This window comes from Acomys russatus, unplaced genomic scaffold (genome assembly GCF_903995435.1).
Source record: "Acomys russatus unplaced genomic scaffold, mAcoRus1.1, whole genome shotgun sequence".
NCBI classification, from domain to species: Eukaryota; Metazoa; Chordata; class Mammalia; order Rodentia; family Muridae; genus Acomys; species Acomys russatus.
The window spans coordinates 69,475-141,563 of NW_026131470.1; the positions used below are offsets into that span (position 1 = coordinate 69,475).

At 39.2% G+C, this 72,089-nt stretch overlaps 1 protein-coding gene, 1 pseudogene and 3 gene segments (V, D, J or C); all 5 read right to left on the reverse strand.

Moving 5' to 3' along the window:
- Window positions 1-1,383: 1,383 nt before the first annotated feature.
- Window positions 1,384-2,063, reverse strand: LOC127186218 (Ig heavy chain V region VH558 A1/A4-like; annotated as a pseudogene).
- A 14,941-nt stretch (window positions 2,064-17,004) lies between these two features.
- LOC127186220 (uncharacterized) lies at window positions 17,005-43,451 on the reverse strand. Its single transcript, XM_051142672.1, has 4 exons — window positions 43,406-43,451; window positions 43,020-43,319; window positions 35,086-35,454; window positions 17,005-17,333 (listed from the first exon to the last, which is right to left on the reverse strand). Exons 1-4 carry the CDS (start codon window positions 43,449-43,451, stop codon window positions 17,005-17,007), a joined length of 1,044 nt encoding a protein of 347 aa, XP_050998629.1.
- Window positions 43,452-56,364: 12,913 nt separating this feature from the next.
- Window positions 56,365-56,848, reverse strand: LOC127186221 (immunoglobulin heavy variable 3-73-like). The segment is given in 2 exon segments: window positions 56,365-56,699; window positions 56,803-56,848. Coding segments are annotated over 2 exon segments (381 nt in total).
- Window positions 56,849-66,266: 9,418 nt separating this feature from the next.
- LOC127186222 (immunoglobulin heavy variable 1-69D-like) lies at window positions 66,267-66,775 on the reverse strand. The segment is given in 2 exon segments: window positions 66,267-66,649; window positions 66,730-66,775. Coding segments are annotated over 2 exon segments (429 nt in total).
- Window positions 66,776-71,373: 4,598 nt separating this feature from the next.
- On the reverse strand, window positions 71,374-71,941 carry LOC127186223 (Ig heavy chain V region 3-like). The segment is given in 2 exon segments: window positions 71,374-71,702; window positions 71,787-71,941. Coding segments are annotated over 2 exon segments (462 nt in total).
- Between the last annotated feature and the right edge of the window lie 148 nt (window positions 71,942-72,089).

Sequence of the window (72,089 nt, forward strand, 5' to 3'; positions counted from 1 at the left end):
CAATCTGAGAACCTACCTCACTTGACTTGTACATACAGTGAGGTGACAGAAGAGTCCTATGAAAAGTTTGAATACTACTTTAAACCAACTTATAGGAATTATACTTATGTGGCAATACAGTCTAAGATGAGTATATCTTACATTCTAAAGACAGAACTTCTGCTGGAACATACAGCCAGAGTTAAAGACACTTTGAGGTTACATCAGTATTGAGACGATTAAATGAATGTTTTGTTTGACCAAGTTTGGTGATTTGGACTTTCCAGATCATATTCATATTATTATTCTCATCTATTTCAGCAAAAGTTCTTCTTTCTCATAACCCAGAGATATTTTTATGGTGCATTGCTGGGAGCAATCACATGCTGGATTGGAAAAAGCAAACATCCAAGTGAATTACAGCAAGATGGGAAACAAGATTGAAATAAATTAATAATCAAGGAAATACATTTCTTTTAGGCTTAGTCTAAGATTATGGCCTCCATGTATACCATGATATGAAAGATAATATGAACATAGAAACAAAGAATAAATAGCTATATATATACAATATATATACATATATATCTTAGAAAAATCTTGATATATAAAAACCTCTTTCATTGAGTACATAATAATTATTTAAAATTAGAAAAGATAAAACTTCAGCTTTCAACTCATAATGAGCATACAGTAAAACTACTGCTTTAAGCTTGTAATAAACAATGTATCTAGTTAGATATTAGGATCAATATCCTACTGTATCTATTTTGAATGATGTAATTTTTTCCAAACATAGATAACCTTTGTATTAGATCATATAAAACCCAAGAACATATTAAACAGTAGTTGAAGCCATTTGCCTCATCCAAAAATGTGCGTCTGTATGTTTGATCAAATACATGTGGATTAATGGTGCCTTTAGGAGCTCCTTGTTTTGTCCATTGATTATATGTGTGTATGTGTCTGCGAGGTTTGTAAAAACTGCTTGTTTTTTTCTGCCAAGGTGTAAATAGCAAGGCTACCAGCCTAGAACTTTAAAAGTTAACATGTAAATAGAGAGGCTACCAGCCTGAAATGTGAAGATTAAAGTACATAGCGAAACACCAGGCACCAGCCTGGCCATTCATCATTGCTGTGACCTGGAGCTGATCTCTAGCATCCTGGCTAGAAAGACCTTAAAAAGATAAGTCTCCTCACAGGTAGGACCTCACCTGGGCAGCTGCAGAGCCCTTAGCAGAAAGCTGAGCCACACTGTGACCTGCTTAGGATTACCCTGTGTGTGAGACAGTCTCTATAAATCCATCATCATGGTTTTGCATTTTCATTGTTTTATTATAGAAAAAACATGTCAGTGGAGGTTGTCACTGATGAAGATGTTGAAAGGTCTGGTGTTCTACAGGGTCATCCTAAATCATACATCACTTTATTCATAAATGTTTCTTTACAAAGTTGAGAAAGGACAATGTAGGATGTGGGAGAAGCATAAAAATGAATGCTCAAAGTGATTGCTTCTGAGAAAGTCTCCAGGCTAATCTTCTCTGTCTTCTCAGTCCCAGGACAGCTTCCTGCTCCTCCAGGGTTTCTGACAGACTCAGGACGTGGTTGCAGCACTGTGTCTCTCACACAGTAATAGACCGCAGTGTCCTGAGATGTCAGGCTGCTGAGCTCCATGTAGGCTATGCTGGAGGATTGTCTGCAGTTACTTTGGCCTTGCCCTTGAACTTCGGATTGTAGCTAGTATCACCATCTCCAGGATAAATCCACCCAATCCAGTCTAGCCCTGTCCAGGCCCCTGCTTCACCCAGTGCATATAGTAGCTGGTGAAGCTGTAGCCAGAAGCCTTGCAGGACAACTTCACTGAGGACCCAGGTCTCATCAGCTCTGCCCCAGACTGCTGCAGCTGGACCTGAGACAGAACACCTCAAGAGGGAAAGGCAAAATGGATGTCATTGTCACCTCAGTACCTGTTTCCTCTTCAGATTTGGGCTGGTGAGCCTTTTACCTGTAGTCACAGACAGTATGAAGAGGATGCTCCAGCTCCATTCCATCCTTAGGGATGGTGTGTTCACTGACTCCGGAGAGGACACAGATCAGAGGTTGTTTTTATGGTGTGGAAATTTCTGAATTAAGCCCCATAGATTCAAGTGATTTACATATTCATGAGCATGGTATTTCTTAGATAAGGCCCTAGTCCAGCTGGGGAAGAAGGAGATAGAAAAAACCTGGGTCAGGCAGCAGGATGCTAAGCTTCAAATCCTAATCCACTGAGTATATGCATCCCATATCCCCTCCTTTCTTTCAGATGTATGCAATTAATGTTTGGGTGAGAGGGTGACATTGTTGGCTCATATGTGACTGAGTACTCTGCCAATCATTTTCAGCACTTGACCATCATGAATGTCTGCATCAGTTTATTCATACCGCATACTGAGAGCTAAGAACAGAAATAATATAGTTGGTATGACCATAAATATTTATAAGAACATTTGACAACATGACTATGAGCACTCTGGTCTACCAGGGATTACATCATCTCTAACCATGGACTTTTGCCATGTTTACTACAACAAACTCTTTCCTATGGTTCAGGCCAAAAATTCAATTAGAAAGGAGTTGGTTTTGTATAGCAACCAGGCACTAATGGCTACACCTTACCTGAAGGGAGATGCTGTAGACTGCAAGGCCTGGTACTGCATGAGATCACTGATGTCTTTGTTCTTCCTTCAAGCTACACAGCACCTGGCTGCACTAGTAAACCTACCCAACAGGGAGAATTTACAGAACAGGTAGGTTTTATGTGTCCTACAACCAGATTCCTTAGCCAGTTGAAAGGCAGATATAAAGGAATCCTAATGTTCTAATTTGACCTCAGTCAGATGATGAAAAGCAAGAAAACAAATGATGACATGGAGGTTATAAAAGGCTAATCCTCTTTCACCCTTGAAGGGAGTATATTAACACTGGTTATCAGTTTGGCGAATTCGCCAAAATAAATAAATAAATCTATTATATGTCTCATTTACAGGCCTCAAAACATATACCCAAATGGCTCTACACATCATAGAGACACTTGAAATTCCATATTTACTCACAGCATGTTGTTCGTGCTCTATTCTCAGCAGCTAGAGAATGGAGTCATCCTATATTTCCAACAAAGGTCAAATAGGTAAAGAGAGTGTAGTCTGTTTTTAACATTGTGTGAACCCAGTGTGTATCTGTCCTGAAATTTCTCTACATAGTTTGTTCTGCCAGTGCTTGGGAGTATTCCTCCAACCAGTTCAATCCCTTGCCCAGGCTTCTGCCTCACTGAGTGTCCCGATATAAAAAACTGGGAAGCTAACTGACTCAAAATCCTTGCAGGTAAACTTTCCTGAAGCTCCAGGGTTCCTCAGGCTAGCCCCAGACTCCAGTACCTGAAGCTAGGAGTAACACCTATAGAATGAATGCCATGGACACTTTAGTCTCTGTTTCCCCCTTAGCCCTTCTCCTAGTAATTCACTTACCTGTAGCTGCTGCCACCAGGTAGAAATGAAGCAGCTTCATGCCAAGGTGAGAACCTTTGTGCTCAGAGACTGTGGAAAAGTGGGTACTAATGTGGTTGTGTGGACATCACTGTATTTACAACCACAAACTAATTTACAAAATCAAGAGGAAGGGTGTTTCTTAGATGAAGACATGAATTTTTCTAGATAGATCTGGTAGAGTTTTTTGTTAGTCAGATGCATGGTGAGGTTCTGGCATCTGAGGAAATGAATTCAAGCTCCATCATGGCACACATGCACACTGAGCTCTTGCATTGCACTGACAATCCATTCAGCACATCCATGTTCCTTTATGTGAACCACACATCAAGTTTTCAAGAGACACCTGAAGCTCCTCAGTGTTAACCATTTTACTGATACTGAATAGGTACACTGACCATCCTACCACAATCAGACACATACACAGAGCTCTTCCATCCCACTGAGAACGCAGTCGCCATATCCATGTTTCTTAGTGCAAACCACAGTTCAAGAGTTCAAGGACAACAGGAATCGCCTCAGTGTCAACCATATTCCTCATGCTGAGAAGGTGCATTGACCATCCCGTTTCTCTCAGACACTTACACAGAGCTTTGGAGGTTGCTGTCCATCGGACCCGGTGACAACGAGACTATGAACACCTCTTCTACAGCTGCAAACTCTGGGACACTTAACAAACAAACTCTCCAGGGTTGTATGCATAGAAATGGTTATATGTCTACAATGCCATCATCTCTGAAATAAATGATGTTGGCAATGAAATCCATAGAGGCTGCTGGAATACAATCAGTGAGCAGCTTCCTTATCAGCTTCAGCTGCTGCTTTACTTCTGAGAGATTGGTGGAAATACAGCGCCCCTGCTGGTCCTGAGAACTCACTTGTGTAATTTCTCATACAATTATGTTCTCTTTTAACAAGTGTACTATTGATTCTGAGAAGATATTTCAACAATGGAAGGTGAGCTGTGGCCTCATACATTGTCTCCATGAACACTGTCCTTTTGCTAGGGTCTGTTAGATCTAGCAATAAGAAGGGACCATGATGAAGTCATGAAGTACCAGAGAAGAAACTTGAGATAAGCCAAATTACAAGCTCTCTACAAAGTAACTTACCGATTCCTGAAACTGCAAATGGACAGAAAACTCAGAACAACCAGCAAGAGGAACAAATGTGGCACTTAAAGATCAGTTCCCAGCTACAGAAAATATTTCACAACTGACAAGCAGCCAAAATTTAGAAAACTTGTACTGTGATTCAGTCTGTTTGCTAATTCAGCACTCATGTCACAGGTGTGCTGTATAGTTGTGTGTAAAGACTTAGCAGGGGTGGTGTTTCTCTTTGCCATGTATCCTTAAGAATGAAAAATGCTGACTGTGTCCTCAGGCAAACTAGTGTCTATCTGGATATAGCTTCCCAAGATCAGCATCCTCTTATTCATGGAAGCTCATGAGTCATGTTTTTTAGAGTCTTGGGTATATTTGCTCAGGCTTAGAGAATGACAGCTGTGGAGCTGAATCACCCACTGCCAGTACCAATGTGTTAGTGTAGCCATCACCAATATATATGACAAAACATGTACCTGAAAGTGAATACCTGCAGAAAAGAATCATCTGACAGAACCCAACATTGTTTCATGTTAAAAGTCTTATATAGATCAGGGATACAAGGTACATACCTAACTACAATATTGGTAATATACAGCAAGCCAGAAATATACACCAAATGAAATGGAGAGACACTTAAAGAAATTCCACTAAAATCAGGAACAAGACAAGTGCTCACTCTCTCCATAATTCTCCAATATAGTTCTTGAAACTGTAGCTACAGCAGTAAGGCAACTAAATAAATCAAGGAAAAATAATAATTTCAATTATCATCACTTTATTCACTGCGTAATCTTGAAAAGTTTACAAAGGCCATAGAGTACTGTAAGGAGGAGGAAGACAATTGGAAACACAAAGAAATTATTTCTGAGCAAACCTCCAGGCTAATCTTCACTGTCATCTCAGTCCCAGGGCAGCTTCCTGTTCCTCCAGGGTTTCTGACATATTCAGGATGTGGTTTCAGCGCTGTATCTCTCGCACAGTAATAGACTGCAGAGTCCTCAGATGTCAGGCTGCTGAGCTCCATGTAGGCTGTGCTGAAGGATTTGTCTGCAGTCAGTGTGGCCTTTCCCTGGAACTTCTGATTGTAGATAGTAGCACCAGTTCCAGGATAAATATATCCAGTCCACTCCAGGCCCTGTCCAGGCCTCTGCTTCATCCAGTTTATAACATAATCAGTAAAGATGTAGCCAGAAGCCTTGCCGGACAACTTCACGGAGGACCCAGGTCTCACCAGCTCAGCTCAGACTGCTGCAGCTGTACCTGGGAGTGAACTCCTGTGGAAAGAAAGAAAGAGTGGATGTCAGTGTCACCTCAGTCTCACTTAAATGTTTCAATTTGGGAACCCCTTCCCAGTAGATGCTGCAAACAGGAAAAGAATCAAGTTCTATCCCATGGTGAGGACCACAGTGTTTAGTGACTGTGGAGAAAACACTGATCACATGGTTTTTTTTTTTTAATAGGAAATATTTTTATTGTTTTTTAAATGTGTTTGAGCGAATGAAATCCTTCAGAAATCCTTATGCATGGGAAATTATCATGTGTTGAAATTAGTAGATCTCAATAAGTTTGTCTTTTATTTTAAGGAAAACAGAGTTGAAAATTAGTAAAAGGAATCCAGTTGCAGGCAGCTCATGGAAAAACTACTAGAACACAGGAAATCAGTAAATAGTCACATACAAACATATATAGACACTTCATTTATTTTTTTACCTAATTTTTGCTCTCTCTCTCTCAAGCTGTAACTTAGATTTATACATTAAAAATCAAGTGGACTAAAACTAGAAAAAGACATTATAGGAAAAGGAAAATTTAGGCTATAAATGCTCAGAAATAAAACAATCCTCAACAAAAACATTTAATGATGTAAATACAACATCATACAAAAAATTTATGATATCATGTGGTAGTTATTCCAGGTATTATAAGCTGATCCCAACTTTCGAAAGTATGTAAATTAATTCATAATAGTCACATGATAAATGCTTTATGCAATCATATCAGTAAATGCAGTAATATCATCCTATAAAATCTGCTAATAACTTTTTTCTTTTTTAAAATATTTTTATTGAAAAATAAAATCATTCATATTACCTCACAATTGCTATCCCATTCCATGCATCCTCCCATTTCTCCCTCCCTCCCTCTTTCACTCCATTCCCCTTCCCTATGTCTACAACTTATGGGGACCTCCTCCCCTTGAATATGATGCTAGGGTATCAAGTCTCTTCTTAGTAGTCTGCTATCCTTCCTCTGAGTGCTATCGGGCCTCCAATCAAGAGGATATGGCCAAATAAGGGGCACCAGGGTTCATGTGGAAGTCAGTCCCCAGTCTCCACTTAACTGTGGAGAATATTTTGTCCCTTGGCTAGGTCTGGGTAGGGGTTTGATGATGACTGCACATATTGTCCTTGGTTAGTGCCATAGATCTAGCAGAAAGCCTGGGCCCAGATCTGCCCATCATAGTGTTCTTCTTGTAGGTTTCTAGGATCCTCTGGATCCATCTATTTCCCTATCTCTTATATTTCTCTCACCTTAGGATGTTCTCCCCACAATCCCATTTTCCTGGTAAGTGAAGACTTTCATGAGACATGCCCCATAGCCTAGTGTCCAGATATAAGTGAGTCTCTCTGCATCTGGGTTAGCTCACTCATTATGATCATTTCTAGTTCAATCCATTTGTCCACAAATTTTGGGAATTCCTTGTTTTTAATAGCTGAGTAGTATTCCATAGTGTATATGTACCACAGTTTCTTTATCCATTCTTCTACTGAGGGACACTTAGGCTGTTTCCATATTCTGGCTATTATGAAGAAGGCTGCTATGAACATGGTTGAGCATATGTCCCTATTGTATGCTGGGGCATCTTCTGGGTATATTCCAAGGAGTGGAATAGCTGGGTCTTGAGGAAGACCTATTCCTAGTTTTCTGAGTTAGCACCAGACAGATTTCCAAAGTGGCTGTACTAGACTGCATTTCCACCAGCAACGAAGGAGTGTTCCTCTTTCTCCATATCCTCACCAGCATGTGGTGTCACTTGAATTTTTGATCTTAGCCATTCTGATGGGTGTAAGATAGAATCTCAGAGTTGTTTTGATTTGCATTTCTCTGATGACTAAAGACGTTGAGCATTTCTTTAGGTGTTTCTCAGCCATTTGATATTCCTCTGTTGAGAATTCTCTGTTTAGTTCCAAGCCCCATTTCTCAATTGGATTATTTGTTTTGGTGATGTTTAATTTCTTGAGTTCTTTCCATATTTTGGATATTAGAACTTTGTCAGATGTAGGGTTAGTGAAGATCTTTTCCCATTCTGTAGGCTGTCGCTTTGTTCTCTTGACAATGTCTCCTGCCTTACAGAAGCTTCTCAGCCTCATGAGGTCCCATTAATTAATTGTTGAGCTTAAGGCCTGGGCTGTTGGTGTTCTGTTCAAGAAGTTGTCTCCTGTGCCAATGTGTTCCAGGTTCTTCCCCACCTTTTCTTCTAACCGATTTAGTGTCTCTGGTTTTATGTTGAGGTCTTTAATCCAGTTGGACTTGAGCTTTGTACATGGTGACAAATATGGGTCCAGTTGCATTTTATTACATGTAGACATCTAATTAGACCAGCACCATTTGTTGAAGATGCTATTTTTTTCCATTGAATAGATTTGGCTTCTTTGTCAAAAATCAAGTAACCATATGTGTGTGTGGATTCATTTCTAGGTCTTCGATTCGATTCCACTGCCTCACCATCCCATTGGCATGCCAGTACCAGGCCATTTTAATTACTGTTGCTCTATAGTACAGCTTGATATCAGGAATGGAGATTCTTTCAGAAGATCTTTTACTGTATAGGGTTGTTTTTGCTATTGTGGGTGTTTTGTTCTTCTATATGATGTTGAGAATTGATCTTTCAATGTCTTTAAAATATTATGTAGGTATTTTAATAGGGATTTCATTGAATCTGTAAATTGCTTTTGGTAAGATGGCCATATTTACTATGTTAATTCTCCCGATCCATGAACAAGGGACATCCTTCCATCTTCTGATGTCATTTTCAATCTCTTTCTTCAGAGATTTAAAGTTTTATTCAAACAAGTTCTTCACTTGCTTGGTTAGAGTTACTCCTAGATATTTTATATTGCTTCTGGCTATCGTGAAGGGTGTAACTTTCTTAATTTCTTCCTCTGCTTGTTTGTCATTTGTATATAGGAAGGCTACTGACTTTTTTGAGTTAATTTTGTATCCAGCCAATTTGCTGAAGGTGTTTATCAGCTGTAGAGTTCTCTGATGGAATTTTGGGGGTCACTTATGTACACTATCATATCATCAACAAACAATGATAGTTTGACTTTCTCCTTTCCTATTTGGATCCCCTTGATCTCCTTTTGTTGTCTTATTGCTCTGGCTAGAACTTCAAGAACTATATTAAAGAGATATGGAAAAAGTGGGCAGCCTTGTCTGGTGCCCGATTTTAGAGGGATTTCCTTGAGTATCTTTCCATTTAATTTGATGTTGGCTATTGGCTTGCTGTGTACAGCTTTTATTATGTTAAGATATGTGCCTTGTATTCCCAATCTCTTCAAAACTTTAAAAAATGAAAGGGTGTTGGATTTCGTCAAGTGCTTTTTCTGCATCTAAGGAGATGATCCTGTGGTGTTTTTTTTTTTCAGTTGGTTTATATGGTTGATTACTTTGATAGATTTCCGAACATTAAACCAACCCTGCATGCCAGGAATGAAGTCTACCTGGTCATGGTGAATGATATCTTTGATATGGTGCTGTATTCGTTTTGTGAGTACTTTATTGAGTATTTTTGCATCAATGTTCAAAAAGGAAATTGGTCTGAAGTTCTCTTTTTTTGTCTGGTCTTTGTTGGGTTTAGGTATCAACTTGACTGTGGCCTCATAGAATGAATTTGGTAGAGTTCCATCCATTTCTATCTTTTGGAGTAGATTGAAAAGTATCAGTATTAGCTCCTCTTTGAAGGTCTGGTAGAATTCTGTGCTGAAACCTTCTGGCCCTGTTTGTTTGTTTGTTTGTTTGTTTGTTTTTGGGGGGAGACTATCAATAATTGCTTCTATTTCTATAGGAGAGATAGGACTGTTTAATTGGTTTATCTGTTCTTGATTCAATTTTGGCAAGTGGAAGTGATCAAGAAAATTGTCCATTTCCCTTAGATTTTCAAATTTTGTGGCCTAAATGCCTTTAAAGTAGGTTCTTATGATTCTTTGTATTTCTTCAGTGTCTGTTGCTATGTCTCCCTTTTCATTTCTGATTTTGTTGATTTGGATAGTGTCTCTCTGCCTTTTAGTTAGTTTGGCTACTGGTTTGTCTATCTTGGTGATTTTTCTCAAAAAAATAGATCCTGGTTTTGTTGATCCTTTGAATTGTTCTCTTTGTTTCTAATTTATTGGTTTCATCCCTGAGTTTGATTATTTCCAGACGTCTACTCCTCTTGAGTGTTTCTGCTTCTTTTTTTCCTAGGGCATCTAGCTGCATTGTTAAGTTGCTTATGTGGGATATTTCCATTTTCTTCTTAAAGGCACTTAGTGCTATGAATTTTCCTCTTAGCACTGCCTTCAATGTGTCCCACAAATTTGGGTCTGTTGTTCCTTCATTTTCATTGAATTGCAGGAAGTTTTCTATTTCTTTCTTTATTTCCTCCATGACCCAGGTGTCATCAAGTAGAGAGTTGTTTAGTTTCCATATGTGTGTAGGCTTTTTATTGTTTCTATTGTTGTTGAAGTCCAGTCTCAGACCATGGTGATCTGATAGGATACAAGATATTATTTCAATCTTCTTGAATCTGTTGAGGTTTGCTTTGTGACCTATTATGTGGTCAGTTTTGGAGAAGGTTCCATGGGGTGCTGAGAAGAAGGTATAATCCTTTGTGGTTGGGTGAAAAGTTCTGTAGATGTCTGTTAGATCCATTTGATTCATGACGTTGGTTAATGTTGTTACTTCTTGGTTTAGTTTTTGTTTCAATCAATTATCCTTCAGTGAGAGTGGGGTGTTGAAGTCTCCCACTATTAGTGTGTGGGAATGGATGTGTGCTTTGAGCTTTGTTAATAGGTCTTTTACATATGTGGGTGCCCTTGTATTGGGAACATAGATGTTCAGAATTGTGATGTCATCTTCTTTGATTTTACCTTTGATGAGTATAAAGTGTCCTTCCTCATCTCTTTTGATTAATTTTGGTGTAAAGTCTAATTTACTAGATATTAAAATGGCTACACCAGCTTGCTTCTCGTGTCCATTTGCTTGCAATACTTTTTCCCAGCCTTTTACCCTGAGGTAATGTCTATCCTTGTGGCTGAGATGTGTTTCTTGGATGCAGAGGAATGTTGGGTCTTGCTTACGCATCCATCGATTAGTCTGTGTCTTTTTATTGGAGAATTGAGACCACTAAGGTTGAGAGATATTAGGGACCAGTGACTGTCAAGTCCCATGATTTTGATGTTGGTTGGAGTAGAGTACTTATGGGGTTGTTTTTGAGACAGTATATTTATCTAAATCTCATATAGTTTTGGTTGTAGTTTGTCACTTTGGTTTGGTGTTTTCCTTCTATTAACTTCGGTAAGGCTGGATTGGTGGTTAAGAACTGTTTGAATTTGTTTTTATCATGGAAAAATCTTGTTTTCTCCATCAATATATATTGAGAGTTTGGCTGGGTACAATAGTCTTGCCTGGAACCTATGGTCTCTTAGGGTTTGCAGGACCTCTGTTCAGGCCCTTCTGGCTTTTATGGTCTCTGTTGAGAAGTCTGGTGTAATTCTGATAGGTTTGCCATTAAATGTTAATTGGCCCTTTTCCCTTGTCGCTTTTAATATTTTTGTTTATTCTGTATATTTTGTGTCTTGATTATTTTGTGACAGGAGGATGTTCTTTTCTCGTCTATTCTATTTGGTGTTCTATACACCTCTTGTACGTTTATTTGCACCTCCTTACTTAGATTGGGGAAATTTTCTTCTATGATTTTGTTGAAGATATTTTCAGGTCCTTGGAGCCAGGCATCTTCTCTTTTATCAACTACCATTATCCTCAGATTTTGTCTGTTCATGGTGTCCTTTATTTCTTGGATGTTTTGTGTCAGGAACTTTTCAGATTTAGAATTTTCTTTAATGTTTGTTTTAAGTTCTACCACAGAATCTTCTACTGCCAAGATTCGTTCTTCCACCTCTTGAATTCTGTTAGAGAAGCTTAGTTCTGCATTACTTGCTGGCTTCTCTGAGTTGCTTTGTTCCCGTCTTTCTTCTGTCTGTGTTTTTATCATTGTTTCCATGTTCATCTTCAGATCTTGAACCGTTTTATTTATTTCCTCCATCTGGCTATTTGTGTTTTCTTGAGTTTCTTCCAGTGACTTTCTGTGGGCGTCCACATCTTGAATTGTTTTATCTAATCCATCATCTGGCTGTTTGTCTTTTCCTGGATTTTCTCCAGTTCCTCTCTATAGGCCTTTTTAATGTCTTCAATTTGTTTGGCTGCATCTTCCTGCATTTGTTTTCTGATATTATTTGTTTGCTCCATTATCATCTTCATTACTATGGATTGGAGGTCATTTTCTTGTATTTCAGTTGTGTTTGAGTTCTTAGGGTTGATTTCAGTGGGATAGTTGGGATCTGGAGATGCCATATCTTTTTGCCATTTGTTGTTTAAGGTTTTGCGTTGACCTGTAGTCATCTTGCTGTCTCTGAGGTTGGGGCCCCACAGGCACACCTGCTCAGCAGTGCGAAGTCTTAAAGCTGTGTCTGGAGGTGTGATTGCAGCTGCCTGGGCCTTTATGTGGGCCCTGGGTCTCTGAGAGGGCTGGTGTGCTTAATCTATACTCTCCATTCCTCCGGGGCCAGCATGTCCGCAGGTGGTCAGGGAAGAAGACAGGGTGCCCAATTGATGCAAACACCCTTGGCTCAGAGTTCTGGTTTTGTGCTCACATTGCAGTGGTTTCCAGAACCTGAGGCTTTCTCAGAACTTGCAGGTTTTTCTGAGATCAGAACCACCTGTTTCCCTGTGTTTTTTCCTGGGCTAGTAGCCCCAGTCTGGAGTTACACTGCCCAGTCTCAGATAACAAGTTACTGGTTATCATAGGCAGGAACCTGTCCAGCTGTTGGGCAGTGTGTACCCTTCCTCTAGGTTCTTATTAGACCATCCGGGTGTACTACTTTAGCACTGTGTCTGGGGGGGGGGCGATATCTGAAGCTGCTTGGTCCCCTGTGATGGCCCTGGGTGTACTTGTAGACTGGTAGGCTCAGATCCATTTTCTCTGTTCCCCCTGGGGCAATGGACCCACGAATGGTCTGAGAGGAAGACAGCGGGCACAGGTGAGGCAAACACCCTCAGCTCTGGTTTTAGGTTTGCACTCCTACTCACCTGGACACTAGCCCCTGGGGCTTTCTCGGGCCTAGCAGGTTTGTCTGACCTCAGAGCCATCCATTGTCTTGTGTTTTTTTTTCTGGGACAGTAGTTCCAGCCTGGTGATACACCACCCACAGTTCTGTCTCAGATACGGAGCTCCTGATTAACAATGACTGGCACCTGTCCCACTGATGAGACGAGTGCACCGTTCCTCTAAATTCTGAGAACACACCAGAAAAGCTGTAAGTGCAGCTTTAGCACTGCAGCTGGCTGGTTTATCCCCACCTGCCTGGTCTTCTGTCGAGTTCTGAGACTCTTTGCAGACTGATGAGCCTAGAAACATGCTCTCTGATACCCCTGGACTTAGTTAGGTATAGATCTTCCAGACACCGTGTCAATCACACCTGCAGGTGGGTCACCACACTAATCACCTCAGTAGGCGGGACCTTGTCTCTGTTTCTGTTTACCCGCTTTGGTGGCTGGAAGCCTGGTGGCTGCTCTTCAGGGCGGTCTGTGCTCTCTGTACGGGTTCTGAAACTTTCTGTGGATTCCCAGAAATACGCCCTGTTCCCACTTGGCCTAGTATTGTCCAGATTTTCCAGGCACCACGCCAATCACCTCAGCTGGTGGGATCTTGCCTGCTCCAGGCTACCTGCTTTGAGAGTCTGCAGCCGCAGCACTGCTCGCTGGTTCTGGGTCTCACTGTGAATCCCCAGAAGCATGCTCTCTGTTACCCCTGGACCTGTTACTGTCGAGATCTTCAGGACTCCGTGGTAAACACCTCAGTAGGCGCGGCCTTGACAGCAACCTCTTCTGCCCGTTTAAGAGTCTGCAGCCACGGCAGTTGCTCTCTAGGGGATTGGTGCTCTGTGCAGGTTCAGGATATCACGGTGGACCCCAGAAGCACACTCTCTGTTCCCCTTAGACCTATTTCTGTCCAGCTTTTCCGAACTCCCTGGCAATTGCCCCAGTAGGTGGGGCCTTGCCAACTCTTTCTGCTATCCATTTGAGTGTTTGCAGGCTCGGCAGCTGCTCTCTACGGGGTCCATGCTCTGTGCAGGTTCAGGGTCCCACAGTGGACCCCCAGAAGCATGCTCTCTGATCTCCCTGGGCCTGTTACTGTCCAGGTCTTCCAGACACTGCACCAAACCCCTCTCTTGCCTGTATCCCTGGCTACCTGTTTAAGCAGCTGCCGCCAGTGCAGCGGCTCCTTGACAGTTGGTCCGTGCTCTCCGTGCATTCAGGGATGTGCAGGATTTCTGTGGATAATTCTGTTGAACAGTGGAATTCTCCTGCTGTTGTGGAATTGGAAGCTTGGTGTTCCTGGTTAAGAAAATAGTCCTAATCTCTGACTCGATAACTACAGTTTCTAAACAAGGTCTACCCAGCTCGCCGCCATCTTGGGTCCTCGATCACATGTTTTTATGGTGTGAGGACATCCTTGTTTGTAACAACCACAGAGTCACAAAATTTTCATACTCGTGACCAATGTACATATTAAATAAGGAATAGATCCAGCTGCAGAAGGAGGCAGTACAGAACACCTGGGTCATGCAGCAGATGCTGAAGTTCAAGTGCTAAACCTCTCTGAGGAAATGCATCCCATATCCCCTCCCTGAGCCCTGCGCAGGGGCTGTGGATATAACATCAACGCCTAACCACTCAGTTTACAGTTGCTTCACTCTGGGATAAGATTATCTAATTTATTTCTAGAAAGAGGTTGTGATATTGACAGTAACTCCAAATCTCCAAACCTGCTAAGCTATGAGAATTCACAGCATCTTTCATATTCATACAATGTACACAGGCCTTTAGAGTAGGTTGCATACAAAAAACTGATCAAAATAAACTAAACAGAACATACATGAGAAATATTAGAACATTAAACTTTATTGCAACAGGATCTGCAACAACTACATTATGGAAATAAAATACATGTCTGTCATGAGATGAATGCATAAGGATTATACAATTATATATACACCACTACATAAAAATGTATACAATGGACTGTGAAAGCTGATGCTGCATCAGTCTTCTATAACTGCTTGTGCATATAGGGAATGTTACTGAGAGTGGGAGGGAAGGAAAGAAATGTGGGCCAAAGGTATGTACATACAGTGAAGTGAGAAATGAGTTCTATGAAATTATTTAATAATACTTTTGAGCAAATTACAGGAATTATCCTTCTGTGGCAATGCTTTCTGATATAAGTATATCTTATAATTGAAGAGACTGGAACTTCTGCTGGGACACACAGCCAGAGTTAACAACACAGCTCCAGGTTAAGTCAGAACTGAAATGATTAAATGAGGTTTTGCTTGACCAAAGTTTGGTGATTTGGATTTTCCAGAACACATTCATATTATTTTTCCCAGTTATTCTAGAAAAATGTCTTTGCTCTTGTAATGTAGGGATATTTTATCATGCATTGCTTGCTGGGAACAATCACATGATGGATTGGCAAAAGCAAGCACATGAGCTTCCTGAAGGCAGCCCACTGCTTCTTGCATGACACATGAATGAGGGTGTCCCTGCTTGAGAAGGATTACTTATTATTGCTATCCTGCCTTTCCGCTTGTTAAAAATATCAGCATGGTATAGACACTTACCGCCTAAAGGATAATCATATCCCCCATAGTTGATACTCTCTGTGTTGGGTAGATTACCTACAGATATTTTATAATTCCTGGTAATGGCTTCTAATTGATTCAAATGAGATTAAATCCTCCTACAATATAGAGAAAACTCTAAGGAGCTCTATGAACCTCCATGTGAATTACATGAAGAAGGAAAACATGATTGAAATAAATGAATAATAAAGAAAATGCATTCATTTAAGGTTTAGTCAAAGGATATGGCCCAGGTTTTTACAATGATAAAAAATGGTAATATGAAAATAGAAACAAAGAATAAGTGGTTATCTACACAGGACAAGAGAGACACCTGTATCCTACAAAAACTTTGACATAAAAACATTTCTTTGAACATATTAGGCACATGTAAAAAGATAAAACTTCTACTTTGAACTCATAATGAGCATACAGTAAAACTACTGCCTTAAACATGTGATAAACAAAGTATCTTGTTAGATAGTAGGATCAATAGTCCTAATGTAACTCCCTTTTTATGTAAAGATTCTATCTATTTTGATTGAGATAATTTTTCCATACATAGAGAGCCTTTGTATCTGATCATATAAAAACCCAAGAGAGAATTAGACAGTAGTGGAAGCTGTCTTCTTCATCCACAACTGTGTCTGTCTGTTTATGTCTGACTCTCAGTATATATTTTCTATATGTATGCATGTAAATATGTGTGTATATATATTCATATATATATATATATATATATTGTATCTTCATGTATATATGGATGAATGGTGTCTTTGAGAGCTCTTGTGTATTTCCATTGATTGTATGTGTGCTTGTGTGTGTGTGAGGTTCACAAAAATCTGCTTCCTTTGTCAGCCAAGGTGTAAATAGCAAGGCCACCAGCATGGAACTTTCAAAGTTAAAGTTTAAATAGCAAAGATAGCAGCCTAAAAAATTAAGAGTTAAAGTACATAGAAAAATATCAGCCACCAGCTGACCAATCAGCAGTACTACAACCTGCCTCAGTTTACCCTGTGTGCTGGAGCTGGTCTCTAGCAACCCAGCTGGAGTGACCTGAGGAAGATAAGTTTCACCACAGGTAGCACTTCACCTGGGATGCTGCAGAGCTACAACAGGCCTTGGTTTGCCCGGTGAGCAGGAGCTGGTGTGTATAAAGGCATCATCATGGTTTTCACTTTTTATTGTTTTCTTAAGTAAGAAATGTAGTTATGGAAGTGGTCACTGGTGAAGATGTTGAAAGGTCTGGTGTACTGTAGGGACAACCTAAATCAACATCACTTTATTCATAGATGTCATTTTATAAAATTGACAAACACACTATAAGACTGTGAAAAGGAAGCAGAAAAATTAATGCTCAAAATGATCATTTTTGAGCAATTCTCCAGGATACTGTTCTCTGTCTTCTTAGGCCTGGGACTGCTTCCTGCACCTCCAGAGTTTCTGACACACTCAGGATGTGGTTGCAGCACTGTGTCTTGTACAGTAATAGACAGCAGAGTCCTCAGATGTCAGACTGCTGAGTTCCATATAGGCTGTGCTGGAGGATTTGTCTGCAGTCAGTGTGGCCTTGCCCTTGAACTTCTGATTGTAGCCAGTACCACCACTTGAAGGATTATTCCACCCAATCCATTCCATGCCTTGTCCAGGCCTCTGCTTCACCCAGTACATAGTATAGCTGGTGAAGGTGTAGCCAGAAGCCTTGCAGGACAACTTCACTGAGGACCCAGGTCTACCCAGCTCAGCCTTAGACTGCTGCAGCTGGACCTGAGAGTGGACATCTGTGGAGACAAAGGCAGAGTGGATGTCAGTGTCACCTCAGTCCCTGTCTCCTCCCCATATTTGGAGTTGGTGAGCCAACTTACCTGTAGTTACTGACAGAAGGAAGAGGATGATCCAGCTCCATTCCATTCTTAGGGATGGTGTGACTCAGACTGTGGGGAGGACACAGACTAGATGTTGTTTTGGGGTGTGGAATCCTTGTATTAACCACCATAGACTCAAGTAATTTACATATTCATGAGATGTCCTTATTAGATAAATCCATAGTCCAGCAGAGGAAGAAGGAGGTACAAACACCTGAGTCAGGCAGCAGGATGCTGAGGTTCAAGTCCTAATCCTCTGAGGAAATGCATTCCATACTCTCTGCCTTTTTTCAGATATATGCAATTAACATTTGTGTGAGAAGGTGGAACCATTGATTCTTCTGTGAGTGAGTATGTTAACAATCATTCTCAGCACTTTAACCCATGATGAATGTCTCCATCACTCACTGCACACTGCACACTGAGAACTGAGAGCAGCACTAATCGATGTTATAAACATAAATATTTGTGAAGCAGTTTGACACCATGACCATGAGCACTCTGGTCAACTAGGGACTGTGCCATCTATAGCCATGGAATTTTGACCATGGAAACCTAGGTCAAACACTTTCCAAAGTTCAGGCCAAAAGTACAATTTAAAAAAGTCGGTGGCTATGGACAAATAGACACTAATGGGTACCTGAAGGCTGATGTAGACTACGAGGCCTGGGACTGCATGAGATCACTGATGTCTTTACTCATCCTTCAAGCTAAACAGCAACTTACTGCATAGGAAACCTGGCCAACAGTGAGAATTATAAATCAGGTAGGTTTTTTTTTTCTGTGTCTTACAAGAAAAGTCCTTATTTAACAGCTGAAAGGCAGAGGAAAGGAATTTTAATGTCCTAATTTGACCTCAGTCATATGATAATAAGCATGAATACAAATAAAGACATGTATGCCATGAAAGGCTGATCCTCTCTCACCCTTGACGAGAGTGTAGACAAGTGTATTGCCTATGGAATCAGTTTGGAGAATTCACCAAAAATTAATAAATAAAACTATCCTGTATCCCGACTATGTCCCTCCAAGTCACATAGTCAAGCTACTCTACAACTTATTATAGAGACACATGAACTTCCATATTTCTTCACAGCATGTTACTCATGCCTTATTTACAGCAGCTAGAGAATGGACTCATCCTAGATCTCCAACAAAGAACAAATAGAAAAAGTACAGTGTAGGCTGTGTTGGACATTATAAATGCATCCACTGTGAATCCGTCTGATATTTCTCTACTGAGTTTTTTCTGCCAGTGCTTGGGATATCCACCCAATCAATTAAATCCCATGGCCAGGTTTCTGACCCACCCACCATCCACATAGAGGAAATAGGGAAGCTATCTGAGGGAAAATTTTGGCAGGTAAACTTTCATGAAGCTCCAGGACTCCTCAGTCCATACCAAGACTCCAGCAGCTTAACCTAGGAGTGACACCTGTATAAAGGATGCTATGATCTATTCTGTCTCTTTCTTCCCCTTAGCTTTCCTCCTATGAATGCACTTTCCTGTAGCTGCTGTCACCAGGTAGAGAAGATCCAACTTCACACCAAGGTGAGAACCTGTGTGCTCAGAAAGTTTGGAAAAGTGGGTACTAATGTGGTACTGTTGGCTGTGAGAACATGGCCTTATTTACAACTACAAACTAATTTACTAAATCAAGAGGAAATATATTTCTTAGATGAAGACATGCATTTTTTGATAATATGGAACTGGTAGAGTTTTTCTGTTAGTCAGATGCATGGTGAGGTTCTGGTATCTCATAAAATGCATTCAAGCAACATCCTAGCACCCTGTCCACTCAGAGCTCATCAATTCCACTAACAATCCATTCCCCACATCCACACTCATTTATGGGTCCCACAGATAAAGCTTTCAAGAGACATCTGAAGCTCCTCAGTGTCAACCATATTTCTGATGATGACAAGATGCATTGACCATCCTACCCCATCCAGACACATAGAGCTCTTCCATCCCACTGAGACTCTAGTCACCATATCCATGTCCCTTAATGTGAACCACACTTCAAGTGTTGAAGAATGACATGAATCTCCCCATGGTCAACCACATTTGCAATGCTGAGAAGGTGCATTGGCCATCCTGTTTCTATCAGATACTTACTCAAAGTTTGGATGCTGCTGTCCAGCACAATGCAATGACCAACAGGACTATGAACACCTCTTATAGCAGCAATAAACTCTGGAACACTTTCTCCCATGTTGCTTAGGATTCTGAGGCTCCAATAACATCTCCAGGGTTGTAGCATGGGAATGGTATGTGTCAACAACACATGGTCTCTGAACATAATGTTGTTGGCAATGAAATCCACAGAGACTGCTGGAATACACTCTGTGAACAACTTCTTTATCTGCTTCAGCTGCTCCTTATTGGAAAATTGGTGGATCTACAGTGCCCCCTGCTGGTCCAGGTAACTCATTTGTGTAACTTCTCACACAGGGATAGCTTATTTATTTCTCTTCTTTGCAATATACCTATTGATATTGAGAAGATATTTCAACAATGGAAGGTGAGCTGTGCCTCAAACTATGTCTCCATGAAACACAGTCCTTTCTCTAGGGGCTGTTACATCTTGCAAGAGAAGTGACCACTGATGAAGTAGTGAGTTAACAGACTAAAACTAGATATAGACAGGAGCTATAAGCGGTCTACAAGGTAGTTTTCCCACTGCTGAAGCTGTACTTGAGACAGAAACTTCAAAACACCACAAAGAGGATAAAATGTGGCACCCACAGATCAGTTCCAATCTACAGAAAATATTTGCCCATCTAAGAATTAACTAGAATTTTAAAAAATGAGCTGTGGGTCACTCTGCTTGCTAATTCAGCATATGTATTACAGGTGGGCTGTATGGTTGTATGTAAAGACTTGGCAGGGGTGCTGTTTTCCTTTTTCCATTTATCTTTAAATATAAGAAATGTTGAGTGGGTCCTGAGGCAACCCACTTTTCTCTGGATCTAACTCCAAAAAGCTAAGTATTCTTTTATTGATGGAAGGTCATGGCTAATGATTTTCAGAGTCTTGGATATATTTGCTAAGGCCTTGAGAATGACAGTTCTGGTGCTGAAAAGCTCCAATGTGTGTGTGTAGCCATGACCATTGTATATGACAAATTTGTTTCTGTGTGTGTGTGTATTTGTGTGAATATGTTTGTGTGTCCCTGCAAGTGAACACACGCAGAAAATCACTTGACAGAATCCAACACACCTTCATGTTAAAAGTCTTAGGTGGATCAGAGATACAAGGCACATGCCTAAGTACAATAAAGGCAATACACAGCAAGCTTAGAAACATCATCAAATTAAATGGTGAGAAACTTAAAGCAATTCCACTAAAATCAGGGATTAGACAAGGCTCCCCACTCTCACCATAACTCTCCAATGTAGTGCTTGACATCCTATCTACAGCAATAAGATAACTCCATGAATCAAGGGGAAAGAAATGGGAAAATAAAAAATCAAAAGGTCTCTATTTACAAATGATTGTACACATAAGTGACCACAAACATTACACCAGAGAACTTCTACAGCTGGTATACACCTTCAGTGACATGGTTGGATTCAAAATTAACCTTAAAAAATACAATAGACCTCCTATGCCCAAATCCCAAAGGGCTAAGAAAAAATAGAGAACTAGCACCCTTCACAATAGAAACAAATAATATAAAGTATGTTGGTGTTACTCTAACCAGCAAAGAGAAAGATCTGTATGACAAGAATTTCAATTCTCAGAAGAAAGAAATTGAAAAAGAAATCAGAAGATGGAAAGTTCTCCCCTGTTCATGGATTAGTAAGATTAACATATAAAAATGGTAATCTTACCAAAAGCAATCTACAGATTCACTGTAATTCCCAACAAAACATCGACAAAATTATCTACAGATTTTAATTTAAAAGAACAAGTTTCAACTTCATATGTACAGAACAACAACAACAAAAAGTTGAGATTTGATTTTCTAAAAATCCTATACAATAAAAGAACTTCTGCAGGTATCTCTATTCCTGATTTCTAACTTGACTACAGAGCAATACTAACAAAAACTGCATCATACTGGTATAGAAACAAACTGGTTAATATATGGAATCAAATTAATGGCCCGGAAATAAACACACACACCATTGGACATTTAACTTTTAACAAAGAACACAATTCCATAAAATGGGAGCAAAAGCATTTTCAACAAATGGTACTTGTATTAACTGAATGTCTACATGCAGAAAATACAAACCCTTCCATAATTATTGCCCTACACAAAACTCAATTTGAACTGGATCAAAGGCCTCAACAGACCACAGGGAGCCTTGTGGAAGGGGTTGGGAGGATAGAAAGACCTGGAGGGGACAGGAACTCCACAAGAAGACCAACAAAGTCAAATACTCTGGGCTCAAGGGGATTATGAAGACTGAAGCAACAACCAATGACCATGCTTCGACTGGATCTAGGTCCCCAACACACACGTAACAGATGGGCAGTTTAGACTTCATGTGGGTCCCCTAGTTAAGGGGAGCAGAGGCTTATTGTGACATGTATTCTGTTGCCTGTTTCTGATCAGGTGTCTCCTGGCATGGCTTCCTTGTGTAGCCTCAGGGTAAGAGAATGTGCTCAGTCCTGATGCAACTTCTTAAGCTGTGGAGAGTTTGGGGAACTCAAACTTTTTTGTAAATATATGAGATATGGGGATGAGGGAGGGAGGGAGGGATCATATAAAGATTAGGGACATGGAGACATCAAGAGGTAAAGGGAATAAATATTTAAAAAGTCCTTAGCAAATGTGAACAGAAATTGCTTTTAAAGTAAATGCATGAATTGAAAGAAAGACAGAGGGCTGCAGAGAGGGGAAGTTTAGCAATCTCATACTAGTGAATTCACATCTCATGTGTTACCTCTAGAATAAAAACCCACCCACAAGGTATGTACATTGTATCCCTGATATCTCCAAGATTTATAATATGAACTTGGATTTTGTTAAATACTTTTTCATCATCCAAGGAGATGATCATGTGAGGTTTTTTTCTTACAGTTTGTTTATATGTTAGATTACACTGATGGATTCCTGTATATTGAACCATCTCTGCATGTCTAGGGTGAAGCCTACTTGGCCATAGTGAATATTTTTGATGTGGTTTTGGATTTGGGTTGTGAATATTTTATTCAATATTTTTGCATCAATATCATAAATTTGTCTGAAATTCTCTTTCTTTGTTGGTGGATTAGGTATGAAGTTACTGTGGTCTTAGAATGAGTTTTGTAATGTTCCTTCTGTTTCTATTTTTTGTAATAGTTTAAAGAGTATTTGTATTAGCTCTTCCATGATTGTCTGGTAGAATACTGCACTGAATCCGTCTGGCCCTAGGCCCTGGGCTTGTTTTTTTTTTTTTTTTTTTTTTTTTTTTTGGTTGTGAGATTTTGATGAATGTTTTTATCTTCTTAGGGTATATAAGATTATTTCATTTGTTTACTTGGATATGATTCAACTGTGGTAAGTGGAATATATCAAATAATTGTGCATTTAATTTTCAAATTTTGTGGCATATAGGCTTTTGAAGTAAGACCTTATGAGTCTTTGGATTCCTTCCTGTCTATTGCTTTCTTTTATGTTTTTCTTTATTTGGAAAGTGTCCATCTGTCTTTTTCTAATTTGGTGACAGGTTTGTCTATCTTGTTTATTTTCTCAAAGAATCACCTCCCTGAATTGCTCTTTATGTTTCTAATTTGTTGATATCCAACCTGAGTTTGATTATTTCCATCCATTTTCTCCTCTTGTGCATCTTTGATTCATTTCATTCTAGAGCTCTTAGGTGTACTCTTAGACTGATAGTTTGAGAACGCTCCATTTCTTTATGGAGGCACTTAGTGCTATGAACTTTTATTAGCAGTGCTTATGTAAGTTTGGGTAGGTTATGTCTTCATTTCTATTGAATTTTAGAAAGTATTTAATTTCTTTATTTTACCCTGACACCGTAGTCATTGAGTAGAGAGTTGTTCAGTTTCCACACATCTGTAGGCTCTTTGTTATTTCTGTTCTTTTTGAGGTCCACCTTTTTTAGTCAATCGTGGTTTGATAAGATATAAGAGATTATTTCAATTCTCTTGTACCTTTTGACACTTGCTTTGAGACTGATTATATGGTCAATTTTGGAGAAGGTTCAGTAAGATGCTGAGAAGAAGTTATATTCCTTTTGTTGGGTGATGGTTCTGTAGATATTGGTTAGGTCCTTTGATTCATGACATCGGTTAGTGTCATATTTTTCTGTTTAGTTTCTATTTTGTTGACCTATCTTTGGCAATTTTGTGTTGTTGAAGTATCTCCCTACTAATGTGTGAGGATCAGTGTGTGGTTTAAGCTTTATCAATATTTCATTTACAAATGTGAGTTCCTTTGCATTCGAGGCAAATATGTTCAAAATTGAGATGTCATCTTGGTGAATTTTCCTTTGATGATTATGAAGTGACCTTCTCCATCTCTTTTGATTAATTTTGGTCAAAAGTCTATTTTGTTCATTATTAGATGGCTAGCCCAGTTTGTTCCTTTGGTCCCTTTTCTTGGAAAACCTTTTTCCAGCCCTATACTCTCAGATGATGACTACCTTGGTGGCTGAAGTGTGTTTCTTGTATGGGTCGCATTTGTGTATCCATGCTGCCTTGTCTTTGCCTAGCCTCAATAGAAGAAGATGTGCCTGGCCCTACTGCAACTTGATGTTCCAAGCCTGGTTGATATTCACAGAGGCCTCCCTTTCCCTGGAGAAGAGGAGGAGTGCCAGATGGGGAGGCAAAGGAGGGGAGAGGTAGAATCTGAGAGAACAAGTGGGAGGAGAGCTGTTACTGGGATTAATAAAAAATAACTTAATCAATATATTTTAATAAAAAAGAAATGCTTCAACTGTTTTAGGCTTCTCAATCATCCCTCAAATGGGTTTAATGTTTAGCGATCTTTCCCTTCATATAACCTCTCTTCCCTACCTCTTCCCTCCACTCAGTTTGATGCTCCCATTGCAGGCCCCAACCCATCTACCCACATTTATTTACACATTTCCCATTCCTAGGGAGAAACTTCCTTCCTCCTAGCTGCTAACATCTCTGGACATAATGACTTTATCCTATCTATGGAAGACCAAAACATAACATCCAGAGAGGAGTGTACATATATATATATATTTGTCTTATCGATCCTGAATTATCTCATTCTAAGTGAATTTTTAGTTTCATCCATTTCTTGTGAATTTCATTATTTAATTTTAAACATTGGAATAATATTCTGTTGTGTTAGTGTGCCATATTTTATTTAACTATTTTTTGTTGATGGGCATCTAGGCTGTTTCTAACTTCTGGCTATTATCAGTGAAGCAGAAATAAACATGGTTCAACAAGTGTCCTTACTTAGATATAAAGTCCTTTGGTTGTATGGTGAACAGTGGTATAGTTGTATCCTGAGGTAGATATGCTCCTAGATTCCTGAGAAACTGCCTCATATTTTTCTGAAATGACACTCTGTAAGTCTATATGTTTGCCAGCATGAGCTGACATCATTTTATTGATATTGGGAGTTATGAATGGTATAAAAAAAATCTCAAAGAAGTTCTGATATTCATCTCTATGATGATTCAGAATGTTTCTTACAGTGTTTCTCAGTCATTTATATTTTAGATTTTGGTATTTCCCTATTTAAAGCATATTTCATTTTTATTTGCATTGTTTCATTTCTCTCCATTATTTAGTTCTTTGTGCTTTTTAATTTTATCCTAGTACAAAATTATAGTTTTTCAAATAATCCCATTCTATACCCTGCTGCATTATATGAATGATGATCTACTTTTCCATAAAAAAGCTTGTCAATTTCACCAGGTCCTTTCATGAACTCTTACTTATGGTACCTATTGCCAGTACTATTCCTCTTCTGTTCAGAAAGTCTTTTCTGGTGTCAGTAAATTTAAGACGATTCCTTTCTTTTGTAATATTCAGTGTATCGGATCTTGCATTGATGTCATTGAGCCATTTCAAATTGAGTTTTGTGCATAATGATAAATATGGGTTCATTTGCATACTTCTACATGTAGCCATCCTTTTTTGATGAGATCATTTCTTGAAGATGCTGTCTTTTTTTCTATTACATATAATTGATTTACTTATCAAACATAAAGTGCCCCATAAGTGTATGATGCCAAAAGCCATGCTGCTAAGGAAGCTTACTAGGCATGTGGGCTGTCTAGGAAGTGATCCTTTATTCACAAGGTCTGTATCATTATGCACCCCCAGAACAGCTTCCAGCCACTGACATGCTGTCAAGACCCATTGTTTTGGGGAAGCTCAGTAGGCATGAGAGATCTCTAGAAGGGATCCAGTATTTTCTAAGGTCTGTACCATGATGTACACCATAATTGCTTCCAACCTCTGACTACCCTGTTGCAGCACCGGCGCTCCTAGTCTAGGCTATGGCGAGGGTCTGCAGATTGAAATGATGACACAACAATGAGTCATTCATTCTAACAGAATGCCATTTAATGGGAGTAACAGAGCTGCTTATATAGGGGAGGAACCAGCAATCAAAGAGCACTGTGGAAAGTCCCAAAGAGGAGGCAAACAAAGGGCCAAATAATGAGACTCAGACCAAGGAAAATGAAGGCAACCAATGGAGCACAATGTTTCAACTGCAGACAAAAACAAGTAATGTTTCAACTGCAGACAAAAACAAACAATGGTCAGTACCAGCACAGCTTTAGTTCCCCACACCCTGTAAATTGTTCACTGCTGCATCTCTCTAAAATCTGGGATTAGAGATGGACATGGTGGCATAAGCCTTTAAGTCCAGCATCCAGTGAGGCAGGGGCTGTGAGTCTAAGGCCAGCTTGGTCTACAAAACGAGTCCAGGACAGCCAAGTTTACACAGAGAAACCCTGCCTCAAAAAACCAAAAAGAAAAAATATCTGGCATTGGTGTGAACTACTATTTTCTAGGTATTGACCAGCTCTGATTGAGCAAACTTCCCACAGGACCTTGTTGAGGATATACTGTTTGTTGGTCAGATGAATTAATCACTGATTATGGAATTCCTGATTAGATTCAAATAGTTTTAGTAAGTTAAATTGTTTGAGATCTTCCAAAACAATTTAAGAGATCTTAGGCTGCAATAGACACCTTTCTGGGCCTCCAGATGCCTCACTAAGGATAGCCTTGCAGCAGATTCATGGCTTCAGATAAGCTTTCACTCCAGGTGGCACTACAAATTCTGGTATTTCACTATGAACATACCCAAGTTGTATTAAACTTCCCATGAACCCAAGACAGAATGGGGCTACCTAGATATGTCTATATTTACTGTTTCTTAGAATGAAAAACAGATAAAATGATTGTCCTGAGTTCATTATGAACTAAGAGATAGCTGGATAATGTATAGTTAGATCAGTCCTAATTGAAAAGTCATATACTACCTTTGACACTCTGAACTCACTATGAAGTTATGTAATGGATACCTAGATAAGTGTTTATATTTAAAACACATAACCTGTTGTATTTTAGAATTTATCTGTTTTTGTGATTACTGCCTTTTTTGACTATGAGGTAATTCCCTCTTCTCAGACGTATAAGGATGGTGAACAACATAAATGGCATTGTAACTGGGAAGCTTAACTTCAGGTGAAGTTAAGATGACTAAATTCATCCATGTGTGTGTGAGTGGTTTATATTCTCTCTCTCTCTCTCTCTCTCTCTCTCTCTCTCTCTCTCTCTCTCTCTCTCTCTGTCTCTCTCTCTGTCTCTCTCTCTGTCTCTGTCTCTGTCTCTCTCTCTCTGTCTCTCTCTCTATTATTAATGTCATATTTCCATATAGATTCACAAATAAGTTAGCAGACTTGGGACTTTACCATTAGCCTTTTAAAATTAACAAGCCTAAGTTTATATTAGCTTACTGGGGATTTCTACAAAGAGGCCTATCTAAGGATCAAAGAGCCTCCTTTTTGACGCCCTGCAGTTTCTTGCCAGAAGCCTCTTTTATACCCTCAGCCACAGGAAAATTGAGGTCTGTATAAGTTATCCTCCTTGGTCACAGTATAGCCCATGCCTAGAAAAGAAACCCTGAGCCCCCTTTCTTCTTCCTTCAATCATGATTAGTTGCCTGAGCCATCAGATCTGGCCTCACAAGAGATAGAGCAAACTGGAAGGGCATTCCCATCCCTCCCCAGAGACTGTACCCTAGACCTCTTCAGAGCCACAGCCAGGCATTAACAGTATGGAGTTATGCCTGCATCTTCAAGATGATTCCATTGATAAATATGTCTGTTTTTTCCCAATACCATGCTGTTTTCATTATTATAGCTGTGTACCACAATTTGAGATTAGGGATGGTAATAGTTTCTATAGTTCCTCTATTAGAGAATACTTTCTTAACTACACTTGTTGTGATGAATAGCTGTCACTCAGGTTCACCTTACACCCCCTCCCCCAGCATCATTATGCTTTACCTGATAAGAGCACAGGAAAGTTAATGGTAGATCAGGACTTTATGGTAATTTTGACCCTACATTGCCTGCTTGAGCTGCCAGGTAAAGGCATGATCTTAAAGGATGGGCATCATGTTTGACCAATGCTGGTAAACAAACATTTGCATCTCAGCTTTGTAAGACTTTTCCTCCAAAAGGCCTAGTCAACATATATATTGTTGGTATATTTTGGGGCAACATTCTTTTACCTAAATTTTAGTATGTGCAATTTAATTTCTATCATGAAAATCTATTAGTAAATGCTGTATAACATTAATCTATTATTTTCAGTTTCTTCTACGTAAATATATGATAACTGACAGTGGTTTCTCTGTGATGACAAAACAAATAAAACAATGCAAATAAAAATGAAATATGGATCTAAACAGATAAATCTCAAAAGATAAAATATAAATGACTAAGAAACACTTGAGGAAACTTCTTAATCATGATAGAGATGAAAATATCTATTTTTTTAAAATGATGAACAATTTTTGAAAAAAATCAGTTGTAAACCTGTATCTCAGGGATTCACTGTTAGGCTACTTAGACATCAAGGACCTTTTGTGGAGATCTCTTCTTCATGCAGTATGAAGTATCTGGGTACTTGAAATGAATTCTCCAGCAGGTATCAGACAGGTCATTGACTTAAGGTATTACATCCACTTAGCAGATGCCTTCACAGTACACTGCAGAATTGCATTCAGTTCAGAGGCCATAACTGGAAGATTCCCCTGCATTCTGGTCAGTCCCTGCTTTCCAGGTGTAGGAGTCAGGATTGTTCTTTATAAACTCACTGGTATTTCTAACAACATTTTAAATTCAACACAGATTTGAAAAGTCTAGAGCAAAAAATTAGCCTAGAGGATTCATACCTACCATTCATCATAGGATTGTATCCATATGAAGCACACGACACTAAGATTTTCAGAGAGTAAATATCTGCTGTAGGAGCATGTAATAATAATTTTGTTAGCTAAAAATACTTCTTGCTAAATTCTTTTCCTTTAGATTACTAAGGACCACAGGTCTCCGTGCAGGTTGTTATTCATCCATTATCCAAAACCAAGTACTTCATAAAAAAGGGAGACCACAATGTATGCAATGGGCTGTGAAAGTTGATGCTGCATCAGTGTTCTGTAAATTCTTGGGAATGTGGGGCAGGTTACTGACACTGGGTGGGAAGGAAATATGGGCCAAATGTATGTATTATATGAGAAACTACCTCATTTGACTTGTGCATAACGTGAGGTGATAGAAGAGTTCATGAAAGCTTTTAACCAATTTATAGGAATTATACTTGTATGGCAATACATTCTAAGGTAAGTATATTATACATTCTACAGACTGGAACTCTGCTGGAACACACAGCCAGAGTTAAAAGAACTGAGACGATTAGATGAATTTTTTGTTTGACCAAATGTTGGTAATTTGGAGTTTCCAGGTCATATTCATATTATTATTCCCATCTATTCCAGCAAACATTCTTCTCTCTCATAATCCAGAGATATATTTATCATGCATTGCTGGGAGCAATCACATGCTGGATTGGCAAAAGCAAGCACATGAGCTTCCTGGAGGCAGCTTACTCCTTGTATGACTGATGATGTGTGTGTCACTGGTTTCAGCACTTTCTGTTGCTACATTGCCTTTCCATTCTTGTGCCTTATATCTGGCATATATAGGCAGAGACCCTCATTGCCTAATGGAAAATAATATGCCCCATAGGTGCTCCTCTCTCTGTTGCACAGATTTCTTTCAGATATTTTATAATTCCTGCAATGATTTCTAATTGATTCAAATAACTTTAAACCCTCATGTAATATAGCAAAAAATTTTAGGAGCTCTATAAACCTCCATGTGAATTACACTAAGAAGGAAAACAAGATTGAAATAAATTATTAATCGAGGAAATACATTCATTTTCAGGTTTATTCCAAGATAATGTCCCTGGTATATACCAGGATAAGAAAGATAATATGAATATAAAAACAAAGAATAAATGGTTATCTGTACAAGACAAGAGAGACACCTGAATCTTAGAAAAACCTTGATGTATAAAAAAAGTTTCATTGAATACATAATATACATGTAAAATTAGAAAAAGATAAAACTTCAGCTTAGAAGTAAAAGAGCATAGAGTAAAACTACTGCTTTAAGCTTGTAATAAACAATATATCTAGTTAGATATTAGGATCAATAGTCCTACTGTATCTACTTTGAATGATGTAATTTTTCCAAACAGAGAACCTTTGTATTAGATCATATGAAAACCTAAGAGAGTATTAAACAGTAGTTGAAGCCATCTACTTCGTCCAAAAATGTGTGTCTATATGTTTGTTCACATATGTGTGCATGAGTGGTGATTGACTGGGACTTTGAATTGTGTCATTTCTGTATTTCTAGATTTCCAGGAGAGTGACATGGATTTTAGAACTAACCAGAGTGACCTCTATTCTGTCCTTCAAAGCAAAGGTTCCAACCAACATATAACATATATGAATGTTATTAACTGAGAGGTAAATACTGTATGTGAGTCAGGCAACATCTTGATATCCCTTCTCTGCACCTGTTCCTTATGCTTTGCATAATTTTTTATTTACATAATTTCCTTTACCTGTCTCAGCTCAAATATTTAGAAATGATACAAATGATATTGATATAAAAATCCTATAGTTTCTTAGAAGAAATTGCTCTGAACACTTAAAGAATAGTAATGAAAAATTTTTCAGAGGGAAAAAAACCAATCACAAGAGAAAAATTGCAAATAAGATTTTACAAACTTATTATACTACATTTTACCATTATGCACATTAAATATGCATCATCATTAAATCTAATTTTTGTCTCAACTTCTGCTGACACGTTGAGCAGTTTAGCAAACACAGAAGACTTAGAGCCTGTCAACTTGGAAAAATGTGAGATCTACACACCAAAGATATTGTCAGAATCCTCCCTTTTTTTTTTCCTTCCTTCCTTCCTTCCTTTCTTCACTTTCTAACTTCCACTATTCCTTCACTTTCTTACTTCAACCCTTCCTTCTTTTTTCATTTAATTTCTGAATAAATCATTTAAAATTTAAAAATATTTGTATAGATATATTGGGAAGGGATTACATTGAATTTGTAGACTGCTTTTGGTAAGACGGCCATTTTTACTATGTTGATTCTCCCAATCCACAAGCATGGGAGATCTTTCCATTTTCTGATATCTTCTTCAATTTTTCCTTGGAAGACTTGAAGTTTTTTCATAGAAGTCTAACTATCATTTTCTCTAGAACTCATATGCACAGAGGTCCCTAAAAGCACTGATATATTTACTTTCCTTGATTTCTTCAGTGACATATGTCCACACAGTTGTCTATAGCAACACCAAAGGATACATTTCTATTCTACTCAGCAGACCACAGAAACTCCCTTAAAATGGACCACATCTTGAGAAACAAAACAAGTATTAAAAATTCACATAAATAAGGTCAGTGAGAAAACCCATCTAGCCACAATGTAAAGTATCTTCAAATCTACAGTGGACACAGAGTAATTCCACAATTTCATGAGGATCAAACAACTGGATAAAAAAAAATCAGAAAGAAATTAAAATGTTAAACATTCATATATTAAATGAAAGTGAAAACACAACACCAAGTCTTCTGAACAGATTGAAAGCTTCTAAAGAGAAAAATTTATACTTGGGTGTTTTAGTTTTCTCTGTCTGTTTGCACGATGTTCTCATGTTATTCTCTCACAAAGGACTGGTTACTCCAGAAAGCACCCTGCTGTGTGAATTTCTGCCTCTACATCTTCACAACACTCACAGCCACAGGCTTCATCACAACTGACTAAACATGGCTTTATCTTCATCATTGTTGTTCTGCTGTTGTCAGCACAAATTTATGGGGATATTAAATTGTAAGGAATTTCAAATGCACAGAGTTGATCTTGACTCGAGCCCATTACTTCAGCACTCATGACCCTCATTATCCTTCTCAGAGATACATGAGCACAGCGTCTATGCCTGTATGAGAGATCTATACTGGAAATGTTTTACCTGCAGCACTGACATCAACTCTACTGCATTCAGCTTTGTGGCTATATCATCCCTCAAATGGACATAAGATTTAACTATCTTTCTCTTCATATCACCTCACTTCCCTCCCTCTTCCATCCACTCAGTCCGATGCTCCCATTCCAATCTCCAACCCATCTACTCACAACTATTTACTCATTCCTAGGGAAAAGCATAGTTTCCCCTAGATCCTTACTACATACCTGACATCTGTGGTCATAAGGACCTTAGACAGCCTATGGAAGACTTAACTGATAACTTCCACAGAGAATGTATATAAACATATTTGTCATTTTGAACCTGAATTATCTCAATCAAAGTGGTTTCTTTTTAGTTGCATCCATTTCCTGTGAATTTCATAGATGTAAGGTTATTTGAATGTATGATGAACAGTGTGATAGCTGGATGTTGAGGTAGATATACTTCCAGACTTTTGAGGAAGGCCTCATATTTTTCTGTAATAACTTTTCAACTACACACTCCACCAGCACCCCATAACTCTAAATCTTTGTCAGCTACAGCTGACATCATTTTATTGATATTGGGAGTTCTGTGTGTTTTAAAATCTCAGGAAATTTTTATTTTCATTTCTGTGGTGATTAAGAATGTTTCTTCAAGTGTTTCTTAGTCATTCATATTTTATCTTTTTAGATTTCCCTTCTTAGATCCATATTGCATTTTTTATTTGCATTGTTTTCTTCACCTCAATATTCTTTAGATTTTTTTGAATTTTATTTTTAGACTTTTATCAAATTTTAGTTGTTTTAAATATTTATATTTAATCCTTTAGCCTACTGCTTTATATAAATTTTGATATCCTTTACCATACAAAAGCTTGCCAATTTCATGAGGTCATTTTGTGAACTACGACTTGTTGTTCTTATATCCTGTGCTTTTGGTATTCTGTTCAGAATTTCTTTCCTGGTGTCAACAAGTTCAAGACAATTCCTTTCTTTTTCTTATGTCACATTCAGTGTATCTGACCTTGTATTGAGCTAATTGATGCATCTCAAATTGAGTTGTGTTCACGGAGATGAGAATGGATTCATTTGTATTCTTCTACATGTAACCAACATTTCTGGATAAGATCACTTCTTGAAAATGCTATCTTTTTTCTAGTATGTATGACTAATTTATTTATCAAAAGTCAAGTGCTCTGTAGATGCATGGACATATGCCTCTATCTTCAGGATGATTTCATTGATTAGTGTGTCTGTTTCTTCCCAATACTGTGCTGTTTTCAATATTGTAGCTCTTTAGCACAACTTCAGATTGGGCATGGTCATACATTCAATAGTCTTATATTAGAGAATGCTTTACTAACTACACCTGTGTTGTTCTAAATAGCTGTCACCAAGGGTCACCTTACACACCTAGCAGAATTAAGCTTTTCCTAATAGGAAACAGAGAAGTTAATGGTAGACCAGGACTTCATGTAGCTGTGACCCTGTGCTGCCTCACTGAACTGCCTGGAAGAGGCATGATCTTCAGGGAATAGCATAATGTCTGCTCAGTGCTGGTGAACAAACATTTTCATCTCAGCTTTGTAAGATTATTTTCCCTCCAAAAGACCTGGTTAGCTCTAATTTGTTTGGGTATTTTGGAAGCAGCTCTCCTTTACCTAATATCTACTCTGTGTGGTTTAATCTCTGTCATGAAATTCTACTAATAAATCTTTTATAACACAAATCTAATACTTTGAGTTCCTTCTATTTAATTCTTACCTTGATGCAATCTAGAAATAAAAATATATTATAACTGACAGTGTGCTCTCTGTGCTCTCCTAGATGGTACATGATGGTCTCTATTTTGTTACTCAAACTCTGATGAAGAAGAAGCCCTAAAATGTTTTGTAGATAGTATTGTACTCTTTTTGTTTTTTGGGGGGTTTTTTTGTTTTTTTTGTTTTTGGTTTTTCTGAGACATGGTTTCTCTGTGTAGCCTTGGCTGTCCTGGACTCACTTCGGAAACCAGGCTGGCTTCAAATTCACAGTGATTCGCTTACCTCTGCCTCACAAGTGATGGGATTAAAGGCATGTGCCACCACTGCCCGGCTAGTATTGTACTCTCAACAATCTGCTACAGCTCAGGAAGGGTATCCTCAAAATCTTATGTTATTGTGATACACCAAGGGAGAGAAAACAGAATTCAATGTGGTGGTGAAAACTTTGCCTCTTCTTGATAAATTCAGCCTGCCTCATCTGAATTTGTCCCTATGAACATTCATGGACCCATCGATTCAATTTTAAAAGAACACAATGTTAACATCAGACATAAATTTGAAATGAAGTTAAGTATTATAACGCAAAGGGAGACTATGTTTTTGCCTAAAAGGACGCATGAAAATGAAAAGTATGATGTTACCCTTGAATACCAAACATGAATTTCCTCACTTATAATTTCAGGAAACACTATGATTTATAACACCAATGAGTGGTGAAAATGCAAGCTTTCAAAGGCTTGGTATTGGACGGGAGTGAACTATTTTCTTTTTCTTGTCTGGAGGGAGTGAACAACTTGTGATTTGAAAGACATTTTTCAGCAGTATATCTCTGTCTCTGGGATTCACTCCTGGGCTATTTACACATCCAGGACTCTTTTAGGTCTCCCTTTCCTGCAGTGTGAAGTGTCTGGATACTTGAAAATAAGCAGAAGGTACCAGATAAATCATTGAATCAAGGTGCTATAGCCACTTAACAGATGCCTTTCCAGTACACTGGAGAATTGCATTCAATTCAGAAGACAGACTGGAAGATTCCCCTGCATTCTGATCAATCCCTGCTGCAACTTGCCTCAGTTTACACTGTGTGCTATAGTTAATCTGCAATATCCTGGGTAGAGGGACCTGAGGAAGATAAGCCTCATCTGGGCTGTTGCAGAGCCTGTAGCAGAAACCTGGGCCACCATTGTGACCCATCTTGGTTTACCCATGTGCTGGAACTGCTCTTCTTCAGTGCATCATTATGGATTTCCCTTTCTTATTGTTCCATTAAAAAACAAACAAAGTGGACAAAGGCACTATAGCACCGTGAGTAGGAAGTAGAAAAAAAAGGAATGGTCAAAATGACTATTTTCATGCAGGTCTCCAGGTTAATCTTCCCTTTCATCTCAGTACCAGAGCAGCTTCCTGCTTCTCCAAGGTTTCTGACACACTCAGGATGTGGTTGCAGCACTGTGTGTCTTGCACAATAATAGACCGCAGAGTCCTCAGATGTCAGGCTGCTGAGCTCCATGTAGGCTGTGCTGGAGGATTTGTCTGCAGTCAGTGTGGCCTTGCCCTGGAACTTCTGATTGTAGCTAGTACTGCCATATTCAGGATAAATCCATCCAATCCACTCCAGTCCCCGATCTGGCTTCTGCTTCACCCAGCTCATATAGTATTCTATGAAGGTGTAGCCAGAAGCCTTGCAGGACAACTTCACTGAAGACCCAGGTCTCACAAGTTCGGCCCCAGACTGCTGCAGCTGGACCTGGGAGTGGACACCTGTGGAGGAAAAGATAAAGTTGATGTCATCGTCACCTCAGTACTTGTCTCCTCTTCAGATTTGGAGCTGGTGATCCTATTACCTGTAGCTACTGACAAGAGGAAGAGGATAACCCAGCTCCATTCCATCCTTAGGTATGGTGTGTTCACTGACTGTGGAGAGGACACTAATCTGATGTTGTCTATGGGGTGTGGACATCCCTGTATTTAACCATCATAGACTCAAGTAATTTGCATATTCATGAGCATGGTACCTCTTACATAAAGCCCTAGATCAGCTGGAAAAAAAGGAGATACACACACCTGGCTCAGGAAGCAGGATGCTGAGGTTCAAGTCCTAATCCACTGTGTAAACATATTCCATACCCCTCAATTCTTTCACATATCTGCAATTAACCTTTGTGTGAGAGAGTGACATCATTGACTCACCTGTTCCTGAGTACTCTGCCAATCATTCTCAGCACATTGAACAGTCATGAATGTCTACATCACTCAGTACACATTGCACACTGAGACCTGAAAGCTACACTAATCTACTTGGTATAAACAAAAATACTTATAAGGCAGCTTGACAACATAACTATTAGCAGTACAACTCTGCTCTACTAGACTAGAGCATATTTCATCTCTAGTGATAGACTTTTGACCAGATGCACCTGCGAAAAATTCTTTCCTGTGATTCAGGACACAAATCTGATTAGGGAGAAGTTGGTTACTACATAACACTCAGACAAAACTATGCCGGGTCCCAGATACATCCCTCTAAGCATATGACCAGTTGACTCCACACATTATAGAAACACATGAATTCCCATATTTATTTCCATCATGTTATTCATGATCTATTCACAGAAGTATCTGTGTGTATTCACAGTGGGTATCTGTCCTGAAATTTCTCTACAGACTTTGTTCTGCCAGGGCTTGGGATGTCCATCTAATCAGTTCAACCCCAAAGCCAGGCTTCTGCCTTACCCAGAGTCCCATGTAAAAAATGGAGATGCTATCTGAGTCAAAATTTTTGAAGGTAACTTTTCCTGAAGCTCCAGAAATCCTCAGTTCAAACCGAGACTCCAGCAGCTGAATGGAGGTGTGACATCTATGGACAGAATGCCATGATTTCTTCAGTCTCTGGCTCCCCTTTTGCCCTACTCCTAGGAATACACTTTCCTGTAGCTGCTGTCACCAGGTAGAGATGATATAACTCCCTGCCAAGGTGTGAAGCTGTGTGCTCAAAGACTGTGGGAAAGTGGGTACTAATGTGGTAATGTTGGTTGTGTAGACATTGCTGTCTTTACAACCACAACTAATTTATGAAATCAAGATGGAGAATGTTTCTCATATGAAGACATGATTTTTTGAGATAGAACTGGTAGAGTTTTTCTCTTAGTAAATGCATGGTGCGGTTCTGGTATCTGACGAAATGAATTCAAGCTCCATCATGGCACACGTGCACAAAGAGCTCTCCCATCACACTGCCAATACATTCACCACATCCATGTTACTGGTGTGACACTCACATCAAGTTTTCAAGAAACACCCTGAAGCTCCTCAGTATCAACCATATATCCGATGATGTGAAGGTGCATTGACCATCCTACACCAGCTAGACACATAGAGCTCTTCCATCCCACTAAGAAACGAGTCACCATATCCATATTCCTTAATGTGAACCACACGTCAAGTGTTCAAGGGTAACATTCAGGTTCAACCACATTTGTGATGCTGAGAAGGTGCATTGACAAACCTGTTTCTATCAGACTCTCACTCAGAGCTTTGGACTCGGCTGTCCATCTCAATCCAATGATCAACAGGACTAAAAATAGCTCTTCCAGGAGCTGCAAGCCCTGAGACACTGTTCCTCATACTGGTTAAGATCCTGAGGCTCCAAAATCCTTAATAATTATTTATAAGTATGTCATGAACTTGTATTTCTATGCAGCCAACATATGCATCTGGTTTGTACATTGTTGATCTCAATATGGATGTTTTTGTTAATAACCTCTTTGAGGATGTAGCATGGAAATGGTATGTGTCAACAAGGCCATAGGCTCTGAACATAATGATGTTGCCAATGAAATCCACAGAGGCTGCTGGGAAAAATTCACTGAACAACTTCCTTATCAGCTTCAGCTGCTCCTCTACTTATTAGAAAATTGGTGGATATACAGTGCCCTCTGCTGGTCTTGATAAGTCACTTGTATAATTTCTCACATAAGGACAGCTCACATTTTTCTCTTCTTCGCAATGTACCTACTGATTTTGAGAAGATATTTCAACAATGGAAGGTGAGCTCTGCCTCAAACATTGTCTCCATGAACCACAGTACTTTAGCTAGGGTGTGTTAGAAATAGCAATGGAAGTTACCACCTATGAAGTAGTGAGTGAACAGACAAAACACTAGAGATAGACAGAACCTATAAGCTGTCTACAAGGCAGTTTTCCCACCCCTGAAGCTATACTTGGGGCAGAAAATTCAAAACACCACAAAGAGGAACAAATGTGCCACCTACAGATCAGTTCCAATCTACAGAAAATATCTGCACATCTTGGAAGTAACTAGAATTAAGGAAAATTTGTGCCACGATTCACTTTGTTTGCATATCAGCATTAGAACCACAGGTGGGCTGTATGAATGTTAGTAAAGACTTAGCAGTTGTGGTGTTTTCTCTTTGCCATGTATCTATAAGGTTCAACAATGCTGACTGTGTCCTCAGACAACTCTTGTCTCTCTGGATGTAGCTTCCCTAAGATCAGCATCCTCTTATTCATGGAAGGTCATGACTAATGGTCTTCAGAGTCTTGCTATATTTGCTAATGCTGGGAGAATGACAGCTGTGGAGCTGTGGAGCTCAATAACCCACTACCAGCTCCAATGTGTTAGTCTAGCCACCATCAATGTATACAACAAAATGTGAGTGTCCCTGCATATAAACACATGTAGCAAAATCACCTGACAGAATGCAACACACCTTCATGTTAAAAGTCACATATAGCTCAGGGATACAAGGAATATACCTAAGTACAATAATGGCAATATACAGTAAGTTTATAGCCAATATCAAATTAAATGGAAAGAAATTTAAGCAATTCTAATAAACCCAGGGACAAATCCAGGCTCCCCACTCTCACCATATCTACAATGTAGTACTTGAAATCCTATCTACATTAATAAGACAGCTAAATAATTCAAAGGGAAACAAAGTGGAAAAGAAGAAATCAAAGGATCTCTATTAACAAATGATAGTATACATAAGCCAAAAAATTCTACCAGAGAACTCCTACATTTGATACAGACCTTCAGCCAAATGGCTGGATTAAAATTACCTCGTAAAAGGTCAGTACACCTCCTATGTGCTAATTCCAAAAATGTTGAAAAAATTAGAGAAACAACACCCTTCACAATATAAACAAATAATACAAAGCACTATGGTGTGGCTCTCCCTAGGCAATTGAAAGACCTGTATGACAAGAACTTTAATTCTCTGAAGAAAGAACTGAAGAAGAAATCAGAAGATGGAAAGTTCTCCCATGCTCATGGATTGGTAGGATTAACATATAAAAAATGGCCATTTTACCAAAAACAATCTACAAATCCAGTGCAAGTGCCATCAATGGAATTAAATTAAAAGCCCAGCAATAAATTCACACACCTAGGGACACTTGAGTTTTGACAAAGATGCAAAAAAAAATACAATGGGGGCAAAATCATCTTCAAGAAATGGTGCTAGTCTAAATGGATGTCTTCATGTAGAAAATGCAAATAGCTCCATATTTATTACACTGCACAAAACACAACTGCAAGTGGTTCAACGGCATCAGCCGAACACATGGTTCCATTTGGAAGGAGTGGGGAGGATAGAAAGACCTGGAGTGAATAAGAACTCCACAAGAAGACCAGGAGCGTCAAATAACCTGGACTCGAGGGAGGTTTATGGAGACTGTAGCAAAAAACATGGATTATGAATTAATTTGGTCCAGGCCTCCTACATTTATGTAACAGATGGGCAGTTTAGTCTTCATGTGGGTCCCCTAGTAATGGGAGCAGAGGCAGCTTCTGACATGGACTTTGTTGCCTATTTCTAATCAGGATCCTGCTGGCATGGCTTCCTTGCCTAGCCTCAGTGTAAGAGAATGTGCTCAGTCTTGATGCAACATGGCGGGCTGTGGTGCATTGTGGGAATTCCCCTTTTTTGGCAAGTAGGAGGAACATGGGGGAGAATGAGGGAGTGTGTGACAGTGTGGAGAGTAGTAAGGTGAAGAGGATCAGGAGACAAAGTGAATAAATAAAAAAAAAAACACTTAGCTAATGTGAATAGAAATTAACCTAAAACTACCACATAAACTGCTCCTGCCAGCAGTTTCCAGAAACTCACAGCAGGACAAGTAGACATAATCAGCACTGAATGTTCTTCTGAGATAAAAAATTTCTCCTCATGATTTATGTTCCACCTGATTGACCTAAAGGTAACATTCCTGCGACCCACAAACCCCACGTACAATTTTATACTCTGTGAATTCATTACCCTTGAAGCTCTGGGCTGCTATCCTACCCTACTGTGTCAGGAAGGTTTGTGGTCCTAACCTGAGCTTGTAATAAAGGACCCTGTGTGTGTTACATCGATATTGAGTCCTGCTAGTCATTTGGGGAGTCTCATGATTGGGACACAACTACACAAATAACATTCACACACACACACACACACACACCTACACACACACACACACACACACACACACACACACACACACACTCCATATGCCATTTAGTTAAAATTTGCAGTATGAAAGATGGGACTTTTAGTAAGTGGCTATGGTCATGGCATCTCCAATGCCTGCTCTGAGATCAACGTCATCAAGGAAGGATATTTCAAACCCCTTTATGCTGTTGTCATTATGATGCTCTGTCATGTAAGAACGACAAAAGTCCTTGTTCTTGTCAAATAGTGGAAACTTGTCCCTCCTTCTCTAAGAGTAATGAGTCAATTCACTGCAATCACTGTGATTAATTCCATGAATTGTATTATGGAGTCACTAAAATGATGCAGACAGTAATTGTAAAGAAGAGTGAGATTGTTGATATAAATGACTAAAATGTTAAAGCAGTTCAGAACCTGGGTGAATCTTAGAAGCTGAACAGATTTGAACTTGATGTGAAAGAGGCTTTTATTTCCAAGAAAGGCTAATTAGTAAAAACTGTACATTGAGGAAATAAAAATGGACCAACCATTCGGGAAGACTCTGAATCTTAATGGGAAATGAGAAAAATACCAGAATCACAGCAGAAAAATCACCCTAAAGACTGTCCTGATGATGCCATGTAGGACACTGAGCAACAAGCTGATGGAAACTGAACTGTCATCTGTGTTAGTATCAGACACTTGTCTGACTGTCTCTGCCTGAGGCCATCTGGACGGAAGCACTCTCCTATAATGACTCTGCATATGTTATGAGAAAACATTTGAGCAGTGAAACGTAGAATATGGCATAGATTCTGGCTGAGTATTGTCAGAGCAGGGGGACAAAGGGGATAAGAGACAGAATTAATGCTGCAATAGGCAACAGACTAAAAATTGCTGGGTATTTTTAAGTCAGTTTGTAGATTGACATCTCAGAATCATAAATAAATGCATTTTCTTTTTCCACAGTGTCCAGATTTATTGAATGAAATTAAAAACACGAGTTTGGAGCTATGGGTCGGGTGGGAAGCACAGGCACCATGTGTTTTACTTAATTCTTCCTTAATAAAAATTTTGTTTTTAAGCAATATATTCTGATTTCCTGTGCAACTTCTGTTCTATCCCTCTCAGCTGCTGCTAACCCACCTCCACTCCTTTTATTTCTCTGTCTTTTACTAAAAAACATCTTCTCCCTCCCTTTTTCTCTCTGTACCTGTATCATTCTATCTCTCTGCCTATCTCTCTGTCTCTGTCTGTCTGTCTGTCTCTCTGTCTGTCTCTCTGTCTCTCTCTCTCTCTCTCTCTCTCTCTCTCTCTCTCTCTCTCACACACACACACACACACACACACACACACACAATCTCACAAAAACACAGAATTGGAGACCAAAAAATACCGAGAGAGAGAGAAAGAGAGAGAGAGAGAGAGAGAGAGAGAGAGAGAGAGAGAGAGAGAGAGATGACTAAAGAAATTAACATGAATGAAAAACTCTTCAAATACCCCATACGCCCATTTTCTGTTGGTCCTGGGCATGGTGTCTACCCTAAAATTTGGATAATATAGCCAGTGAGACTCCATGAGAGAAAACTAAGTTTTCCTTTGCAGGGAAGTTCCAAATAAAGTTAGCTTCTTGGTTAGGGGTAAAAGCAAGTATCCAATTTTCACTTTCAGCACTGGGGTCCCATTTGGCTTGGACATGTGCAAATTTTGTGTTTCCTTCCACAGTATCTGTGAGTACACACACATGTGCATCAGTGCTGCTGTATTTTGTGGAGAATGCTTCCATGAAGTCATCCATCACCTCTGGCTCTTACAAATTTTCCAACTCCTCTTCTCCATCACTCCTTGAGTCCTGAGGGGAAGGTTTGATGAAGACAACCGATTCAGGACTGAATGTTCCAGTATCTCTCACTCTCTACACATTGTCTGCCCACTTGTGTTTCCCTATGTTAGCTTCTACCTACTACAAAAGCTGTTCTATCAATGGATAGACAAGACATAGTTTATAAGTAGTCATGTCATTAGGAATCATTTTATTGCTATGTTCCTTCAGCAGAACAATATCATCTGGGTTTCCCCTCAAGGGCCATGGCTTATCCAGTCTCAGGTTCTGAGCCACCATAGCAGTTTAGGCATGGGTTCCAACACATAGAGTGAACTCTCAACCAATAAGAGAATGATTGATTACGCCCATGTTTGTGGCACAAATGCACCAGGCCATCTCACAAGTCATCATTATAGGTGACAGAGCTTGGTAGCTATGTTAGTTATTAATGTTCTCCTATGAAAGCATGTAGAGTACTGCCCAGTATTATGAATGCCAACCAGTATAGGTAAAACCACTATTTAGCCACTAACTCAACATCTCCAAATTCAGTGAGATATATAAGTGTTATCTGGAGCAACAGGGTGTTACCAACATTTATAGAGAACAACCACTGGCCTTGTCAAATAACCTGGGACACTTCAGAGATTCCCAAGAGTAATATTGTCCACTGGTGCTTCTCCAGTAATGCCCATCTGTCCCAATCCAGTTGTTTGCTGTACAGGATCATTAAAATAATTTGGATCTTCTACTGTAGGGATTTGAGACAAATGACTGAGTAGAATCATAGCACTGAACCACCTGGTTTATGTAACAGACATGCTTCATATTTATAAAAATAAATATAGATGGCCCCTATTGTGCCAACTTAAAGGGGTATGCTTTTATATAATGGGAAGTCATGGCTCTGGAGCTCAGAGTGAAGAGGAAACCCCATAGGCTAGCAGGAAATGTGTGCCCCCTCCAAACATCCTTCATTGTAGAAGGGAGGCACAGAGCTGAGAACCATCCTGAAATACTGAACAGCTGCAGCCTGAGGCTGTGTCAAGGTGCTCCCCAAGCACAGGAGTAGGGGGCAGTGTCTGCAGTGTACACACTGGTGATCTTGAGGAATACTTGGTTTTTGGAGGTATCCTTAGAGATTGTGAGCCGGCTCTTCAGGGATGGTTTGTAGTACTTATCATCATTCCACCATATGTCTGCCAGCCACTCCAGACCCTTCCCTGAGGGATGACGGATCCAGCCCACACCTATACCAGAAGTGCTCAGTGAAAATCCAGAGAAAGTGCAGGTCAGACTAAGGATCTGGGAGGGCTGCAAGATCCCAGGGCCAGACTCTTTCAGGGTAACCTGGGACAGGACATCTGTGGAGAAAAAGAAAAATCAGAAGGTAAAGTTGGAATAGGGTGAGGATATGGAAGGTTCTCCCTTAGAAAGCCTTGGCACTCACATGCAGGCACAAGCAGCAGCAAGAATGAGGAAGTTAGCCTGTCCATGGCTGCACATCCATGAGGACCCTGCTCCAGCTTTGGCTTTTCAACCCAGGGTTGGGTGGAGCCAGAAGAGATTTGCATTCCCTAAACAGGTGCTGGCTCTGGTGCTGGACTTAAGTCTTAGGACTCTGGAGGAGCCAGTCTGTGATGAGAAGCACAGGAGCCCTCAGAGGAGCTCACCTCTCCTCCACTGTTGGCTATGCAGGGCAGGGAAAGCCTTCCCTCACAGACTCTCTTAGTACGTTTGTTTTATTTTGTTTTTTCATAGTTTGTAAACTCTATATTTTGCAGAAAATTGTGCAGGCTCCTGCTGAGGGGCTTCAGAAGCCAGGCTTGGCTGCTTCAAGTTTTGTACTAGGGCTCCCCCTACATCTTTCCCTGGGTAACCCCCCTTCAGCTCTTCAGTTTCCCTGGGTGTCACACTCAGTACTTCCTAAAGAGAGTGCCCTGGTCTTCAGCCAGCACCTCCTGCCTCTCTATACATCCTGACAGCAACACCTCAGGACTCCAGAGGACCTGAGGCTGAGTCTCCACATCCCTGGGGCCTGAGATCAGATGACTGGAGAAACTGAGAAGCTGAGCCATTGGAGAAGGCAACAGCATCTGAAGCATCAGTTATGGGTGCAGCTGACAGAGAACTCAAGGAGAAAGTGGCATGTTGATGAGGGCGCTTTCAGCAAATATAGCCATTTGGACCTCCTGTGTTCTGCTTTACAAAACCTCTCCTGCTCCCTCTCTTTCCATGACCTCTACCAGAACTCTCCAGGAGACCTCGTATCTTTTGTTTTCTTAATAACCAGATATAGATCTGTTTCTCCTAAGTTAGCACCCGGGTCTTGCTGTCCCACACTTCTAGGAAACTGCCAGCACAGCGCCACCTGATCATGAAGGGAACATTGTGTGGTATGCAGCAGCAGGGGGCGGACTTCGCTTTCACCCTAGTTCCCCCTCTGCCCCCAACCAATATTCTGCCTTGTGCTTATAAACAGCTTGAGAAAAATAAAATTTTGTCAGCTTGATCAGATTTTTTGACTTGCTGTCCGTTCTTTGCATCTCTTGTCCCCCATTCTCTCCTTAGGGATCTGAGGATCTCATTTGACTGCCTGGCGGGCCCGGACAGCATATTTACCTGGAGCTAGTCTGTAACCTCCAGTAGTGCAATCTTTGTAGCAACAATGTATGAACTAGCCATTATTCCAAGGTTGGGAGCTTTATAAGGTCTCACTTTGGGGGGCAGGGACTTGAACTAGAAATCTGACCCCTTACTATATAAGTTCATAATTTAGTTAAAGAAAATTGCTTTGCTTAGCTTAGAGTTCAAGTCTGTGTAAACCCTTAGGGCTTGAGTGAACAGGCTTCTCCCACATACCTCATTAATTGTAAAATATCCAGTTCCAGACTCTTAACTGTCAAACTACCCATCTACATTCCCTCTGTGGGACCACACCCAGGTTTATGCTAATTTTACATGAAAAAGATGAAGAAAATACCACCAATCTCTAGACTTCTCCCAAGCTCAGGACTTCACATCCCACTAACACTCACTCTGGAATTCTCTGGTCTAGAAATGTTCAAAAAAAATTTTAAATCCTATATAAAGGCTATATTTGCCCAGTTCTCTGTTCTCCTCACCTTGGAACAGAGGCATCCACACCTGGATTTGTCCCTTCAAGAAATTTATATTAAGATATTTACAGCCAACAAAACCAAGAGCTGGTTCTTTGAGAAAAACAACAAGATAGACAGACTGTTAGCTAAACTAACTAAAAGGCAGAGTGACAGTATTGAAATCAACAAAATCAGAAATGAAAAGGGAGACATAACAACAGACACTGAAGAAATACAAAGAATCATAAGATCCTACTTTGAAGGCATATATGGCACAAAATTTGAAAATCTAGGGGAAATGGACGATTTTCTTGATCAATTTCACTTGCCAAAGTTGAGTGAAGAACAGATAAACAAGCTAAATAGTCACATTTCCCCTACAGAAATAGAAAAGCAATCATCGATAGTCTCCCAACCAAAAAAAGCCCAGGGCCAGATGGTTTCAGTGCAGAATTCTACCAGACCTTCAGGGGTGAGCTAATACCGATACTCTTCAAGCTACTCCAAAAGATAGAAATGGATGGAAAATTACCAAATTCATTCTATGAGGCTATAGTCTCATTGATACCTAAACCTGACAAAGGCTCAACAAAGAAAGAGAATTTCAGACCAATTTCTCTTATGCACATCAATGCAAAAATACTAAATAAAATACTTGCAAAACGAATACAAGAACACATCAAAGATATCATTCATCATGACCAAGTAGGCTTCACTCCAAGCATGCAGGGATGGTTTAATATACGGAAATCCAGCAATGTAATCCACCATATAAACACACTGAAAATAAAAAAACACATGATCATCTCTTTAGATGCAGAGAAAGCATTTGATAAAATCCAACACGCATTCATGTTTAAAGTTTTAGAGAGATTGGGGATACAAGGCACTTTCCTCAACATAATAAAGGCTATATACAGTAAGCCAATAGCCAAAATCAAAGTAAATGGTGAGATACTAAAGGAAATTCCTCTAAAATCGGGAACAAGGCAAGGCTGCCCACTCTCTCCATATCTCTTCAGTATAGTACTCGAAGTTCTAGCCAGAGCAATAAGACAACAAAAGGAGATCAAGGGTATCCAAATGGGAAAGGAGGAAGTCAAATTATCCCTATTTGCAGACGATATGATAGTGTACATAAATGACCCTCAAAATTTCACCAAAGACCTCCTATGGCAAAGTAGCTGGATACAAAATTAACTCAAAAAAATCTGTAGCCTTCCTATACACAAATGACAAGCTTGAAGAGAAAGAAATTAGGAAAACCACACCTTTCACATTAGCCACGAGCAATATAAAATATCTAGGAATTACTCTAACTTAGCAAGTGAAGGACTTGTTTGAAAAAAATTTCAAAATTCTGAAGAAAGAGATTGAAGATGACCTGAGAAGATGTAATGATCTTCCTTGCTCATGGATTGGGAGAATTAACATAGGAAAAATGGCCATCCTGCCAAAAAGCAATCTAGAGATTCAATGCAATCCCTGCCAAAATACCTACATAATTTTTGAAAGACATTGAGAGTTCAACCCTGAACTGCATACGGAAAAACAAAAAACCCAGAACAGCTAAAACAATCTTGTACAACAAAAGGTGCTCCAGAGGAATCTCCATACCTGATCTCAAACTGTACTATAAAGCAATAGTAATTAAAACAACATGGTACTGGCACAGCAACAGGCTGGTTGATCAGTGGAATAGAATCGAAGACCCAGATATGAATCCACACACATATGGTCACTTGAGTTTTGACAAAGAAGCCAAATCCATTCAATGGAAAAGGAGAGCATGTTCAACAAATGGTGCTGGTCTAACTGGAGGTCCATGTGTAAAAAAATGCAACTGGACCTATATTTGTCACCTTGCACAAAACTCAAATCCAAGTGGATTAAAGACCTCAACATAAAACCAGAGACACTAAGTCACTTAGAGGAAAAAGTGGGGAAGAGCCTGGAACATATTGGCACAGGAGACAACTTCCTGAACAGAACACCAACGGCCAAGGCATTAATGTGAACCATTAACAAATGGGACCTCATGAGGCTGAGAAGCTTCTGTAAGGCAGGAGACACTGTCAAGAGAACAAAGCGACAGCCTACAGACTGGGAAAAAATCTTCACCAACCCTTCATCTGACAAAGGTCTAATATCCAAAATATATAAAGAACTCAAGAAATTAAACACCAACAAACCAAATAACCCAATTGAGAAATGGGGTTTGGAACTAAACAGAGAATTCTCAACAGAGGAATATCAAATGGCTGAGAAACACTTAAAGAAATGCTCAACCTCCTTAGTCATCTGGGAAATGCAAATCAAAACAACTGTGAGATTCCAACTTACACCCATCAGAATGGCTATGATCAAAAATTCAAGGGACACCACATGCTGGCGAGGATGTGGGGAGAGAGGAACACTCCTTCATTGCTGGTGGGAAGGCAAACCAGTACAGCCACTTTGGAAATCTATCTGGTGCTATCTCAGAAAACTGGGAATAGGGCTTCCTCAAGACCCAGCTATTCCACTCCTTGGAATATACCTAGAAGATGCTCCAGCACACAACCAGAAAATTTGCTCAACCATGTTCAAAGTAGCCTTATCCATAATAGCCAGAACATGGAAACAGCCTAAGTTTCCCTCAGTAGAAGAATGGATAAATAAACTGTGGTACACATACACTATGGAATACTACTCAGCTATTAAAAGCAAGGAATTCCAGAAATTTGTGGATAAATGGATTGAGCTATAAATGATCATAATGAGTGAGTTAACCCAGAATCAGAAACACTCAAATGGTATATACTCACTTATATCTGCATACTAACCCAAGGGGCATGTCCCACGAAAGCCTTCACTTACCAGGAAACTGGTACAGAGGGGAGGCCATCCTATTAGGACTCTAAATGAGAGAAGCGTGGGAGAATAGGAAAGTAGAGGATCCAGAGGGTCCTAGAAACCTACAAGTAGAACATTATGATAGGCAGATTTGGGCCCAGAGGTCCCGCTCAAACTAAGGCACCAGCCAAGGACAATACAGGCAGTAAACTTTAAACCCCTACCCAGATCTAGCCAATGGGCGGAACATTCTCCACAGTTGAGTGGAGAGTGTGATATGACTTTCTCACATACTCTGGTGCCTCACATTTGACCATGTCCCCTGGAGGGGGAGACCTGGTGGCACTCAGAGGAAGGACAGCAGGTAGCCAAGAAGAGACTTGATACCCTATGAGAATATATAGGGGGAGGTAATCCCCCTCAGGAATAGTCATAGGGGAGGGGAATAATTTGAAAATGGGGGGGGAGGAATGGGAGGATACAAGGGATGGGATAAACATTGAGATGTAACAAGAATAGATTAATAAAAAAAAAGAAAAAAAAAGAAAAAAAAACAATAAAAGTTTTTTAAGGTTTCTGAGACATCTTTTCAAGCCCTTCTAGATTTTATGGTCTCTGCTGAGAAGTCAGGTGAGATTCTGATAGGTTTGCCATTACTTGTTACTTGGCCTTTTCCCATTGCAAATGTTTAATATTTTTCTTTGTTCTGTACATTTAGTCTTCTGATTCCTGTGTGGTATGTGGGTTTGCTTTTATGGTCCAATCTATTTTGTGTTCTGTAGGCCTTTTTATGCTTGTAGGCATTTTTTTTTTTAGATTTGCACATTTTCTTCTATGATTTTGGTGAAAATATTTTAAGAGCTTTAGAGCCAGGGATCCTCTCTTTCTTCTATTCCTATTATTCTTAGGTTTTGTCTTTTGTGTTGTCCTCCATTCCTAGATATTTTTTGTCAAATAACTTTTTTAAATGTAACATTTTCTTTCACGGTTGTATCCATATTGTATCTGTTACACCTGACATTCTTTCTTCCATCTCATATATTCTGTTAGTGATGCTTACCTCAGTTCTTACTGTTTTCTTCCTGAAGTTTTCCCTCTCTAGGGTTTTCACAGTTTTCCTTTCTCTGTTGTTTCCATTTACATCTTCAGCTTTTGAAACTTTTTACTGATTTCCTTCACCTGTTTCTTTCTATTTTCCTGCTTTTCGTTGAATAATTTATTCATTTTGTCTTTTACAGCCTCAATCTGTTTTTCTGTATCTTTCTGAATTTCTTTAATGGCTTTGTCTTTAAAAGGAGTAATCATGTTCACTAGCATTTAATGTCTTTTTACTGTATTTCTGTTGTGTTATGGTCCCCAGGGCTGCATAATGGTGGATATCTATGCTATGCCATGTGACTCTTGCTTTTGTTAATTGTGTTTTCACAATGGCCTTTCACCCTCTGGTTCTTTCTGGCATTGGATGGTAGTTCTTGGTGCATGCTGGAGATCTCAGGGGTGCAGGAAGAGCCATGGGCAGGAAGCTGGATATTCCTGCAGAAGCCATTGGGATCTGAGGAAGCAAAGGAAATAATATAGTACAATATAGATAAAAGAAAAGCAGAGAGTGCAAATGCAGGATGCAAAATGCTTCAAACCTGAAATGGTGTTGGAAAAATCAAGAATGAGAATGTGATGTTGGATAAACCAAATTTAAGTGTTGTAAGAAAAGCAAGATGAAATGTAGCATCTTTCAATGTAAGTAAAAGATAACCATATTGAGAGGATATAGAGTGCATGTAGCATGACCAAACAAAGCAGAGATACTTGAAGTAAACCAAAGGGTGTTACAGAGTAAAAAGAAACACAATTTTGATACACTTACACTTTTACTTTTAAAAGATTTATTTATTACGTATACAGTGCTCTGCCTGCATGTACATTTGCATACCAGAAAAGAGCATTAGATCACATTATAGATGATTGTAAGCCACCGTGTGGTTTCCAGCAATTGAACTCAGTGCCTCTGGAAGAGCAGACAATGCTTTTGAACTTTGAGTCATATTTCTAGATCCCACAATTACAGTTTTATTTCTAGAACAAAATGTGGAAGCATAATGAACAGTGAATAATTGCGTAGTATAATTTTGCAAAAGTTTTTATCTTGTGTTGGTGGGATACATTTCGGTTCAGATTATCATGTGGTCTTATGGATCTTCTGATACAGAACTTTAATAAAAATAATAAAATTAAGGAAAGTTTATATAAAACTGCTGATATGCAGATAAGACTTGGAATTAAGTTCTTAGTGCTGTCTCAGTGTTCTGGTTGTGGTCCTTCTCTATGGTTACGTGAGATATGTTATATGCAAAAGATGAGTTGAAATCAAAAGGGTGAACCTTTTTTTTCAAAAGGGTGAACTTTGTGTTTTATTTTAACTTAGGAATCTTTGCACAGAGGTACCTGCTGGGTGGACAGTGCTGTTCCCAGAAGACACAAGCTATCAGTTGAAATATATCTCAGCGCTGGTCATAGAATAAAACCCTATGAGTTAATTATTTGCTAGCCCCCAAGGTGCAGGAAACAATATAAGGGATTTCCACTGCTGTTACTTGCCTACAATAAATCCATTATAAGGCCCTAACTCCTAGAAAGAATCTAAGCCCTGCATAGATTATAAGAACCAGAGGGAACGAATGATTTCAAGGAAAATGTCTTCTAGAACACAATAGGCCTCATGTACATTTGAACCTACAGAGACTATGACAACATGCACAGGGTCTGCACATACGGAGTCCAAATGGACTCCCAGTGTTGAGAAAGGGACATGGCCAAAGGTTCTTACCATTAACCAAGAAGTTTATGAAACTCACATTCAATTCAAAAGGAAAAAATCATTTTCTCCAATGGAGCATCAGTGGATGAATTCATTAAAAAAATCATTAACCTCACTTAAGGATGGATACATGTCCAGCACTAAAAAGCCAATACAAATTAAAAACAAGAGTATTTTCACAGGTGTTTTCCCTTCTATCATTTTGTTTGTGCTTTTATTTTTGTCTCTCATTTTTGCCTATATATCATGGTGACAGAGCTGTACTTTCATGGGTTTTCTTGTGTATATGTGTGTGTTTGATTATTTTTTAATTCCTATTTATTTTTTGCTGTCTACAGAAAGATTGAAAGGGTTGTAGTTGGTTAAGTGGGGAAGGATCAGGTATAAATTTAGGTAGGGGAATCAGTGATCAGTAATAAATAAATGATGATTGTGTGGACTGTGTTGGACATTTTGTGTGCATCCAGTGTGGCTTTGCGCTCAAATGTGTCTACATAGTTTTTCTGCCAATGATCAAGAGTATCCATATAATATATTCAAGCCCATAACCAGGATTCTGCTTCACTCAACATCCCCATATAGGAAACAGGGAAACTAATTGAGTCAAAATACTTCAGGCAACCTTTGTTGATGTTCCAGGACTCCTCAGTACAGCCCCAGACTACAGCAGCTGAACCTAGGAGTCATACCTATAGACAGGATGCCACGATCTCCTCAGTCTCTGTCTCCCCCTTAGCAGACCAGTAGTGTTTAGTTTTCCTTATGTCACAGACCATTATGGTCTAAGGCTCTTGGCCAACATAGCAAAGTCCAGAAAATGTTCGATATTACACAGTGTACCTAAAACCTAGTCATATATTGCTTGGTTACTTTCTCAAGATTGATGCTACTATCTCACCAGCTAATCTTACTGGCAGATCACCATTGTTCATCTAAGAGTTAGTTGCAGGGTTGGTGTTTATCTCCCTTCTTTGAAAGCATGCAGAGTTCACTTGAGTAAAATGAACCATATTCAGTAGGAGTGGAAGATCAAAAAAGGTACCACTGGTAATTATCCAGTTTTAATAACTTGAAAAAGTGTATTTTTAACACTATGGCTGTTGTTGTTTGAATAGTTATGGCCCCCATCGATTTGTATGTTTCAATGCATAGTCACAGAGAGTGGCACTATTGGGTAAGGCAGCCCTGTTGGAGACAGTGCATTTTTATTGGAGGAAGCATGTCCCCAGAGAAGGTGTGGCCTTAATGGAATATGTACCCATGGGGGCAGGTTTTGAAGTTCCTTATGTTCAAGACATACCCATTGTGGGACAGTCTCCTGCAGCTGCATGAAGGTTAAAGACATAGAACTGTAAGCTCTTCTCCAGCACTGTGTCTGCCTGAATGCAGCCATGCTCCCTGCCATGATGATAATGAACTATATCTGTAAATCTGTAAGAAAAGCACAAATAAATGTTGACATCAGAAGAGCTGCAGAAAGCATGGTGTCTCTTCACAGCAATGAAAGCCAAACTAAGGCAAGGGCCTCACTATCTGTTTGATGACAGTGAACAATAGCCTTAGTGTGGCTGTTTGGGAGTTTCTATTAGGCCTTTTGATGAGTTACTTGATTAATGTACCCCATTCCCTGAAATGGATGCTTCGTCTGGTGAGGGAATATGTCTGGGTGAATCTTTCTCTCCCCATTATTTTGTGATTCCATTTAGATTTTTTTCATTTATCTATATATCTTTAAATGCTGCTACTGAATGAACATCTAGGTTGTTTCCTCTTTCCAGCTATCACAAAAAAAGTCTGCAATGAATATGCTGAGCAAGTGTTCTTGTGGTATGATGGAGTTTTCTTTGGGTATATGCCCAGAAGTAGTAAAGATAGGCTGTAAGGTACAACTATTTTCAGTTTTTTCAGGAACCACCAGTTTGATTTCCACGGTGGTTGAACTAATTTGCACTCCCAACAGAAATGGAAGAGTGTTTCTCTTGCTCCACATCCTCACTAGCATGAGCTGTCACTTGAAGGCATTTTTTTTTGTCTTAGCCATTCCAACAGGTGTAAGATGGAATCTCACAGTCATCTTGATTTATGTTTCCCTGATAACTAAGTGTGTTGACCACCTCGCTATGCACTTCTCATCCACTAGACATTCCTCACTTGAGAATTCCCTGTTTAGCATTTCACCCCATTTTTAACTGGCACTGAAATGCCATGCAGAATGCATGCATGTGGTGGAGTTAGGCCCCCTGCATATCTGTAACAGTTGTGTAGCATTCAATTCAGAAGCCAGGACATGAAGATTCCACTGCATTCTGGTTAATCTCTGATTTCCAGGAGTAGAAGACTGGGGTGTTCTTTATAAACTTCCAGAAACATTTTAAATTCAACATAGATTTGGAATATCTAGAGCAAAGAATTGGCCTACAGGATTCATGCCTACACATTCCCATGGGATTGCATTCATATGAAGCACATGACATTCATGTTTTTACAGAGAGTGAATAACTTCTGTAGGAACATGCAATATTAGTGTTGTGAGCAAATAAAGTCTTCATATTGAATTCTTTTCTTTGATATTACCAAGTAATACAGGTCTCCATGTGTGTTGTAATTCACCCACTACCCAAACCAAGTATTTTATAGAAAAAGGGAGACCACAGTGGACTGTGAGAAGCTACCTCATTTGACTTGTGCATACAGTGAGGTGATAGAAGAGTTCAATGAAAACTTTTAACCAATTTATAGGAATTATACTTATATGGCAATACATTCCAAGGTAAGTATAGCTTACATTCTAAAGACTGGAACTTCTGCTGGAAGACACAGTCTGAGTTAAAAGACACTATGAGGTTACATAAGAATTGAGAGGATTAAATAAAAGTTTTGTTTGACCAAGGTTGGTGAATTGGACTTTCTAGGTCATATTCATATTAGTATTTCCATCTAATCCAGCAAACATTCTTCTCTCTCATAATCCAGAGCTATATTTATCATGCATTGCTGGGAGCAATCACATGCTGGATTGGCAAAAGAAAGCACATGAGCTTCCTGGAGGAGGCCTACTCCTTGCATGACTGATGATGGGTGTGTCCCTGGTTTCAGCAGGACCACTTATTGTTGCTATACTGCCTTTGCATGCTTGTGCTTATATCTGGCATATATAGGCAGAGGCCCTCACTGCCTAAAGGATAATAATATGCTCCATAGGTGCTCCTCTCTCTGTTGCACAGATTTCTTTCAGATATTTTATAGTTCCTGCAATGAATTCTAATTGATTCAAATAACTTTAAACCTTCGTGTAATATGGCAAAAAATTTTAGGAGCTATATGAACCTCCATGTGAATTACACTAAGAAGGAAACAAGATTGAAATAAATTATTAATCAAGGAAATACATTCATTTTTAGGTTTAGTCCAAGATAATGCCCCTGGGGTATACCATGATAAGAAAGATAACATGAATATAGAAACAAAGAATCAATGGTTATCTGGACAAGAGAGACATCTGGGTCTTAGAAAAACCTTGATATATAAAAATACCTGTTTCTTTGAATACATAATATACATGTAAAATTAGAAAAAGATAAAACTTCAACTTTCAACTCATAATGAGCATACAGCAAAACTACTGCTGTAAGCTTGTAATAAACAACATGTGTAGTTAGATATTAGGATCAATAGTCCTACTGCATCTACTTTGAACTATGTAATTTTTTCCAAACAGAGAACCTTTGTATTAGATCATATAGAAACCTAATAGAGTATTAAACAGTAGTTGAAGCCATCTGTTTCATCCAAAAATGTGTGTGGTTATGTTTGTGCACATATGTGTGCATGAATGGTGTCTTTAGGAGCTCCCTTGTTTTGTCTCTTGATTGTTCTGGGGTCTCTGATAGGGTTGAAGACTATATAGCCACAGTTTTATTATAGGTTTAGTTAAAAGAATCAGTATTATAGGATAGTGGAATAATCTCTTGAAAATTGTTAACTACAAATGGTCCTTATATATGTTGACTTAATGGGTAATTCTTACTTTCTTGCATATAGCTTATTTTATTAAATAGAAAGGGGGAGATGAAGGAGAGAAACCTGTTCTTTAGGATCCCAAGTGTGGGATCGAATGGTCTAGTAAGAGAACAGGTGATGTTAATTCACTAGGAAGGCAACCACCTCGTGCAGGAGCTTAATTGCTACCAGATGAAAAAGATTCTGTGCACAGACTCTGAGAGGAGCTATATAAATGAGCCCAGAACTGGCGGGGGCGCAGATTGAAAACTTGGTATAGATTTGGCTGTTCATCGCTGCTCTTCAAGACGCTCCTGGAGAAAACCACTTGAGGGAAGGCTTCAGAGCTCCAGCTCCTGCTGAAGCTCTGGGGTCTGGTTACCTCCGGTTCCAGTGGAGAAATCCTGTGACTCCCAACCAGAGAATCGTTCCTCAGGACTGATATCCTTAAGGTTTTGTTTTTGTGTCAATTAATCCTCATTTCATACTGTGTTGGTTAATCTGGTTATAATTGATGTAGGCTCAGTCAATAAGTTGTTAATAAAATATTTTGGTTAAGAAAATTGAGTCTACAACTATGCATCCCTTTCTCTTTCTGAATTACCTTATTCATGATAATCTTTTCTTATTCCATCCATTTGCCTGAAAATTTTAAGATTTCTTTTTTTGTAATAACTGAGTAGTATTCCATTGTTTAAATACACCACAGTTTATCCATTCATTGATTAGGGAACATATAGGTTCTTTCCAGATATAGCAGTTCTCTGGTGCAATTTTAGGGGTCACTTATGTACACTATAACATCTTCTGTGAATTATTTTCCTGATATTCATTTAAGTTTGGTAAGTGAAATATATCAAGCAAATTGTTTATTTCCTTTAGATCTTCCAATTTTATGGAACACATATCTTTGAGGTAAGACCTAATGATTCTTTGCCTTTCTTCAAAGTCTTGTTATGTCCACCTTTCCATTTCTGTTTTTGTTAAATGAGACACTTTCTTTTTTAGTTAGTTTGGCTAAGGACTTGTCTATCTTGTTGATTTTCTCAAAGAACCAGTTCTTCGTTTCATTGGTTCATTGCTTTATGTTCTTTGTTGATTTATTGACTTCAGCCCTGGGTTTGATCATTTCCTTCCACTTCACCCTCTTTACTGTTTGTGCTTCTTCTCATTCTAGAGCTTTTAGGAGTGCTGATAAGTTTCTATTATGAGAGCTCTCCAACTGTTTTTATGAAAGTCCTTACTCTGATCCTGGATCCTCATTTGTTTCCCTTTGAATTGCTAGTGCTGTCCTCATGGAAGGACTGACCTGACTCTAAGATCAATGTAAAAGTCTCTCTGAGGTTCCCCAGATGCTCCAGAAACTGATCATGGAGAATCACTCCTGCACTCATAGCTGCTTTCTGCATAGCTGTAGGTGATATATTTGTTTTTAAAATATCACTCTAAACCGGATTCTTTGTTTTTAGAGACATGATCAATGTCTAAACTCTATAATTGTACAGAGAATTCTCCAGAAAGTCATCATATATTGTGAGCCCAGTAACCATGAAAAATATCAATAATGTCTGCATCTGCGTTATAGCTGACCTGCTCAATGTGTGTACTGAGTGCCCCCTTCTGGTCATGGGTATCTGCACTGGAGGTTTTTGTCTAGGCTCACATTGAACACTCCTCACTGTGTCTCATACAGTAATATATGGCTGTATCCTCGGTTCTCAGCCTGTTCATTTGCAGGTGGACCATGCTTTGGGAATCATCTCTGGAGACAACAAATCGGTCTTTCACTGAATCTGCATAATATGTTGCATAATTATTAGTTTTAGTTCTTATGCGAGCAATCCATTCCAGGCCTTTCCCTGGAGCCTGTCTGAACCAGTACATGGCAGGACTACTGAAGGTGAATCCAGAGGCTGCACAGGAGAGCTTCAGTGAACCCCCAGGTTGCACCAATCCTCCCCCAGACTCAACGAGCTGCACCTCACAATGAACACCTGCAAAGAGAGAGGATCTTGATCAAGAAAATGTCACATATATCTGCCATCTCCCACTCATGTCCACTCACACACTCAGTATTGTTTGTTATCCATTAATTACCTTTTAAAAGAACAACAAAGAAAATCCAATTCAGCCACAGCCTCATGTTGAATGTTCTGTTGGTGCTGATCACTGAATTGTAAGACAGAGCTCAAGTTCTCTGCCTGTACTAAAGGGTCAGGACTGGGCTCCTTTTAACAAGCAGGGGAAGACCTTATTTGCATATCTTCTTACTATATATTATGTTCTGGTGTGTGAGCCTTAGAGACAGAAGTTAAAGGTGCAAATGTCTGAGAGAGAGAAAAGAAAAATAAGGTAACCATAATTTTAAAAAATTTTATTCATTGTGTGTTTGTAATAAAAGCTCAACAGCCTGAATATACAGTTTATGTTTTTTCACATGAACTCTTTAATGTTTATTTTAACAGATGATATATTTTAAATGCATGGAAACTTCTAAAATAATAAGCAATTTGAAAACTTGAACTAATGTAAAAATCAATGAATAATGAAGTGTACATTAAATTACAGTAACAAAACAACTGAGGACACAACATAGTAGTAGAGCTTAACATACACAGTTATGCACATTTGATATATATTATATATACTTAATGTATATATGTTTATTTATTTAAATAAACATAAATATTGTTAGCAGTTATTACATAAGGAATAATAAAACCACATTAAAAACTTTTATTAACATATATTTTAAATATGTCTTTGGGGTATGTTAGTACACATCCTCAGAAATCATGCCATTATTATTTTAATTTCCTCAACTAAGGTTACTTGTTTGTGATTACCAGGAGAAGTAGTGGATTCTGTTACCTGATATGTAGTTCATGGTTATATGTAATCCTATCTCTCAAACCCCTTAGGACGCAGGATTTTCCTTGGAGTATGCACATTCACACATATGTACACACACATGCACAGACATGCATAAACACAAAATGCATATGAATATTCATGATACCTTCTCTTGTGTGTGTTAGGAATTATATGCACTGAAAATATTACACAAGTATACAGTTCTGTATGATTTATGGAATAAAAATGTCTCCTTTATGTGTAACAGAACACAAATATGGTAAGAACCAAGTACAAATAAAATGATGAATTAATTTCTGTGTATATTTAGGCAGTTGTAGGATGCTGTACAATCATTGAGAAAATAGGAACATTTGACACAACCCTTTCAACACTCAGTACTCTTTCCCTTCCCAAACCATTTACCAATGAAACAGCCAGTGAGTTTAGACCAAAAGCAATGTGCAGTTTACATAACACACATAATGAAAAATGGGAAGAATACCTTCTATTTAAAAGGGAACCTATTTCTTAATAAATGTTGTTATGTCTCCCTGAAAATTCTTATCCTTAAATGATATAAAAAGTAAGGCATTAACAGGATGGAGTCTGATTCATAAGACCTCTCATTGTATTAGCAGTGTTCTTAGCACTGTGCACAGCATGAATGTCCCTGGTCCACCCACCCATTACTATACCTCAGTTCTTCCTGGATTTCCTCTTGTAGTGTTGTTGGCCTTCAGGCCACATGGGCAGGAGGAACAGAGGCAAAGCTAAGAAGGCTGTGACAACAAAGGAAATGACCTCAGAGAAGGACTTCAGTGAGATAGCTCAACTTTATTCTTTGTAAAAAAGAAATGCTATATAGTCTTTGGAAGTGGATAAGGTGTTCTCAGGGTAGGTGTCCACAACTTGTTAAGGCTAGGGTTTCCATGGATGCTTTGATTTGCTTATGGCAGCCCACTCCTATCATATGAATGGGATCACATTAAATAATTATCCTATAGAGGCAGAGAGGAGAGACTTGACAGGGAACTGTGCCAAAGGCCATATATCAGTTAAGGTTAGTGACATCTATGCATAAAGAAACTCTCCATATGGGGTAAGGTTCTGAGTGGAAGGTCATGAAGGGGAGAGGGAGTTCTCCATCTAACATCCAAATACGAAAGGCTATCCAGAGTGGTAGGGCTGCAGCCTCAAATATCATGTTTTTCCAACACTTCTTTGAAAAAGAGGATAAGTACTTTTTCCCTGAAAGAAGTGTTAATGGTGACAGGTGAATTTTCTGATGGATCATCAAAGAGACATGCTCTCTACTCAAACTTCTGACACTGGATTTCTATACAAAGAAACACTTTGGACTCTATCCATTAATCTGGATTCCTACATGGGCACATGATGAATTCCACTGAACCTATTCACCGTATGTACCCTCCAGACTACAGAGGGTTTTGGCATTACATTTCATAAAGGGAGAGATCAGTCACTGATTAAGAAGTGTCTCCCTTCTGAATCCCAAAGTTAGAACTGAGCATCAGCTGCTGGCAGTGGAGTAGCTGCAAATTTTCTTATAGTCAACAGTATTTTCATTCACCATGAGACTGAATATATTCTAAAAGAAAATGAGTCTAGATGATTCACACATGATATTGGACATTCTTAGTATGACACCATTCATATCAATCTCACACTATATGTTTAGTCATGAGGAGGGACACTGAGCTACAGGAGCATTTAAAATTGGTCACAATAAAGAAACTTTACTCCAGGATTAACCCCTGGAAATTCCCAAGTTTTGTGGGTCTTCATGTTGCTTTTTTCACCAATTTATTCACAGTCAAAAGCTCACAAGAGTAATCTTGGAGACAACTTTGATCAGTATAGGTAGAAGCTACACAAAAATCTTTTGTGTTTCAGTTTATCATCTGATTTCCTTACTTTTGTTCTCATAGGATGCTGGAGACAAACCCCAATGCCCTGTGCATGCTTTATTTTTAAGGTCACTTCTATGTTCTTAATTTGAAAGTTTTACTTCTTTCTGTGTGAGGTGCCAGGAGTACTAATAGAGCAGATTGCTGTACTGATCTCTGCCTGCTGAAAAAAGAAGCTTCTTTGGTGACCAGTAGAAGACACATTTTCATGTATAAGAATGGGTCTTTAAAATATGGGGAGCATTATCACCCCAAGTGGAATCACTTCACTTAAATTATTTACATACATCACAAACGTGTGTGTGTCCATGTGCATTAAGTAGCAAAAATGGATGTTTCCCTGTGGAGTTCTCAGCCATTGTCAGTGTTCTTTATCCTTCCCCCTTCCCATTTCTCTTTCCATAGTGCCCTTCCCCTCCTGTTACTAGCTGGAGTTCCCCACTGTTTCCCTACTCTCCCTTCATATATTTGTGATCAGGTATATTTTTCTCTAGAACTCATATGCCCACAAGTCCCTACAAGCATTGATGCCTTTACTTTCCTAGATTTCCACACTGACAGACATCAACACAATAGTCTTCACAAGTACCAAATGATACATTTCCATTCTACTAAGACTACATACGCTAGTTCCCTCTCTGTGAGTTCATATGACCTTTGCCCAATTGATTTACAGGGTCTTGTTATCCTGATGTCCTCCACCTCTTCTGGCTTTTAGACTATGTCTACCTTCCCATCAATAGAGTTCCCTGAGCTTTCTTGGGTAGGATTTGGTAAAGACATCTATTCAGAGCTGTGTGTTCAAATGTCTTTCTGTGTAATATCTGGCCATGGGTTGCTCTCTTTCTTCATATCTGCTTTTGAAGCCAGTTCTCTGATGGTGAGTGATCATGTCACAACCTATGACTGTAGCAGAATATCATTAGGAGTCATTTTTGTTATTTGTGTGTTTTTAAGTCTGGTTGCACTTGGTTTTAATATTGGTCTCTGGGCAAAGGACCACTGATGAAGAAACCAACCAAAGAACTTACTCAATATACAGAGGTGAAGCTGGTACCAGAATAGGACCTTTACTCATAAATTCTACCTTCTTTGGTATGGGAAGGTACTTTCCAGGCTGACCAAATACAGACATAAACACTCACACAGCCACAAAATCTTAGATGTACAATGACCTTCTTCCTACAAAATACGTTACAGCATTGGCTGAAAAAGCTTGGTTGCATAACCAACAAATGTTTGAGTTGACCTAGGCTCATTTTAACACAGTAACCCATACATGACATTTTTTATTATTCATTTTAATATGATTGAAATAGTCTCATATTACTGTGTTGCAAGGAGAATCAAACACAATTTTGATAATTGTAAAATACTTAAAGTTTTGTGAATGTGGAATCCACATTGGTTTACAGCATGCAACTTTGTAATGATGTATGCATAATGACTTCTGTGTGTCACTGTACTAAAAATGTTAAGGAAATGTAAATACCATTCATCATTAGTCTTCTTTAAATGAGTTATTAAATGATTTGAACATTTGTATTTGCATTTACTGGTTTGTTTGGTAAGGACTATGTTTCACATAGCAACATTCATATCTGATTATTACTCTAACTAGCCTCATAGTAATGAGGCCAGGTAAGGCAGTCCCTCTAGAGGGAAGTGTTCCAGTAGCAAGGAACACACTCCATTTCAGAAATAGTCCTTACTCCACTTGCTAGGGGACCCATGAAGACCCAGCTATGAATTGGCACATATAATTAGAGGGCCTAGGCCCAGATCATGCATACTCTTCCACTGGTGCTTCAATCTATGTAAGTCTCTTTAGGCCTTGGTTGGGTGACTCTGTTGGTCTCCTTTGCAGTTCATTTCTCTCTAGGTCTTTATATCCATCACCCCCCTTGTCTACAAGGATCCCTGAGTTCTTCTCTATATTTGGCGGCAAATCTCAAAGCCTCTCAGAGGAAAATTATGCTACGCTCCTATCTAAAACCATAGGACAGTTTCACTGATAGTGTCAGAGGTTGGCACTCTACCATCCAGTAGATCTAAGATTGGGCCTGTCAACAGTTGGATATCCCCTCAATGTCTTCTCCCTCTTTATCCATGCACTTCTTGTAGGCAATATAAATTTTGAGTCAAGGTTGTGTGGGTTTTGTGGGTGTGTTGGTGTTCCCTCCTTCTACTAGGAATACTTTCTCCATGTTCCCTGATGCTAGGAGTCTCAGCTAGATTTACTCCCAATTTCTCTCAGGAGCCTACCCTGTCAGAGGTCTTCAGCTTGTCCCAGAGATGCCATCCAAGAGTCTCCCTTCTCTTCCTAGCCTTTCACTTGCAACATCACTCTCCCTGCATCTGACCCCGACTCTTGTTTTGCTCCCCTCACATTCTGCTACCCAGACCCCTCTCTTAATCCACTTTCTCTGTCTATGCTATTACCCCTTCTGAGTAAGATTCGAGCAACATACTATGGTAGTGCAGTCCTCGGTACTTAGCTTCTTTCAGTCTGTGTAAGGTAGTATAGTTTCCTGTGCTATATGGGTAATATCCCCATGGGTCCTTCTCCAAAATGGATCACATAGTAGAACACAAAGCAAGCCTCAACAAATACAAGATGATTGAAATAATACCTTATATCCTATCAGATCACCATGGTCTGGACTTCAACAACAACAAAAATGACAAAAAGCCTACACACATATGGAAACTAAACAACTCTCTACTTAAAGACACCTGGGTCAGGGAAGAATTAAAGAAAGAAATAAAAGACACCCTTAAATTCAATGAAAATGAAGGCACAACATACCCAAATCTGTGGGACACATTGAAAGTGGGGCTAAGAGGAAAATTAATAGCAATCTTTTTTAAATTATAAGTGCTTTATAAAGAAATTGGAAACATCACACATAAGCAACTTAACAACACATCTGGTAGCCCTAGAAAAAAGAGAAGCACAAATACCCAAAAGGAGTAGACAGCTGGACATGTTCAAAGTCAGGGCTGAAATTGATAAATTAGAAACAAAGAGAACAATTTAAAGAATCAACAAAACCAGGAGCTGTTTCTTTGAGAAAATCAACAAGATAGACAAACCATTAGCCAAACTAAAAGACAGAAAGACACGACATAAATCAACAAAATCAGTAATGAAAAGGGAGATATAACAACAGACACTGAAGAAAAACAAAGAATCATAAGATCCCACTTTAAAGACACAGATGAAACAAAATTTGAAAATTTAAGGGAAATGGACAATTTTCTTGATCAATTCCACTTGCCAAAATTGAATCAAGATCAGGTAACCAAATTAAATATCCCTATTTCTCCTGTAGAAATAGAGGCAAACATTGATAGTCTACCAAACAAAAATAGCCCAGGGCCAAAAGTTTCAGCACAGAATTCTGCCAGATCTTCAAAGAAGAGCTAATACCAATACTCTTCAAGCTACTCCAAAAGATAGAAATGGATGGAACACTTCCAAATTCATTCTAGGAGGTCACAGTCATGTTTATACCTAAACCCCACAAAGACGCAACAACAAAAAAAGAGAATTTTGAAACAATTTCTCTTATGAACATTGACACAGAAATACTCAATAAAATACTTGCAAAACAAATACAAGAACATATCAGAGCTATCATTCACCATGACCAGGGATGCTTCATTCCAGGCATGCAGGGATTGTTTAATAAATGGAAATCCATCAATGTAATCCACCATAAAACAAATTGAAAGAGAAATCCACATGATCATCTCCTTAGATGCAGAAAAAGCATTTAACAAAATCCAACACCCATTCATTTTTGAAATTTTCGAGAGATCGGGAATACAAAGCACATACCTAAACATAATAAAGGCTATATATGGCATGCCAGTAGCCAACATCAAAGTAAATGAAGAGATACTCAAGGAAATTCCTGTACAATTGGGGAACAGACAAGGTTGCCCACTATCTCGATATCTTTTCAATATAGTTCTTGAAATTCTATCCAGAGCAATAAGACAACAAAAGAAGATCCAAATGGGAAAGAAGGAAGTCAAATTATGCCTATTTGCAGATGATATGATAGTGTAAATAAGTGGCCCCCAAAATTCCACCAGAGAACTTCTTTAGTTGATAAATACCTTCACCAAATTGGCTGGATACAAAATTAACTCAAAAATGTCAGTAGCCTTCTTATATACAAATGACAATCATGCAGAGGAAGGAATTAGGAAAATTCCACCCTTCACATTAGCCACAAGCAATATAAAATATTTAGGAGTTACTCTAACTAAGCAAATGAAGGACTTATCTGAAAAAATTTTTAACTCTCTGAAGAAAGAGATTGAAGATGACATGAGAAGATGGAAGGATATCCATTGTTCATGGATTGGGAGAATTAACATAGTAAAAATGACCTTCTTAGCAAACACAATTTAAAGATTCAATGCTATCCCTATAAAAATACCTACAAAATATTTTGTAGACATTGACAGATGAATTCGCAACTTAATGTGAAAAAACAAAAAACCCACAATAGCTAAAACAATCTTACACAATAAAACATACTCCAGAAGAATCTCCATTCCTGATCTCAAGCTATATTATAGAGCAATGATAATTTAAACAGCATGGTATTGGCAAAGAAATAGGCTGGTTGATCAATGGAATCAAACCAAAGACCCAAAAATGAATTCACACACACATAGTCACTTGATTTTAGACAAAGCCAAATCTATGCAATGGAAAAATGATAGCATCTTCAGCAAATGGTGGTGGTCTACCTACATGTCTACATGTAGAAAAACACAATTAGACCCATATTTGTCACCATCCACAAAACTCAAGTCCAAGTGGATTAAAGACCTCAACATAAAACCAGAGACACTAAATTGGTTAGAAGAAAAAGTAGGGAAGAGACAGGAACACATTGGTACAGGAGACAACATCCTGAACAGAACACCAACAGTCCAGGCCTTAAGGTCAACAATTAATAAATGGGACCTAATGAGGCTGAGAAGCTTCTGTAAGGCAGGAGATACTGTCAAAAGAATAAAGTGATAGCCTACAGACTGGGAAAGGAGCTTTATCAGCCCTACATCTGACAAAGGTCTGATATCAAAAATATATAAAGAATTCATGAAATTAAACACCACCAAACGAAACAATCCAATTAAGAAATGGGGCTCAGAACTAAACAGAGAATTCTCAACAGATGAGTATTGAATGGATGAGAAACACTTAAAGGAATGCTCAACATCTTTAATCATCAAAGAAATGCAAATCAAAAAATTTTGAGATTTCATCTTATACCTATCATAATGGTTAAGATATAAAATGCTGGAGAGAATGTGGAGAAAGAGGAACACTCCTTCATTGCTGGTGGGAATGCAGATTTTTTATAATGACTTTGGAACTCTATCTGGTGCTATCTCATAAAACTAGGAATAGGGCCTCCTCAACATCCAGCTATTCTGTTCCTTGGAATATATCCAGAAAATGCTCCACCACACTACAGAGACACAGGCTCAACCAAGTTCATAGCATTCATAATAGCCAGAACCTGAAAACAGCCTAAATGTCCATCAGTTCAAGAATGGATGAAGAAGTTGTGGTACATTTACACTATTGAATACTACTCAGCAATAGAAAAGAAGAAAATCCAGAAATCTGTGGACAAATGGATGAAACTAGAAATGATCATAGTCAGTGAGTTAGCCCAGAAGCAGAAAGACTCACATGGTATATACTCACTTATAATTGGGCACTAACACAAAAGGCATGTCCCATGAAAGTCTTCACTTACCAAGTGATTGGGATAGGTGTGAGACATCCTCCTGGGACTCTAGGTAAGAGAAATATAGGAGAATGGGGAAATAAAAGGATCCAGAGGGTCCTAAAACCTGCAAGAAGAACATAGTGATTAGTGGATCAGGGTCCAGGGGTGTCTGCTCAAACTATTGCACTAACCAAGAACAATACAAGTAGTAAACATAAAACAACTACTCTGATATAGCTAATTGACAAGACATTCCACAGTTATGTGGAGAGCAGGGACTAACTCTCACATGAACTCTGGTGCCCCATATTTGACAACCTCCCCTTGGTAGGGAGCCCCAGTGGCACTCAAAGAATGAATAGGCAGTCTACCAAGATGAGACTTGATAGCCCATGACCATAAATGTGGAGAGGAGATCCCCCTTGGTCATGGACCTAGGGGACACAAATAGGGTGAGGGTGGGAGGGAGGGAGGAACGGGAGGATACAAGTGATGGGATAACAATTGAGTTGTAAAATGAATAAATTAATTAAATAAAAAAAGAATTTTGGTACCAATAGTCACAAATCCTGGTGGGAGAGGCAAGGTCAGGGTCAGCAAGAAAGTTGCAGTACAAGCTTATTAGAGAATATTTAGAGTATATACTGTTTCTGGTGAGTCAGACTTTGATTCAGATACAGACTTTATTCATAGCTCAGCATCTTTACTCAGATTCCACACCAGACCCATTGTATTAGATATCTCCTATGAAACAGACACTGACTTAATATGTGATCAAACACTTCTGTTCCATGATATTGACCCAATTATGGTAAACATGTGCTCACATTGGTGTGATTATGAGAATGTGTGGATTGACATTTTTAATTTTAAAGCTGCACTCTCAGTCTTGCATACAGGCTGACTAGGGAAATTCCTTATGCAAATAGAATTACTTCTTAGTCTTGTTGTTTTTTTCCTCAATATTTAACCACAAGTTTTGAGCAAGTGCTGAGGTTACTCTTCACTGTAATCATACCCACCCCCAGGCAGCTTCCTGTTTCTTCAGAATTTTTGGCATACTCCAGATGTAGGCTGTGACACTGTGCCTTGCACAGTAATAAACAGCAGAGTCTTCATATGTCAGGCTGCTAACCTCCATGAAGGCTGTGCTGGACATGGTGTCTGCATCCAGTGAGACTCTGTCCTCAAACTTCTGTCCGTAGTTTGTTCTGCCAATGCTTGGGAGTATGTTTCCAATCCATTCAATGCCTTGTCCAGGCTTCTGCCTCAACCAACTCATGTAGGAAATAGGGAAGCTATCTGAGTCAAAATCCTTGCAGGACACCTTTACTGAAGATCCAGGACTCCTCAGTTCAGCCCCAGACTGCTGCAGATGAACATGAGAGTGGACATCTGTGGAGAGGAAACACAGTGGCTGCTACTGTCACTTTATCCTGTCTCCTCCTCATGCCTAAGGCTAGGGATCCACTTACCTGTAGCTGCTGTCAGCAGGTAGAACATGATCCAGCCCCAATCCATATTGAGAACCTGTGTGCACAGGAACTATTGCCAAGAGAGTCCTAATGTGGTGCTGTGGCTGTGCGGACATCCTTTCATTTACAACCAGGAACTATAATTTACATATTCATGAGGGAGGGTAATTCTTAGATGATCACATTCCATAAATACAATCACATCTCTTTGCAACCACTTACAAAACTGAGACTAGAGGAAATATGTCATCTGGATGTGTAAAGCTACTATTACAACTTAAGGAGAAGCCCAGAAAGTTAGCTTTTATCTTGCTTTATCCCTTTCTCCACATACTAATTTATTCTGGCTGATAAAAAGAAAGAAAGTCAATTAAGCCTTATAATAGAGTTTCCTGAATCATCTGATCAAGAAATGGAGGAAGAGCCAATTAAATCATGGCTAGGTTTCAAGGGTCATCCTGTCAATTCCAGGGTACAGGGTTTGGACTCTGTAGTCTCTATGAAGGAGAAGGGCTTTCTTTCTTCTGATGTCTATGTGTTCCCTCCTTGAATGATATTTCCATCACCTCCATGTGAAAACTGGTATCAAATAACATAGGTAGAACTAAACTTGAGTTAGAGCTTTAATTCGGGGACAATACATTCTTACCACTGTGTAACTCAGGCTTTGATTCTATTCCCACAACACTAGCTTCAAATGAACCCCACTTCAAAATAGGATCCCTAATATTAACTCTAGTCTAGTGATCTAGACCCATGCATGTACCCTTGACTTAACTCTCACAGTGTACCAAGCCCTTATACCTACCTTCTAGCTTATACTATACCCTAAAAAGTACCAATCCACCAGAGTATTTTAGGCTCATAAACAGCTATTTCCTTCCATTAAATTTCATTCAATAATGGTAGCAGAAGTGATCTCCTTTTCCTATTTTATTAAATGTACTCATTTTACTAATTCTTTGAGGATTTTACTGTTTTTATTCTCTCATATACTACATCCAAACCTCACTTTCCCTTCCCATCTTTGCTCCCAGTCCTTCCCCATTAGTTTTCCTCCTCCACCAATCCACTCCTATTCTATTTCCCTTCCAAAACAATCCAGACTCTGACGGATATCAAATAAACATGACATCTCCAGTTGCAACAAGACTAGGAACCTCCCTCATAGTAAAAGTAGACCAAAACAACCCAATAGGAGGAAAGGGATCCCAAGAGCAGGCAAAATAGTCAAAGACAGATCCCACTCCTACTGTTAGGAGTCTCACATAAGGACTAAATAACACAACCATAAAAATTACTCAGAGAGTTTGGGTCAGACCTATGCAGGTTCCTTGATTGTATGTTAACTCTGTGATCAACTTTGAAGCCAGGTTAGTCAAGTCTATGAGTTTTCTTGTGGTGTCCTTGATACTTCTGGCTCCTACAATCCTTACCCTCTGTACACTCCCCACTTCAGCAGGACTTCTGTCTATAAATGTTATGAAATAATTTCATTGATTTGTTGTTGTTGTTTTGGTTTGGTTTGTGTTTTGAGGTTTTTCCAGTCATTTATGGGCGTATCCTAGATGTCTGAGCTTCGAAGCCCTGGATCCTGGCCTACCCAGCAATATCAGGGATGGTCTCCCTCTTGAGGCATTGGTCACCAGCTGTACCATCAGGGGTTGGACACTCCTACAATTTCTGCACCAATTTACCTCAGGACATATTACAAGAAGGATAAATTCTGGCTGGGTTGGTGTCCCAGTCCTCCACTATAAGTCTTACCTGGTTTCAGGAGATGATCTGTTCAGGCTTCATATACTCAATTAAGATGAAGGTTAGCTAGGGTCATGTTGGTAGATTCCTGGGAGTTTCTATTGTACTAGGTTTATACCTGACCTGAAAATGTCTCCAAATTCCAGTTGTCTCTCCCAGCACTATTCACAGCCTTACTCCATGAGGGCTGGTCCCTCTTGTTCACATCCCCACCAGCAAGCAGTATCTCTTCTATTTACCATTCCTAGTGAGATTCATGTGTCCTGATTTAAGGCCCCTTTGTTACTTATCCTCTCTGGGCCCATGTATTATAGCATGATTATCCTTCTTAAATAAGGAATAGATCCAGATGCAGAAGGAGGCAGTACAGAACATATGGATTAGGCAGCTGATGCTGAGGTTCAAGTGCTAATTCTATCTGAGGAAATGCATCCCATATCACTTCCCTGAGCCCTGTGCAGGTGCTGTGGATGTAACATCAACTCCTAACCTCTCAGTATATTTCTGGCTTGATGCAGTTGCTTACTCTGGGACAAAGTTATCTGATTTATTTATAGAAAGAGATTGTGATATTGGCAATGACTTGAAATCTCCAAACCTGCTAAGCTATGAAAATTTATATCATCTTTCATATTCATACAATGTACACAGGCCTTTAGAGTAGGTTGTATATAAAAAACTGATCAAAATGACCCAAAAGGAACATACATCAGAAATATTATAACATCAAACTTTATTGCAGCAGAGTCTGCAATAACTACATTATGGAAATAAAATACGTGTCTGTCATGAGATGAATGCATGAGGATTATACAATTATATATGAACATAACAATGTATACAATGGACTGTGAAATGTGATGCGTCTTCAGTGTTCTGTAACTGCTTGAGAATATAGGACATGTTACTGAGACTGGGAGGGAAGGAAAGAAATATGGGCCAAAGGTATGTACATACAGTGAGGTGAGAAATGAGTTCTATGAAATTTTTTAATAATACTTTTGAGCAAATTACAGGAATTATACTTCTGTGGAAATGCTTTCTAATATATCTTATAATTGAAGAGACTGGAACTTCTGCTGGGACACACAGCTAGAGTTAACAACACACCTTCAGGTTATGTCAGAATTGAAATGATTAAGTGAGTTTTTGTTTGACCAAAGTTTGATGATTTGCATTTTTCAGGCCATATTCATATTATTATTACTCACAGTTATTCCAGAAGAAGTTCTTTGCTCTCAAAATCCAGAGAGATTTTTATCATGCATTGCTGGGAAGAATCACATGCTGGATTGGCAAAAGCAAGTACATGAGCTTCCTGGAGGCAGCCCACTTCTTCTTGCATGACACATGAATGGGGGTGTCCCTGGTTGAAGCAGGATCACTTGTTATTGCTATCCTGCCTTTCCATGCTTGTTCCAAATATCTGGTATGGTATAGACTCTTCCTACCTAAAGGATAATCATATCCCCCATAGTTGCTACTCTCTGTATTGGGTAGATTTCCTAAAGATATTTTTATAATTCCTGATAATGGCATCTAACTGATTCAAATAAGATTAAATCCTCCTACAATGCAGTGAAAATTCTAGGAGTTCTAAGAACCTCAATGTGAATTACATGAAGAAGGAAACAAGATTGAAATAAATTAATAATCCAGGAAATACATTCATTTTAGGATTAGTCCAAGGATATGGCCCAGGTTTATACAATGATAATATGAATATAGAAACAAAGAATAAACGGTTATCTACTCAAGACAAGAGAGACACCTGTGTCCTACAAAAACATTGACATAAAAATATTTCTTTGAACACATTAGGTACATGTGAATTTGGAAAAAAATAAAACTTCTACTTTGAACTCATAAGGAGCATACAGTAAAACTACTGCCTTAAACTTGTGATAAACAAAGTATCTTGTTAGATACTACCATCAATAATCCTAGTGTAACTCCTTTTTTATGTAAAGATTCTATCTATTTTGATTGAGATAATTTTTCCATACATAGATAGCCTTTGTATCTGATCATAAAAAAAACCCAAGAGAGAATTAGACAATTGTTGAAGCCATCTTCTTTATCCAAAAATGTGCCTGTCTGTTTATATGGCTGAATCACAGTATATATATATATATATACACATATATATATTCTCTGTATGTTCATGTATATGTGCATAAGAAGTGACTTCGTGAGCTCTTGTGTTTTTTCTAATGATTGTATGTGCATGTGTGTGTGTGAGGTTCACAAAAATCTGCTTCCTCTGTTTACCACAGTGGAAATAGCAAGGTCACTAGCCTGGAACTTTCAGTGTTAAAGTGTAAATAGCAAAGATACCAGTCTAAAGGTTTAAGAGTTAAAGTACATAGAAAACTACCAGCCTCCAGCTGACAAATCAGGAGTGCTGCAACCTGCCTCAGTTTACCTTGTGTGTTGGAGCTGCTCTCTAGCAACCTGGCTATAGGGACCTGAGGAAGAAAAGTTTAATCACAGCTGGCACCTTACCTGGGCTGCTGCACAGCCTCTAGCAGAAAGCTAGGACACTGCTACAACCTGCCTTGGTTTGCCCTGTGAGCTGGAGCTGGTGTCTATAAACGCATCATCATGGTTTTCTCTTTTTCCTGTTTTCCTAAGTAAGAAATATGGCATGGAAGTTTTCACTGGTGAGGATATTGAACGGTCTGGTATACTGTAGGGGCATCCTAACTCAACATCACTTTACTCATAGATGTCCTTTAATAAAATTGACAAAGATACTATAAGACTGTGAAAAGAGCAGAAAAATGAATGCTTAAAATTATTATTTCTGAGCAAGTCTCCAGGCTAATCTTTCCTTTCATCTCAGTCCCCGGGCAGCTTCCTGCTCCTGCAGGGTTTGTGACACACTCAGGATGTGGTTGCAACACTGTGTCTTGCACAGTAATAGACCGCAGAGTCCTCAGATGTCAGGCTTCTGAGCTCCATGTAGGCTGTGCTGGAGGATTTGTCTACAGTCAGGGTAGCCTTGCCCTTGAACTTCTGATTGTAGTCAATACCACCATTTGAAGGATTAATCCATCCAATCCACTCCAGCCCCTGTCCTGGCCTCTGATTTACCCAGCTCATAAGATAGCTGGTGAAGGTGTAGCCTGAAGCCTTGCAGGACAACTTCACTGAGGACCCAGGTCTCCTGAGCTCTGCCTCAGACTGCTGCAGCTGTACCTGAGAGTGGACACCTGTGGAGACAAAGGCAGAGTGGATGTCATTGTCACCTCAGTCCCTGTGTCCTCCTCAGATTTGGAGCTGGTAAGCCCATTTACCTGTAGTTACTGACAGGAGGAAGAGGATGATCCAGCTCCATTCCATCCTTAGAGATGGTGTGTTCTCTGACTGTGGAGAGGACACTGACCAGATGATGACTTGGGGGTGGAGAATCCTTGTATTTACCACCATAGACTCAAGTAATTTGCATATTCATGAGATGGTCCTTCTTAGATAAACCCATAGCCCAGCAGAGGAAGAAGGAGGTACAAACATCTGGGTCAGGCAGCAGGATGCTGAGGTTCAAGTCCTAATCCTCTGAGGAAACACATCCCATATCCCCTCACTTCTTTCAGATGTTC

What these genes read in the sequence shown, in the direction of transcription:
- LOC127186220 (XM_051142672.1), bottom strand. Translation starts at nt 43,451, where the DNA reads ATGGACAGGCTAACTTCCTCATTCTTGCTGCTGCTTGTGCCTGCAT. An exon ending in GCTGCTGCTTGTGCCTGCAT is followed by an intron (nt 43,320 to 43,405) that starts GTGAGTGCCAAG and finishes TTTTCTCCACAG; the next exon opens with ATGTCCTGTCCCAGGTTACC. An exon ending in AGAAGCAGGAAGCTGCTCTG is followed by an intron (nt 17,334 to 35,085) that starts GTACTGAGATGA and finishes TTGTCTCCACAG; the next exon opens with ATGTCCACTCTCAGGTCCAG.